General features: G+C 46.4%; 1 protein-coding gene across 1 annotated transcript; it reads left to right on the top strand.

Annotated features, from left to right (window-relative positions):
• Nucleotides 1-17,298: 17,298 nt before the first annotated feature.
• LOC126522896 (uncharacterized) lies at nt 17,299-55,343 on the top strand. The gene is made up of 2 exons (XM_050171741.3): nt 17,299-18,262; nt 52,621-55,343. Exon 2 carries the CDS (start codon nt 52,661-52,663, stop codon nt 53,945-53,947), a length of 1,287 nt encoding a protein of 428 aa, XP_050027698.2. The 5' UTR covers nt 17,299-18,262; nt 52,621-52,660; the 3' UTR covers nt 53,948-55,343.
• Nucleotides 55,344-72,089: the final 16,746 nt, after the last annotated feature.

Raw genomic sequence — 72,089 nt, 5'->3', positions numbered from 1 at the left:
TAGTTTAACAAAACGGTGATTCGAGAGCAGCCTTGAAGTGATGAGCGTCGGAGTGGTGCGTGACGTCGGCAGACAGACCGTTCCAGTCCCTTGCGGTTTTCACAAAAAATGATCGTAGATGGGAGGTATAGTCTGCGCCGGGGGAGGATACACGGCTTTTCTGTGGTTAATGCGGTTGCACTGACGATGAGCTGCTAATATAGCTGAAATCTGGAGTGGTGAATGATAGAATTTGTGAAAAAGACACAGTCTAGAAATAAGTCGTCGTGATTTTAGATTAGTAAGACCGGCACGGGTTTTTAGTTCAGACACGCTTGCATGATAAGAGTATTCAGAGTAGATAAACCGGGCTGCACGGTTTTGAACTGATTCCAGTGTATTAGGTTATGTTGATGAGGATCCCAGACAGAGCATGCATATTCTAACTTAGGACCGGACATATGTAACATAAGCTAGTAATTTTACTGATGGGGGAGCAAGTCTTGGGTTCCGGCGGAAGAAACCGAGGGTTGGATTCGCGGCATTGGCTCAGTTAATGACATGATGTGACCAAATTAGGGTAGTTGAAAAGGTTATGCCGAGGTATTTATATGAGTCAACGGATGAGATTTCGGAGCCGTATATAGTGTATTTCCCTGATTGGTGATGCTGTCTGCGATGGAAAGAAACTAGTGAGGTTTTTTTAGCATTTAAAGACATCAACCATTCGTTACACCATAATTCAATGCGTTTTAGGTCATTTTGAAGCAAATCCATGTCTTAAGTGTTAGTTATGGGTCGATAAACTACACAATCGTCTGCGAACAATAGAATATTAGAAGAGATCTCAGTAGGAAGGTCATTAATGTAAATTAGAAAGAATAGTGGTCCGAGAACTGTGCCTTGTGGTACGCCCGAAAGGACAGAAGATCGTTTAGATGACTGCGTGTTAGCAAATGCAAACTGCTGTCGGTTAGTGAGAAAGCTACGTATCCAGTCTAGTACAAATGGATTAATCTTGAGGCGGGAAAGTTTTAGGAGTAGCCGTTGGTGTGGAACTTCGCGAAATGCCTTTTCAAAGTCTAAGAAAATCGCATCTACAGGTACGTTCAAGTCGAGGTTAGGACTTAGATCATGAAGAAATAAAGCTAGCTGGGTGTCACATGAAATACCCTTACGGAAGCCATGTTGAGCAGGATGAAATAGGTTATTGGATACCAAAAAGTTTATGAGCTGAGAGTAAATAACATGCTCCATTAGTTTGCAACAAACACTGGTGAGTGAAATGGGACGATAACTATAGAGCACAACGATAGAGGATCTTTTTTTTTTTCTTTGGGGGGGGGGGGGGGGGGGGGACTGGAACAATCTTGCCTACTCTCCAGTCTTCCGGCAGCCCTCCGTGATTGTGATTCAGTGTTCGTATCACCTCTTGTTGAAATAACCTTTTTCTAAACAAAGTTTTGTTTTATCGAGGGCAGAGAGAACATCCTGCCGGAATGCGGCGTGGCAGTACTAAGGCTCGCGCAGCAGTTTCTGCGATGCCCTTGAGCGGAGGTTCACGCTCAATTACCACAGGCCATGGCCTGGGGCATTATGGCAACGCCCAGGGTGTTCCCGTTGAAAACGTGTAAATGCGACGCGTATAGCCGTCATTTAATTCATGATGTACATCATTCGCAAGGTATGCGTAGAAATGCAGATGTGCGGATGGCCCTGCGAGACGTCAACCCACAGATGTCAGGAGGATGTGGCGATGCTATAGAAGTCTGTTGTTGACGTAAGCATAGCGTTGTCAGGAGAGGTCGTATCTATGATGCGGGGTGTCCCAACTATAATGCACCAAGATTTAAGAATATGCAAATGCAACGTACTGCTGGGCAGAACCGGTTTTGACCAGCTATACGTGGCATTTGCATATTTTTTAAACCTTGGTGCATGATAGTTGGGACACGCTGTATATACAACCTCTCCTGACAATGCTATGCTCACGTCGTGAAAGAAGCTCGCGAATACGCTCAAAGTGCCTCAGGCGGCCATTCGCGCGGCAATTTTGCGCGTATTCGATGGCTTCTTTCGCGCTCGGAAAAGAACACTTTTATGTAGTGCGTAGTGAGCAAGAGAAAGCTTTATCGGGAGTTTTTCATGTTGCTCTACAATTTTCTGGTTTAAACTTTTCATTTAATTATAATATTTTAGAAGTTGATTAATTTATTAAGACAAATTATGTGATTAGGCGCACTGCGAGAATCTAATCTGAGAATCTCCTATAGGTGACGGCAAACAACATTGCCTTGGTTCTTTCTGTCTAGCTACGTGGCATTTGTGTATATTAAAATCTTGGTGCATGATAGCTGGGACGCCATGTATATATACTATATGAGAAGTGCGACAGGTGTAAATATATTTAAGCCTTCTACACGTCTTGTGTCACTGTGGCACATACCATTCCGGGCGAGTGGCCAAAACTGGGTCCAAGTGGTCCAATTATGGGGTATAGACAAAATCTAAGAAATAGGTAAAAACAATTAAAGGAACCATTTGAAAAATTAATCGCGCCCTATATATATATTCCGTGAAGTATATATATAGTCGGTGCGCTTTTAGACCTGAACTTATATACGATATAGGAGCCGACATTATACAATAGCTTTGCAGCAATGCAAGTGTACGTGAGTTCGCGGAGACATGAATGAAATTATGCAAAGGAAGGAGAAAGGCTGGCTCATAAAGTGAAGGTGTGAAGTTATAGAAAACAACGGATAGAGGTTTTCATTTATCTTTTTTCATAAGTTCTACGGAATTGGTGAGGGGTGCCATATACGCGAAAACCACATAAAATTACTTGAAAATTCACATTTGGAACGTTTCGGCAGCCTTGTCGAACACTTAACGACATGTAGACACGCGTTCATAACGTAATGGCAAACAGTGCAGCTGCACAAGGCGCCTATATATACATGCAGTTGCAATCAGTGACGGCTTCTACATACTCATAGGAGATTTAGGCAGCACTAAACCGGTGTTTCCCACAATATATTTAGTGTGAACTTCTTACGCAATCTCCTCATGTGTGTTAAATTAAAATTAAATTATGGGGTTTTACGTGCCAAAACCACTTTCTGATTATGAGGCACGCCGTAGTGGAGGACTCCGGAAATTTCGACCACCTGGGGTTCTTTAACGTGCACCTAAATCTAAGTGCACGGGTGTTTTCGCATTTCGCCCCCATCGAAATGCGGCCGCCGTGGCCGGGATTCGATCCCGCGACCTCGTGCTCAGCAGCCCAACAACATAGCCACTGAGCAACCACGGCGGGTATGTGTGTTGTATACTGTATATAGCAACCGATTTCTCGCGCGATCACGAACGGCTACTATTTCCGTATATTTCTGGACGTTATTAGGACGTGTTCTCGAACGGGAAGGGGGGGGGGGAGATAAGTAGAAGGCAGGGAGGTTAACCAGAATAACGTCCGGTTGGCTACCCTACACCCGGGAATGGGAAAGAGGGAAAACAAGGATAGCAGGGAGAGAGAGGAGGGAAGGAACGCACATTCGAGGTATATATTCTCAAGTGGCATATATATGTTTCCGACGCGTGCAGCTCAATGCTTCTTGCCGATGGTGATGCGTGAAATGACAAAATAGTGCCGGAGACGTACATGTCCAGGTTAGGTCACCGTCAACGTCGGAGAAGCTTGTTTACACTTTGGATTATGTATCATGCTAGTTCCACTCTAATGCAATACGCCAGGTCATGGTAAGAGGCCTGTCGCCACGTCTTGCGAGTCCTATATTTTCGTCCACATCTGGTTGCTGTCGTCGACTGCGCCAGATTCTACAAAATTTTACTCTCACTATGTTTATTATTCTTACTACTCTTACTACATTTAATAATACGAGTAGGAAGTCATTGTGGCTTTCCATATTCTCCTTCTTGTCTTCTTGTCATCCTCCGTCTTCTTCGCGTCAGGTGACCAACGAGGATCACTGTATATACGCGTTAGGTGTTTCCAGACCTATTTACGACCTGGGTCCTGAAAGTGTATCTTAAAGTGGTATATCTGACGTATTCCCAAGTCGTATTTCCGACGTGTGCCCAAGCGGTCATTCCGACGTATTGCCGAACAGTACTTCCGAGCATTTCTCGAACGCCATGGATGAGATATACGGGTCTATTTTACACCGCTCAGTGGCGGGGCTGTGGTCCCTGTCGCAATGCAATAGCGCATGCGCAAAGGTAAAGATTTCGGTAATTGTAATAGCGTCGCTATAGTACCGGACAGCGTGGGGAAATGAGGCGACATCTGGTGACGGCACGCCGAAAATACGTGAAAAATGCGTCGAAGAAAAAAAAAAAACGGTATTTCAGATTTTTTTCGTTCTGAGCATTTAACACTTATCTGCACTGTGCTAGGATTACTAATGGAATGCTGATATGTGTGGACTGTAATTACAGCAATGCATTTAACGGCGTATTTTGAAGACGTGTTTCTCGAAACTAGTTGGTAGTACGTCAGCCCAGAATTTCCTCTAAATGAATTTTTTTTTTTACTGCCTTGGTTGAATTACGCAATCAGAACATGTGGGCTAATGCAAGTGATTAGAAAATTAATTATGTGACCTTTTGTTATGATAGTTAACATCACTATGTATGCACTTTCGCGCTTTGTCTTGCAAGTATAGTCTCTGCCTCTCCATGTAACTCAGATGATGACAGAGAAATTCCATATCTATAAGACAGGAGATATTTACTATGCATGTTTCTATTAGACAATAATAAAAAGAAATTTGATAGCACTTAAGCTTCGCCTTTAAGAGTGGAACGCGATAGCATTCAATAACCCCTCACTGCTTCTGCCACTTCCCGGCAACTGCAGCTTATGTAACCGCGTAATGTTTACCGGGTAACACTGGTAGCGAACGCTATATATGCACGAAGGCGAGCTTAATTTGTGATACAAACGCGGCCTCTTGCTTGGGCCGATCCCGGACGTTGTGCAATACCGCGCCAGAAATATTACATATTTCCAGGCTTCTTTTATTGCCTCGCACTTTTAATATTTCAGTCTGAGAAGATTTAACATAAAAGGCATGCGCTGTCGATGTTTTGTTTCATGACATTTGTCTGTGGGCGGTCATTATCACAACTCCGAATATTAACTTTGTCAGGAATATAAGCCACGCGGTATAAGCAACTTGAGTTATACAATGGTGTGGCAATATGTAACCCGCATATACCGCATGTCATATGTCAAGGCGTGGCATATACATGTACCTAAGTATGTACGGTTATTTTTCGCTCACGGGGACGCTGGCGCCGAAGGCCGACACCGGATTTTCTGCGACACGGCCCTTAACGCTTTCGCGTTATAGTAACAGTGGTAAATACTTTTGTATTTCACTGCGAGTACGAACTATGAATTGTCGTTCAAAAGCTGCGTGCTTCTGTCGGTACATATGCTGCTGCGATCCCGTTCAGTTGTCCTTTCTGGCCCGCTAAACTTAGCGGCCTATTTTGCGGGCCGAACAGGCCGGAACCTTCAAGCATTCCTTTAGCTTCCTGCAAACATTACTCGAGGAATTTCTCACGCTCCTCCTCGTGCTGCAAGTATATACGCAGGAAGGTTCACACCGCATGATAATGTATTGGTCTGACTGAACTCCGTCCTCCTGGCTTGCAAGCATGCTTTGTAACTTTGCAGATCGATAATGTTCAACAAAATGATACCTCTTAAGCACAACAATTCACAATGATTATAAATGCGAGCAGGAACTCTTTGCCTTCGTGCGTGTACAGTGAACTCTGATTGCTTTGAAACTTACAAAGGGGATGACATAATAAAAGAATGCATGATTAAACCATCGAAGATGATTAATTTGTAAGTAAGCAAATAGCCGGTTTCACCACTTTCATTTGCTGTGTAGACGACGTCGCCTTTCTTCTGCTTTCTGTGCACAGCGCAGCGTTGACGCTCTTTCTCGAGTTGTCGTCGAAGTACTCATCAGCATTGTTCGGCCTGCCTGGTGGACCTGCCTTCGACGAGCGTTCAACGAACTAATTTGCTGGAGAAAATAACTGGCGAGGAGCAGTGGGAGGCTGCGCGCAGCTCCAGACCCGACCTTCAGGAGGCCAACCTGCATGCGGTGGGCAGAGAAAGTATATACATAGTATTCACGTGACGTCACATCCGTTGCTGTCGTCTGCTTCCGCTACCTTCCGCCACCTTGGGGAACCTTATCAACAGGCGTCGCATAGGCCTATTGGTTCCTCAAGATGGCGCCGCCGTAAACCAGAAGTCGCGAAGTATCCTTGAATGACGTACGTGCATACTATGTATAGCGGAGGCCTACCTCAAGTATAGTCTCTCCCCTCGTCTACCTTCTTCCCCTTAAAGAGGGATATATAATGTTTTTCATTCATTCATTCATTCATTCATTCATTCATTCATTCATTCATTCATTCATTCATTCTCTTCGTCACTTTCTGCGTTGCGCCGAACGCCAGAAGGCACACATCGTTGCACATCACTCGGCGCTAAAGCATGGGTCCATCGCGCGTCCAGTGGGCAGCATTTCGAGTGTTCTCGTCGTGTGAGAAATGCAAAAGACGGCCGTGTATACATGCATGGGGTGAATGTTAAACAACTCCTGCAGCGCGAAGAGCAATGTGGGAACTCTGTCATGATCAGCGGCATCGGAACCAGCTGTGAAAGAAGACGACGACGAACGCGCGAGCAGTGGCACGAGCGCATCTTTGGGACCACGTGGCGTGTGCAATCAGGCACGCACTAGGCACATGTCTTTATAGTAAGCCAGAACCGTGGAGCAGCCGTGGCTTCGGATCGGAACGTCATCAGCGCAACTTAACAGTTCGGTATTGCAACCGCGCTTCTCCGTTTCACGATGCTTTCAAGGTCGTTCTCGCAATTATACCAAACGCACCGGCGCACGCCCACTCAACACAACATCGTAACTATACGAAATGGTTACGCATCATTCAGATAACTCCCTGACGAGATTCTACGTAATTTTTTTCTTGATTAGGAATTTTATATACGGACGGTCGAGGCGCATTCACATCATCGACGCCGTCGTCAATTGTCGTGCGGTCCCGATGAGGCGATGAGGGTCTCCATGCAGAGACGCGGAGTGTGTTTGGCTGAACAAACAAAACAAAACAAAAATAAGTGGACACACACACACACACACACACACACACACACACACACACACACACACACACACACACACACACACACGCACGCGCACGCGCGCACGCGCACGCGCACACGCGCACGCACGCACGCACCAAGAATTTTTAAGAAAAAAATGTGGTTAGCCGCAGCTGAACGAAACCAACGGCATATGGTTTGCCGTCATGTGGCGCTCCTTGGCGTATTTTTCATATTCCACTTAATTAGGCGATTAACTAAGATGAATCATGCAAAATCTTAAGTATTCACTTTAGAGCCGAGTGCGTTTCGTGGCGTTGTAGAGGGCCGGGGTTCAGGAACTACCGATCCATTTTTTTTTTTTTTTTGTGGCAACGTACATGTGATTTTCTTTCGGCGTTCGAAGAAAGCGCGCGAAATATGAAGTAAAACCACGTGACTGCGCTCGCGCGCTATCGCATTGCAGCGCTCTCCATCAAGCTTCGAGCCTATTGCTTATCAGGGAAGACGGCGCATCATTTCCGTGTGCCACCATCTATCGTGCCACCGCCAAAGATGCTGACTCACTGTGAGGCCGATGCACAGCCGCGGCCGCTCCCTTCGCCGTGGTCCACGGGCACGGTTCCCTCGCGCAAACCGCTGTTTATAGGCGCAGTCACGTGGTTTTATTTGATATTTCGCAGGCTTTCTTTAAATGCCTAATAAAATGGGCACGCATCACGTACGTTGCCACAAAAAAATGAATCACCCGCCGTGGTTGCTCAGCAGTTGCTATGGTGTTGGGCTGCTGAGCACGAGGTCGCGGGATCGAAATCCCGGCCTCGGCGGCCGCGTTTCGATGGGGGCAATATGCGAAAACACCCGTGTGCTTAGATTTAGGTGCACGTTAAAGAACCCCAGGTGGTCGAAATTTCCGGAGTCCTCCATTACGGCGTGCCTCATAATCAGAAAGCGGTTTTGGCACGAAAAACCCCATAATTTAATTTTTTTTAAAATGAGTCAGCTGTTTCTGACTCCCCTGTATACAACGCAACGAAACTCACTGGCCGCTAAAGTGAATATTAAAAATGTTGGTAATTCATGTTGGTTAATTAACTAATTAAGCGGAATATAAGGAGACTCTAAACTGCGCCACATGACGGCAAACAATATGCCGTTGGTTTCATTCAGGTACGGCTAACCACTTTTTTTTTTTTTAAATCCTGGGTTCAAGTTACGTGAAACACCCTGTATATATACCAGGTGTTTTAATCAACACTCTGTCCGAAACTTTATTTTAATTGCCTCGTGCAGATAGCACAATTCTAGGTCCATGAGATGGTCTACTCGAAGAGGCGGGCATTGCTTGCGGGAAAAAAGAAATTGAAATGCATAATTGATCGACTATTTAACCGAAATTCACGATTAAGTTCGGAACTATAATTACCTTATGGCACGTATTGCAGTTTACAAATTCTAGCCGGGGAGTTCGCACGGCGAATCTACACTTGGACCGAGTTCTCGGGATGGTATACACCAGTTTGCAGTTCTGAGGGTGACGCGTCATGTTTGCCGCTCAGTGGACGCGATGCCTTACATCTTGCATGGTGTGAACCCGCACTATCTCAGCTATATTCGAACTTTACAACGAAGTTTTGATACAGGTGCGCGAGAGTTGGTTGACGTCTACTTCATGAAAAGGACAGGTGATTCATTTATAAGTGAACATTCTATTGTAATACACAGTAAAAAAAATATATGTATACAACTTCCTGCGATATCGCTTTGATTGTGCTTGTTGCGCATGCGCTGTACACATGCATATATGTAATGGGCGTTCTTCTGGAAGCAGATCAGTCGGAAGCGTGCGTGCGCTTGCCGATGTTGCTCCCTGTCCTGCGGCTCGTCTTTTGCTGCGCCCAAATTGTGGCAATTAATCGTACGCCAACTATACATAGCCCAGCAACGTGTTTCATTGAATTAGCTGGAGGTATACACGGCTTTCGTGATGCCAAGGAAAAACAACACGACGGAATCTTTGTTCTTCGTCATCTGTGCATACACATGCCACGCCTGAATTGGTCGACTAGATAGATGCTTTAAGATTCACAGGTGTTCCATGCGCGCGTTCTTCGGATATACAGTGCTGGCCACTCTTGGTCCGTTGCTTTTCTCTCATCTGTGCATCTGTTTGCGCTTCCTGCACTAACGCGCACTGAAGTTGCTGCGTCCTGTGAGTATACAGACCGGTTTCTTACTATTTTCTTTATATAGTGTTGTTCTTTCGGTTTTCATTTTATGTACAATCCAATTCGCTGTTAATTCCTCGTGGGCCTCGTCGCAGTTAGGGCACATTATACGGCGCTTTCGGCACAATTAGGTCCTTCTTGCATCACCGCCGCACCGAGGACATGCTGTCTATAAACAGCATTCAAGTGCCCCAATTTTTGACATTTGTGGCATTGTAACGGCCGAGGAATGTGTGAACGAACAGGATGCCATGTATCATATACTTTCACATGCATGATAATTTGTCCCCTTCGAAAAAGAGCTTCACGCGTTTCGATCGACCAAACCGGTGGATGTCTGTGATGCGGAGAGTTGATTACGATAGCGTTCGACGGTCATTGTTATTTATTGTTCGTGTTCACATCAGATATAATAACTCCATGGGGTTGTTCTGTTGCCGGAATTCGCGATAAACAATCGCACATGGTATATTTTCTATATAGTGTGGACACATTATTGAGAGTTTCTAGAATTGTTTGCGTGGAAACACCAACAGTTAGTATGTTCCTCCTTGGGTTGATCGGGGCCTCTCTGACTCTCCCAGAGGATATTCGTTGAAGACAGGCTGTTTGCCTATTGATATTGTTGAGAATGCCCATATAGCCTCAACTGGCACAACGTATACGTGGTGCGTACTTTTGCTGGGTGAGTTGCTCAGCTGCAGACTCACCCGTACACGAAGTTCCGAGGAACTTCCTCTTCAACCGTCGATTCTCTTACTGACTGGAACAGCTAGATCACCATAGAAGCCATCCGGATCGAACAAATTTGCGATCGGTAATGTCTGCGTAGAAGCCTTCTATATATCTGGATGTGGCTCGGCCGCGATCGAAATTGCTTGGGCAGCATAAATCGACACGGTCTATAGGATGATTTTTGTTCGTTCACGTAGTTCATTCTTCCCGCAGTTCACCCTAATCTAATACAATATGCGACGTAGAGCGCTGCTTACGTGTCTTGTGCTGTTTTTATCACGTAAACGCGAACTTGACCACATTTGTCCCGTCGCTTGTGGAGAAACAGTGCGGCAAGACGAAAACTGTCAGAAATAATACAACGCAAGCGCTGTCTTCTTTCGTACTGTAGAAGCGTAATGTACCAATAACTCTTACAACTTAAGTTTATTTTTAGGGGAAACATTTAAGGAGAGGTTAGCTCCTATATAGGTGACGTCGGCTACTGCAGCGCATGATTGTGTGCGAAACAATGGTCATAACAGAAACAGCGGTAAGAAAAAGAAATACAGGGGCGTCATTTGTAAAGTTTACGCATACAGAAAATATAAATGTTCGCAAAACAAATGTTCTTTGCCAAGCACAAATGAGGGGTCCTTCCGGAGTGCCCCACGCATGCACAAGACAACCCCTTGTGATTATTCATTTAGTGTCTCTTTAACCCTATAGTCTCGGCTCTGGGCCACGATTGCGTAACGCGATGCCTTTTCCGATGCTATTCCTTTTCGTGCTTCGTCAGTGGCCAGAGCGACGGTTCCACCCGCTCTATCGATGGCATCATCGAGACGGTCGTGAACGACATGGATGATAAGAGTGGCGGGGAATCGATCGGAAGGCATCGCTACAAAATCGCACACCCGATCTCTGATATTCGGGCACTCGGTTTCTATTAATCGTCGAAAAAAAAAAAAACGCGTGTATACGCTGCATGGTGCCTTGCGCACATCGTACATTATGCCGCGACTACACTCCCTCTTCGCGGAGATGAGATTCCCACCGCGGACTCCAGTCGAGGAGCGCGACCAATGGGGAGAGAAACCGAGAGAGAGAGAGAGGGTCCCGAGTAGCGAAGCCGGCTTCGTTTTCGAAGGGGGGCCGGCCCTCGACGGTCCGGCCCAGCACTCCCGCGTCATTGTGATGCCGACAGTGCGTGCATGTGGTTAGTCGAGTGCGGACGCTGCTGCATGCATATGCAGCAGCGGACCCTTGCCACAGATGGCGCGGCGGACGGAGTGGACGCACGATGTGGGCTGTCGCTCCCACGGCTTGTTGCAGCCTTCGCGTGGGTCTCCGTTGTGTATCCGCACACTGTACGTGTGCTGGCGGGGTCCTTACTCGTATACGAATACGGAGGATTAATCCCGAGTGTGACGGATACGCTGGAAAGCTGTACTTGCCTGTCAGCCGCGGTGGCTCGACCTCCTCGGCGTCTCGCCAATAGGGGATTAGCGCGTCTCCTTCTCACCACCGTGTGCGTAAATGTGCGCGTTCTTTTCTTGTGTTTGTTACACGTTCGGGGAAACCGGAAATCTGTTCGACGCGAAACAGCTATTCGGAGAATACCCGGCGACAGCATCTCGCTCCCTATTTGCGGTTTCACCGCTTTCTGGCCGAGAGTCTTGAATTTCTGGGTGGAACAAGCTGGTCGAACTGTATGTACTGTTGTTCCGCTCATACACTGTATGAACGCGTTAAAGCTAGGAGACATGAGATAGATAGATAGATAGATAGATAGATAGATAGATAGATAGATAGATAGATAGATAGATAGATAGATAGATAGATAGATAGATAGATAGATAGATAGATAGATAGATAGATAGATAGATAGATAGATAGATAGATAGATAGATAGATAGATAGATCATGCATCAGGTAGCAAAATTATAGATCGTTTGAACTCCCTCGATGCAATTCAAATGATCAGTTTGATCATTTCCTACATAGTAAAATTATAGTTCGTTTGAGCTCCCTTGATGCAGTTCAAATGATCAGTTTCATTATTTCCTGCATCAGGTAGTAAAATTATAGTTCGTTTGAACTCCCTTGATGCAGTTCAAATGATCAGTTTGATCATTTCCTGCATCAGGTAGCGGAATTATGGTTCGTTTGAACTCCCTAGAAACTCCCGCCAGAAGGCGAGTAACCTCTTTACTCCTACGTACGGGAGTGAATGAAACACCAATGCGGGAATGCGCTAGAGGCGAAGTGTAGTGTTCCAATTTAGGGTGTATTGTGCAAAAAAAAAGAGAGCTAAATATTGGGAACAAAAGGGGATACGTTTTAAACACATCACTACCTGCCGTTATAAAGATTCACGAATAGCCTCTCAATATCTTTAACGCCTCGTTGCAAACAAGCTTTCCAAGAATTTATGGCTTCTGTATAGAATGAAGCTTTCCAAAGACGTTAAATAAATGGTTGGAGAGAAAATGTAAGACGTTGTGGAAAACGAAAACAAAATAAAGCTGCTGGATGACTTGCGTTTATTAAAAAAAACGTATAAGGGCCCGTTGCAAGGGAAACATCATTGGTCGCAGCTTAAAGGACAGAAATGACATGAGTAGACTGCCAAAAACACTAAATGACAGAGTATATACCAGCAAAACTCAAAGGTGTAGTCACGCAGGCTTCTGCTGCGAAACCGAAAACAAAACTTGCACTTTCCATTTTGTTTATACATTGCTTCGAAAATGTTTGTCGTTGTCTCGCTTGTGATAACTTGCGATCTGCTTTTTTTTTTTTAGCGGACGGAGAACAGTAACAACGCATTAATGATAGGTTGTTGCCCAATATTTGGTTAGTTTCGATATTCGAAAATGTCTACCGAATAGTTTTTTTTCGAATATCAATACAAATCTATATATTGTGTAATATTTGCTTCGTATTCGAAACCTCGAATATTCGCCTAATCTATCGATTGTAAAACTAAGAAAGATGGTTACACGCGGTTAATTACATGTATCGATAGATTAGGCGAATATTCGAGGTTTCGCATACGAAGCGAATATTACACACCATAGATTTGTATTGATATTCGAAAAGGAACTATTCGGTAGACATTTTTGAATACACACACACGCGCACACATATATATATATATATATATATATATATATATATATATATATATATATATATATATATATATATATGCATGCCCTAACACTGTACGTTCCATCACTCCTTGCGCGGCCCTAAACTTGTACTCGAGCGTCTTAGTTAACCTCCAAGTTTCGGCCCCATATATGTTAGCACCGGTAAAATGCAATGATTGTACACTTTCCTTTTCAACGACAGTGGCAAGATCAAGATCCTACCTAATCAAGATTTGTTAGTGCCTACCGATCGCAATCCAATCCATTTTTATTCTTCGTAAATTTCTTTCTCATGACCAGGGTTCTCTGTGAGTAATTGACATAGATAAACGTACTCCTGCACAAAGTTTATAGAGGCTGACTGCGATCATGAATTCTTGTTCCCTTCCCAGGCTATTGAACATTTCATTGTCTTCGGCATATTAAGATTGAACTGGCAACTCTTTCACCTTCTCAGTTAAGGTCCTCGATCAATTTGTTGCAATCCACCACCAGTGTTGCTGAACAGCACACTATTGTCTGCAAAGCGAAGGTTGCTCGGATATTTGTTGTTGATCTTCACTCCTAAGTCTTCCCAGTCCAATATCTTCAAAACTTCTTCTAAGCATGCAGTGAATATCATTGGAGAGATTGTGTCTTTTTGCCTAAGATCTTTCTTGATGGGTGATTTTCTACTTTTCTTGTGGAGAAGAAAGGAAGCTGTAGAATCTTTGAAAGTATTTCTCAAGATATTCACGTATGCCTCCTGCACTATTTGATTACGCATTGCCTCCAAGGCTGCTAGTATGTCTACTGAATCAAATGCATTTTCCTAATCCGTGAAAGTCATATAGAGATGTTGATTAATCTATACGCCGCAGATTTCTCAAATACGTGATTGATGACATGATTGTGATCCATTGTACAATATTCCTTCCTGAAGCCAGCCTGCTGTCTTGGTTGATTGAAGTCAAGTGCTGCCCTAATTCTATTGGAAATTTTCTTGGCGGACATTTTATACAATACTGAATGCAAGGCAATGGGCCTATATAATTCTTGAATTTTCTGACGTCTCCCTTTTTATGGATTAGTATAATGCCGGCATTCTTCCAGCTCTCTGGCATACACTTGGATTTGTGAGGCATTGCGCATACAAATGGCCGCAAGCGCTTGAAGCATGATATATCCTCCACCTTCGAATTAATCGACTGTTATTCCATCTTATCCTGCCGCTTTTCCCCGGGACATGTCTTGCAGGGCCCTTCTAACTTCATCACTATAGTTATAGAAGGAGCCGCTCTATCGGGTTCATTACAATTTCCATGCAATGACGTTTGCGTGGCTGCTCTGAGTATTGTATAAGTCAATATAGAATTATTCTTTTACGTTTGCTATATCATCGAAATTGCCGGGGACATTACCCTGCTTATACTTTCACTGCATACATTTTTCACTGTCCTATGTCAGGTTTTAAGGTTTTATTCTGACTGATTTAACGCTGTGGTCATATTTTTTTACGGCTTCCTCAATGTTCCCGACGTTGTAATTTCGAATATCGTCAACGCTCTTCTCGTTTATCAGCTTCGACAGTTCAGCGAATTGTATCTGATCTCCTGACTTAGACACTTTCATGCACTGCGCAGTTACATGCGAAGTGCATAGAGAGAGAGAGTAAAAGAGAGAGAGAGAGTAAGAGAGAGAGAGATAAACAGGCCCGGGTGGGAAAGGCAAGGAGGTTAGTGCATGTAACTGCGGGTAAACTCCGAGACGAGATATATGCTCGTCTAATGGGTTCCTTCTGAAAGCTTACGTTCTTTCTGAAAAATAGGAAGAAGTATAAGCCGAGGTCCCACGAAGTGGTTGAACTCCGTCAGCCATTTCTCATTTTCGCCACGTCCGCGCGAGATGCGTATTTTCTATAAACGCGCACCGGGCGGGCACTCGAGTATATAAGAAAAGGGAAACGGCTTCCCGGCACGCAGACAGGACAGTAGTGAAAGGAACTCTCCAGGCATCAACGAATCCGCGCTGCGGAAACGACATCTGCCGCTCTCACACCGCGGGAGCTCCTGGCTCTTATAGAGCGAGATAGGTCGTACTCAGTGCCGCTCTGAGTTTGCCATTTTAACGAGTATACACATAAGCGTTTGAGCCGAAGTATACGCACCGCCCCGCTCTTACCTTCTTTGCACTCCTTACTTTTTTTTCTTCCCCTTTTTCTAACCGCAATGTTCTTTGAGTGCGGTTTCACAGCGCTGCAGCAGACGACACACAGAAGCGGACGAATCCGCAGCAGACGAACAGCAGAAGACAAACTGTGAGCCCTTTTGGCTGTTCGTTAGCGCCGCAGGACGCAAGCCCTATATGTATATGCATTCAAGAAGCATCGTGAGAGAGAGGTTTTAAAAAATCACAAATAAAAGAAAGAAGAGAAGGAAGAAGCCACGAACTTAAGAGCTACGTTGATGTACAGCACAGATAGAGAGCATCCAGGGGTGAAACGCGCACTCATCGCGTCGGCCAACGCCTATATATGGGCATCTATACTTTCGTTTTTCCCTTTCATGTGACACTGCAGCCACATCACCTTCTCTATCTTTGATTTTTCTTTTTCTCCTACACTATAGACGGGCGGAAACCGCACGAAAATTCATGGTGCTCAGCCCGCATCCGCATTGCATGCTTCAACGCTCGCGCGCGAGGTTTATTATTATGCGCGAGGGCGCGAACTCGCGGTGGATCTGCGGGCTCCCGCGCAGATCAGTGCGTTTCCTCGACGACCTCTCTGTACGGCGCATGTACGGATCACCGATCGCAGAGATCTGTTCCCGCTTTCTGGTTGGCTCCCTACTGTGAGTGCGTGCACTTTTCGCGCTTTCAACCTCCCTCCCCTTTCCTCTTTTTGCGGCCGCTTCACTGCAACGTCGTTCACATGCCTGCTGCAGAAGCGCGCTGCGGTCTCATTCACATCTCCACGCCTGGAGTTGTTCGCGCGTACATGCACGAGGCGTCTGTTCGTCGGCCGTACAGCTTTTCTCTCTCTCTCTCTCTCTCTAGGTATTATTCCAGTTTCGAATGCTTCTCTATTCTCAGTCTTGGTCCTTCTGTCTGTCTGTTTTCTCTCTCTCTCTTTTTTTTAGGTAATGCACTTCGCTTCGTGGTCTGCGAACACGCCTGCGTAAAGGCACAAGAGGAGGATCCTAGAAAGAGAGTATATATATATGTGCGTGGTCCCATCAAAAGCCGGGGATGCGGGCTCGCTGTGATGCATCGCAACCGTGCTGCGCCCATGAACTGTCGAAGTAAATAAACAGAAAAAGGTCATAGAAACTGCCTGCCCCGTCGGGCTGAAAATTACGGATTTGGCAGCAGCAGCTGTCGCTGCTCCTGCCGCTGGCGCTGCCATGCAGCTCTGGAGGAGTGAAGAACACAATGGCGGAAAACGTTTTTTCGGGCACCACTAGAAAGGGCGCTCGATTGGGGAAAGAAGGGATGAGGGCAGACAGAAAGGTGGGAGAAGAAGGGGGAGGGCTCTTGGTGTTCGGTCTCGTGGAGATGTACTATACACAGAGCTATATGTGCGACGTCACAAACGTCACCGCGAATAAAGCAGATAGAGAAATGGCGGGGCCCTATACGGCGAGAGAGAGAGAGAGAGGAGAGAGAGAGTGATTGTGAAGAGGAAGAGAAAGATAAGAGATGCAAAGAAAATAAAGGTGTCCCGTAGAGCGACGTCAGCGGCTGCGGCTGAGAGCGCGGCTGGAGACCCGGGAGGGGGCGGCATCGTGCTGTCGCTGAAACCAAAACTGGCGATGCGAGCGCCGAAAACGATAAGAAAAAAAAGGAAGTGGCCTGGGGTTGGTCGGGATGAGGGTAGGGAGAGAGAATAAACAGGGAGCAAACAAAGGTAAAAGAGAAAAAAGAACATCGTCATCATGCGGTACTTTTTATACGTCGCTTTCCACGCAAGCTTTCACTCCGGCCGCCGCCGACAGTGAGGACGGAAGAACGTTAAACCAAGAAGAAAGCGAACGTTGGAGGATGCGCGGGAGTGGTAGGGGAGATGGGGAGGGGGGTGCGCAGTACGAACAGAAAGGAGGCCGCTGGGAGAGCGGCCGACGGATCCCGAAAACGGGAACGCAGAGGGCGGAGCTTCTCCTCTCCCCCCGTTTTTTTTTTAAATCTAGAGGCTGAAACGGGTGCTGCTCCGCCATTGGCTGGCGGGCCGGGCCTTTGTCGTGCGCCGGCCGGGAAGTGGCTCGCGATTGGTTGCTCCTCTCGATGCGTGCCAATGGGGAGGCGAGCGGGCGCCGAAGCGAGCGGTGACGCGGGCGGCGGAAAGGCCGGCGCAACCGCTTTTGCGGCGGCGTGGGTTTTGCGCGGGGGTTTCGGCGGCGGCGCGAAATGGTCACCGCGTGTTGCGCGACCAAGTGGCGCGTCGGAGGCGTTGGCGGTGGCGGCGGCGCTTTTGCAGTTCACCTTTCAGACGCGTCACGAGGGCCAATTTTGGGTCCGGGCGCCGAGGAGGAAAGGAACGCCGCTGCTTCACAATAGGGATAGCCCGAAGACAGCCGAGCCAAGTACGCGATCAGACTATAGCTAGCGCCTGTGGTACACTCGACTACGTAACCGACGTGAAAAAAAAAGAAAGGGGAAGGCCTCTTCAAATTTCGCAGCGACGTTCTTAGAACTACGCGCGGAAGGCATTTTTTTAAAATATAGGGATTCCATAGGATCTCCGGCGTGTAACACCATCTACTGGTTCTTGTCTTCGTTGAGACCCATCGCGTTATCGTTTTACGCTGCCTGATTCGCGGATTTCGTAATCAACGGTTGGCATTATCGTCCCGAGGCAGGATCTTTAGAACGCACTCGAGTGTACGCGGTCTTTGCGCCCGCTTTCTTCGAGCTCAACGGTGTGTTGGCAAGGAAGCAGGGCTGTTGTCTGACGCTGTCATCCGCTGCGATGATTCGAGCTACAACTCTGCGCTGGGCCAGCTAGGACAAGTTCGCCAGTCGCTGCTAAGGTGAGTGGACGCTTCCTGCGACACCTTGGCCGCCGCCAATATGTTCGCATTGTGAGCCACTCGCACGTGAATGACCTTTGCCCTTATAGGCGCTTTGGGCGCGCAGAGTTCGGCATTTCATAGGGCGCAAGCATCTGCCCGCTGAACGTTGTTTCATTGATCGTATCTAAATTCATTATTGGATCTAAATTAATTCATGTTCTATATAAGGGCCACAGAACTTCGAGTATCTTGGGCAGGCTAATTTGCTTCCTCAGTGATGTATATATGTACCTTTATATGCGACCATATTGTTACGATAGTGACAGCGAACAACCACAACGGAGCAACGCAAGTCACGAAACTAACTGTTAATTGGGCCCGCACCTGTGTCCAGGGAAACAGGCAACCCTCAAGCATGCAACGATAGCGGTGAGTATTCAGGCGGTGATCGTCGAAAAACTGATTTGCGGGTCAAGCGCGTCAACTTTTTTTACTTGACTCGTCGAATGTTCCAGCGTAATCGCTGTGCGCCTGCGTCCCTTCCAGAAATATATGCACAATTACTGTCGTACGCACAATCTCACTATGTATACACAAGGTTCGGTGCCAGCATGCAGACAACGGATATAACCATGCAGCGATAACATTCGAGAAACTTCCGCTATATACAGAAAGGCGCGCGTCTATCGCTGAACCATAACTTGTAACTTTTGTTATAGCCGGTCGTGAAACGCGGCCACCGGTAAGTGATGAACAAGTAAGCATGTCAATATGTGAATGTATATATACAGGATCATCCACTGTTTAGGAAAAACTTCGTTAGTATAGTATATATAATACGGTGTCTATACATTGCTTCTGCTTTATTATGGAATATATATATATATATATATATATATATATATATATATATAGTATGCACACTTCTACTGACGTATACAATATGCGCACGCATGCCTTCATGAACCTGTTTTTCATCTTCACGAAGAAGCCCGCGGGTTTTCTGTTCGCTGCGAAAAAATGACGACATTTTCAACCATTAACAAACCCTCGCGATGCTTCAGTGTGAAGGTATAAAGTGTTCTCCCAACGGAAACAGGGAAATAAAGTGTCAAGCTTGCAGTCCTCATAAAACTATGGCTATAGTTGTGTACCATGTTTTCTTGAGCTCTGCACCGAAAATAGCTTACGCTATAGATATAGAGCTAATTTTATGAGTCAATCATGGAGTTCCCTCAATGACCAGCTATAAGCGCAGCACAAAACTGTTTTTTACATGCATGGTGAGATAGACCAGATGTAATATATCAAGGAAAGCGGCTGCCGGTGCGGCTGCCGGGCACGATAAATGAGCTCTTGGGTTCTAATGCCATATATATGCACTATATAAACGCGTATAGTTGTCCGTCTCACGAAAAATGTGGGCCGATCCCGAGATCCCGAAGGCAGTGCATATGCACTGCACGCATATTAAAGAACGACTTCGGCACGGCAGAAGCATATGCGCGTGATCGAAACCTATAATGGTTATAGAGCATAATTGCGCTGCTCTATATACTCTAAGGCAGCTAGACGTTCGATCGATCCGCCACCATGCTCCACGCATTTCTTTATAACTTTATATATGCGTGCTTCACCCAATATATGGTGGTATCTAACAGAAAATTCAAGGTGTGTTGAGCGTATGCGTCACAGTGTGCACGAAATCGCAAGTTGGTAGATACGAGGTATATATAGAAATGTCATTAATAAATGATAGGGGTCTAGGTCACCCACGAGGTACGCGCGCAACTGTCGTGACGTCACAGTCATATCATACTCCAAGTATGATATCGTATCACTAAGAGAGTCAGCGGTTACGTACTATAGTTATGACCTATCTGCAATCTGCTACAAGCCTGCAATAGTGTTTTCTCTTTCATCTGAAACGCCCTATTTAATCACCCGATTGTGCCAGGATTTCATGGAACCCTGAGCATCGTTCACCCGCATTAGTCGTAATCGTTCTTTGACGCATAGGGAAACGTGTCGAATTATGATACAGACTGCCCATAAAGGTATGTTTAAGAGACATAATTTTATTCCCAAGGTGCGGCCGTTTACATTGAAATGAAAGTCAACGCGGTATATACGACTGCCACTTTGAATAACCGCTTCGAGGTATGCAGGCACGAGTTAATTCTTTATAGCAGGCATCATGATGATGTAGACGGTGTTATCTCGCTCTTTGCTGGTAAGGGAACGCGACACGTCGAGCATCACCTCGAACATGGTATATAATAGTGCAGCGCGGATTCTGTAATGAATTCTTGTATACCGCAGTACTTTGCAGACTCCGTGAAAGGAAGCAACCCGCATTGAGTGAGTGAGCGAGCGATTTATTTCGATGGATTTGGAGATGTTGGCAACTACTGTGTCACCGCGACTTCTCCACAGACGATATAGAGTGAGAGAGACTGCGCGTTGAGGAGATGCAGTGAAGTCAACCAGACGAGCACCAACAATACATCGTTTAATGATCACGCATGAAGAAGCTTCCGGCAATAAAGCACATTTTCAAAACGTGCTTGGACATTCATGTGAGGAGAAGAAAAGAAACAGCAAGGATACGGCATGTCGTACAGTTTCTTCTGCGATTAGACACCATATATAGTCGATCAACGAAGACAATCAATGATATAAATTAAATAAAGAACACACACACAAGGGCACGATGTGTGTTAATACATGAATACAATATTACTTTCATTCAAGAAGTTTATAATAAGGCTTTTATAGAGCAGATTGCTGTAGTATATAGGCAAGGGGTTCAGTTTAACCGAAACTCGAGTTTCGTGGTTTCTTCCCTGACACCACTAGACCGAGGTTGCGTGCACCGTGACTAAAAGGGAAGTTGGAGAATTCAATTATGCAGACCTTTTGGTGAACGCAAAATTAACCGTCCGAACATGACGTGGGCATCACTGTCAAAAAAAGAAAAAAAAAAGGTGCGTTTCAATTCTGGCCAGTATTGGAGACAGTCTGCGTTGACAGCTAAGGAGGCAGCTGAATTCGAGCCTAGTTAACGGAATGGATCTGGAACACGTCTCTGATACTCGCGCCGGCAGCGCCGAAGGCTACCTCATACTGACCAAAAAAGAAAAAAAATTTGGAAAAGCACATATTATGACTAAATTCTTAAATTCGTTTTTCGTGCGTGGGCCTATAGGAAAAGCTCAACTTAGCTTACGTTATATAGGCGCACAAGAATGCGGGAGTATAGGCTTTATTGTGCGCGGACAGCTTCCCGTCGAGCTCCTAAGCATTCCGCTCAGTTTCGCCATCTTGTTTAGATAGCAGAGTATCGCATACACCACTTTCGACTTCGATGCTGTTTTCGCGAAGCTGTCTTTTTTTTTTTTGTGGCTTCGTCAGAACTGGAACAATACTCGTAAGCTGTCCGCTAGCCACCTATAGTTGTCTATATAGCCTGGTATATGGCGAGTATCGGAAGAAAACCGAAGTTGGTTGGTTGGTTACTTGATTGATCCTGTATAGGAGATATGGTTTATCCCATGGACTACGGAGATGGAGCATTACACGGGTGGTATCAGAAAAAAGACTGAAAAGTAATTAAGCAAACGATATTGAAGCTGTTAACAGAATATTTATTGCATATAATAATAATAATAATAATAATAATAATAATAATAATAATAATAATAATAATAATAATAATAAAAATAATAATAATAATAATAATAATAATAATAATAATAATAATAATAATAATCGTCAGTTTATTTTATGTCCACTGCAGGACGAATTGGCCTCTCCCTGCGATCTCCAATTACCCCTGTCCTGTGTCAACCGATTCCAACTATAGCACCCGTAAATTTCCTAATTTCGTCGCACCACCTATAGTCTTCTGCCGTCCTCTACTGCACTTCGCTTCTCTTGGCACCCATTCCGTCACCCTAGTGGTCCAACGGTTATCTAATCTGCGCATTACATGACCTGCCCAGCGCCATTTCTTTCACTTAATGTCAACTAGAATATCGTCTTCACCCGTTTGCTCTCTGGTCCAAACCGCTCTTTTTCTGTCTCTTAACGTTATTCCTAGCATTCTTCGTTCCATCGCTCTTTGCGTGGTCCTTAACTTGTTCTCAAGCTTCTTTGTCAGTCTCCAAGTCTGTGCCCCATATGTCAGCAACGGTAAGATGCACTGATTGTATACTTCCTTTTCAATGATAACGGTAAGCTTCCAGTTAGGAGCTATATTAAATGAGCTTATATATATGAACTATGCCATTATGAACTTAAGCCGAAAAAAACCAGCATACACTCTCCTTTTTCTATCCCTCCATGCATGCGCTTAACGGTGATTTGCAGCAGGGGATATGCTCTATAGCGTTCCATAATATCGCTCCCGATAAATGTATGCAGTAAAACTTCGTTTGAAGTTGAAGTGGAAGCGACAATTACTTCGTTGTATTCATTACTTCGTTATGTTCATTTTTCATGTGCTGAAGTGTGAATCTCCATGAGGATTTCATGGGGAATTTGACTTGCTTCATTATATTCGCATTTCGTTATACCCCGTTTCGTTATAACGAGGTTTGACTGCAATGAACGCACGATGTGACTAATACTAATACAAAAACGACAATGTATCGGAGGACATCCTTGACTTCAATTACAGTTCTTCTGAGGGCGCGAGAAAGAAAAGGTAATGTTCATAAGGTGCACAATTACACCCCTTTCAGAAAAAAGGGTTCTTTGTATACCGTATAAGAAGGTATTCTTCAGAATTTGACAGGAACTTGTATATGTGTACGTTATAAAAAAATATTCACATAACCTGACCACCAAAAATGAAATAATTCTCACGCTGATGACGAGAACTAAGAGAGAGAGAGAGAGAGAGAGAGAGAGAGAAATCTTCCGCGCTTTCGACGGGCCCCATATGCCTGCCTCTGTCTCTCTCGTATTGGTCCATTTACCGAATTGAAACTTTCCGTTTGGTTTGAGTAGATTTCATAGACGTTCCGGTTTTACGATGTATGCACGACAGGCATACATCAGGATCCGTCAGGCGGGAGCGTCAGACGAAGGGCCCCGGAAACTAGAAAAAAAAAAAAAACCCTTGTGACCGCGCTCTCGCGCGTGCAATATACTTTCAAGCCACTTTGTCGTTATACTTTCAGTCTTCCTCATGCAGTGCTCCTCAGCGTCCGTTTCTGTAGTCACCCATAATTTGGTTCACAAAATAAAGTTGTCCAACTTTTTTTTAGCAAAGGCCATACTTCACCCCCGCATTTATATATGCTATATTACAGACATTACATTATACTGTATACCGGATATGTAATAAACAATGTGGCGAATAGGGTGCGTTGTTGCATATCTGAAAACGCGGCATTGCAAGAAGACACGGGTGGAGACGAGACGATATACCAGCACTCGGCTATAGTCGTCGCGTCCTCGTCCGTGTCTTCTTGAGCTGCCGCGTTTTCAAATATGTGCTGAACAACTCCGGTTTTGCTAAAAAAAGTGTCTGCAAACATTGTATAAAACAAATGTCTACAATAGAATATCACATACTATGATATAACTTTTAATTCTTTGCGCTTCAGCGCATTTTGCTTCGATATTATCTTGAGATCAGAAATGTATCATTACTCATGTATACAGTATAGTAAAATATACCCCAGAAAGTGGACGGGAACACGGCACCATGCACGGTGGCTCATTTGGCGAGAGAATATCACGCGTAATGCGAAGACGTAGGTTCGTATCCCATCTGCGGCCAGTTTTTTTTTTTTTTTGATCCACTTTCATTTCCACTTATTTATCATTTCTTCAAGTAATTTTTCTTATGTTGCCCTTGGTGTCTTTGTTGGCTTCTTATGACACTACTCATGTATGTAATTTGGTTTTTTTTGTAACCGCGAATCGTGCGTTTTATGAACTTTTCGTTTGCTATATTGGCGCTGGTATACTGTATATGCTCTCTGTGAGTAAACAATCTGCTGAGTTGCACTCCGACTGTTCTGCCAAGTTTGCAAGAATTAAGGCGGGGTGGCGGCGGTGGCGCTCGAACGCAGCAACGAGTGCGCGATTTGGGGACTCGTCGAGCTGCGTATCAACGAAGCTTTTATCTCCCTCTTCTCTCTTCACATCATGCACATGGGCTCACTTGTCCGTGAGAAACAAAAAATCAAATCAACTCAAAACGTATATTTAACTTCACATGTGCATACATCATCCATAATATATTACCTTCATTTTCAAGAAATTTGATCTGAATGGCTGTTCTATATTAGACACTGCGTTCGTATGAAACACGCGCACGTAATGCTATGTGTGGCCGCATGCTTGAGTAATTTGCGGCAAAGGTCATAATTAACCTACACTGTAAAATAATTTACACCCTTAAAAGCAAAAAAAGGGTGTACATGTGTTTGTAACCGACACCCTTAGGGTGTTATTTATATAACGGACACCCCAAGGATGTGAGTTATATACACATTTACACCCTTTTTCACTTTCAAGGGTGTAAATTATTTTACAGTGTACACACACACCGTTAAACTTGTCACATCACCCAAATACGTGTGCGCCCCTCCTACTCCCCCCCCCCTTTTTTTTTTCTCACTAAATATGAGCAAAGTGCTTTGCTTATAGTTCACCGAGGATATCGCGGGAGCCTCGTAGAGTAACTCATGAAAAATAGGGACTGTAGACGAATGTTCAATAAATATTTACAAGTCACATAATCAAGCCGGAAGCGTCCAATTCTCGCCACACATTATATACAGATAACATGATTCCCATTTCAGCCGGATTTCAACTTTGCGTGACGCAGGTTTCTCTAGCAACATTGGGCAAAATAGTGTATGCAAGCGCTCACGAGCTTCCTCATAATGCTTTCGAGAACTTGCCTGTAATTTTTTTCTTCTTTGTTTTACATGGGTCCTGATTCAGCCATACACATTTAACTTCGGCATCCACAGCAGCCACGATGTTCTGCTCATTTCGCCTAAATTTGATCTCAGTGGCGGTTTTTCTTTTTCCCAGGACAGCGGACTAAATTCGGCGCAGCTGGTAACCCGCATCTATAACGCTCCGGCCGGAGCGCTCGCATTCCTAATTTACTGCAAAAACTTGGACGTAAATAACTTTAGGCTTTTCGTACAGAACACCCATAAGCTTCCCCATGTTTTCGTTGGATATGTAAACAAGGTGCCTTTGCTAAGTTCACTGAGAACTCCGGGCAAACCTATGACGCGTTTCGTATATTACGAATAAAGATAGGGGAAAAGCAAGTAGTTATAGTAATTATTAGCCATCCTAGCTCACGACTCAGCCAGAAAAAAACTTTTTTTTTCACATGTCAGACCTATATACGTGGCCCCAATTTCAACCGAATTTGAACTCGGTGGAACGCATAGTTCTTCTACAGGTTTATAGGAAACATTGCTGTTTTCAGCCGTGTAATGCTTCCAGCACTTTATTAAGGAGATCGATAGTCAAGGAAAACGTTCTGTCGAGCTAGATTGAAAGATGACGTTTCTGTAATAGTGGATTCGGCATTCGTATCGAGAAGAGGAAACGTATTCTTGGAAGGCCACTTTCGGAGGTATCGGTATAAATGCGCGCTGATTGGCTGGTTGAGCAAAACTGCTCGAATCATACAACTCACGCCGTGCACTACGTCACGCGATAGTGATTATATATATATATATATATATATGGCTCACGTGCCAGCACATACCTGTGGCCCAAGCTAGTACACAACTTTGGCCCCTGGTTGAAAGAGGTTCGATACATACCGTAGAGTTACCGAAGAGTGCTATAATCGCAGTCTAACTACAATTTTTGGTATGGAGAAGCACTTCCCGTTTTTTGTTCACCTACTGTTGTCAGTTTTGATGCACAATGATGTTGTCTTACTATTGTTGCAGCCGCCGTAGTTTTGCTGATGGTAATAATATTTGTATACAGTTAGCATTTCGTCGCTCTATGCGCGTACTTGTCTTACTATGTAGTATGCGCTGAGGTTGGTATATTACGTTTTTTCTGTAATTTTGTTTTGGGGGGGGGGGGGGGGGGGGCGTAAAGCTGCTGTCGTAGCTTTTAGCCCGAAATGATCGTCTAGTCTTCCTTTTTCACTGGAATAATAAGGTTAATTTAATTTTATTTGATTAATAATTATCCTTTATCCTCCGCTCACGTGCCACTGCTCCAGCGAAGAGCGCGTCGTTTTCGACAGAGGAACGCCGCGTATACATGCGGAACGCTGTTTCTGTGTTTTCATTGGTCGTCCGAATGGCGGGCTTCAGGTGATCAGGACAGCATGCATATATATGTACACATATGCACATCCGGGGCATGACGCCGCAGATGCAGCTGAAGTAGATCAGCATCACAACTGCTAATGCAATATAGACTGCAGGGATAAAATCCAAGCTCGGCCACTGAAGCTAACATTTATGCTTTTAAAAAAAGCCAATGCCTAAGAATTTAAATTCAACCAAGTAAAAGAGACAACGCGCCTGCATATGCTTGCTCATTCTCATTCTTGATTTACAATTTCCCCTTATCTTGAGTATGCAAAAAGTATATCCGCTAGCTTTCGGTTGTCTGTACGAACAAAAGTTCGTTAAAGAAGCACGTGTATGCGTCAACCTTATACTTTGTTACGCCTGCCACTTGCGAGAACTGCTCGCATTTCCTGAATAACTGTTTCGCTAAAAAATGCCGGGTAACTTGAATGATCGCCGGTGCTATATAATTAAAAATATATTGCGTGCGCCTATTGTATACGCTGTTGGGAGCCTCTGAGTGGAACAACTGATTTTTCATATCGAAGAGTTTTCAAAAAAAAAAAAAAAGGAGAAGGCGCATGTTCCATGTTGTTTGTAAGTTTGAAAGATTCTCATTCGTCACTTCTTGATAGTCACGCCACAGCGTGAGAAGCCAACTGCTGCGTTCTGATTTTATTTCGCTAACGATCATGACACTCAAGGCGCTTTCGCGCCGTCGTGCTGTCATGGTATCGACTCGCATGCAACCCTGCAGCGTTGAGGTGGCTATAAGTCTCCATATATACGCGAAGTATACGTTTGTCTGCAAAACCCAACCCACGAATCCAATTGGGGATGTACTTTGGGACGATCACTTTCGGCGAACGATATATCGCCTCGGTCGTCAGGGCCACGTTGATTGGCTGGTTGGGCAAAACCGGAAGCACTATATACGTCACGCGAAGGCGATCGACCTATAGAATCGCCGAAAGTGATCGTCGCAAGAATACGTTCCCCTGGACGGGCACCACCATGACGCTCCGCTCAGTCGGCGAGCGATGCAGGGAAGCTCTCTGGCTTCTGCTGCTGGAATGAGTGTTGTCCGCTCACGCATTAGACAAGTTCAGCAGCTATAGAAGGTTGCTTACGTACGATTCCGCCCCGTTCCCATTTAACGCGTGGCTTGCTTTTTGCTTAACATTGCATGGCTACAACGAAGGCGCCAAATAAAACGGACGAAGGAAGGAGACACGGGACAACCTTGTACTCTATCGTCCTCTGCTAATCAAGCGAAACCCGTGGATAACCGGTTTTCAACCGTTAAGTCCATATTTCCTATGGTTGTCCCGTGTCTCCTTCCTTCGTCTGTTTTATTTGGCGCCTTCGTTGTAATCATGTATAACCAACTCGCCCACCAGCACGTGCTCAGTGATTGCATGGCTGCATGAAATGCGTTGATTTTGCTTCTTTAACAAGCGCGTCTCTCAAAGACGCCTGCCACGCGCTGTCAGCTTGGTTGTAACACGACGAAGAAATCAAGTATAGACGCACCCTAACGCTCCTTCTCATTCTATTTCGTATAGCTGAAAGTGGAGAGCTTTCGGTATCATGAGCGGGTCGCGGGATCGAATTCCGGCCACGGTGGCCGCATTTCGATGAGGGCGAGATGCGAAAACACCCGTGCACTTAGATTCAGGTGCTCGTTAAAGAACCACAGGTAAATCCAAATTATTCCGGAGTCCCCCACTATGTACGTCGTGTCTCATAATCAGATCGTGGTTTCGGCACGTGAAACCTCATAATTTAATTTTTGTTGTGTGAGCGTTTGCGCACGCGCATTAGTGTTCAATTCTGCTGAGCGGGTGTGCGCGAATTGTCAGGATACACCCTGCATGCAGTCTGAGAGGAGCGGCGCCCTGCCAAATCTGTCTACACTGCAAACTATAATTAAAGGGAATAAAGGTGCAAATGATTTCGCAGTGTAATATATGTATATAGCGTTATCGCTGAGTACCACAGTGCGCATACCACACTGCGGTGCATGTATACGCACTATATATAGTCTGAGCGGAACAGACCGTACAAACGTCGATCCCGAATGTGGTCCTTTCATTGGGGTGTTGATGAATGCCGACGGTTCTGCGTAGGCCACATCTGGGGCACCCATCGAGCTGCGATTCCCGGGACGCCGGTGCCGCGGCGTTCCTCACCGGGCCAGCCTCTAATTAGTTGTGACGCGCGCGGTATAGCTGGCAGGAGGATGCTGCGTGAGGCAGTGGGCTGCAGGCGCTGCGCGAGGAGGCAGCGAGCGCAGCACCAAACCTTGCTAACGTTTTCCATGCTTTGGCCTGCGGCCGGCCGACACGGCTGCTAATTTTGAAAAGCGAACAGCTTTCTTAATTGCTTCTTTCACCCGTTTTTTTTCTAGTGGGCGGTGGTTGATGGACTTTCACCGCCGCCGGTAACCAAGGCGCCGCCGATACCAACCCTCGCATAATTCTCAAACGATCCTCCACTCGAAAACTATTTCTCCACTCATGATGATGATGATGATGATCTCTTGTGGCTGAGTTAAATGAGTTTAGCGCAACCTAGTTGAGCACAGCGCCGTCCCTTGATCGAAAAAAAGACGCTACGTACGCTTTTCAAGAGCTGCCGTCGGAGACGAGACGTTCATTTAAGGGATCGCCGGCCGTTTGTGCGCAGGCGCGAGTAAGAGCGAGCGCGAGAGAGAAAATCTGGGTGCTTTTGCTCCTTGAATATATGACTCTGTTTAGGCACTACGGGGGGAAGTTTCTTGGCGCGTGTTGTATGTGTTTCTCCCCTAGACATGCCGGCATTGCGGAGTGCGGTCGAGGACGCGTTTGTTTATGCTCCGTCGCTGGCTGCCCGCGCGGTGAGGCAGCGGGCACGGACGCCCATTTTAGTGATCGCTGTGTCTGAAGGGGCAATTAAGGTTCTGACTGGTGTTGTATGAGTCGCGGGTCACTTTTTTCGTCGTGACGATAGATTGGATTTTTTACAAGCACTGCTCCAGGAGAGCACATGTAACCAACAAACGGAGGCCTCAGGAGAGCACCTGAGGTTATAATAAAGCAGGCGGCACAGGATCTCCAGGCCCCCCAAGGGGTAGCGGGGGGATCAAAGCTGGAAGCAGGGCGGCCCGCGGGTTGGGGCCGCGGTGGCCGAAAAGTGCCAGGGTTGCCTTCATCGCCGAAGGTGAAAATATATAACAGACGCATGCAGGCGCTTTCGCGCGAAAGCTTTGGGGCGTCTGAAGGCTCATATAGTATGCTGTGGTGGGGTGTGCCATATATAAGCTACATACCACTATAGTAGCTCTGGTTAACGGCTCTGTTCCGCATACCAAATTACTCAATGAAACAACGAACTCTACCCATATATTCCGACTGCCGCAAACACGCACCTTCGAGCGCGTCATTTTTTTAAAACGAATCGCTATAGAAACGTCTCTTATTTCGCTTACATCGACAGTCATCGTCGATGGTTTCTACAAACTGAGTCGTCACTTGTACCATCACATTCTTTCTATCGACTAGACAGCCGAACCATTCTTATCGCAATGAAGAAATGCAATCACTCAATCTAGCTATTTTTGTAACTTTGTAAACACGCTATTGCATGTACCACTTGGGCGCTTGTATACCTATCGCTTGCTCAGTGTGCGTATAAAATATATCATACTGAAAAAGAAACGATGTTTGTTGTTTGAAATGCTAGTACGCTGCATTTGCGCTTACGGTTATTTCGCTGCTATATCAGCACAAAGCCACGACGAGCAGTGTGTCTTATCCTCAAATGCTATTTATACAATTCGCATCTGCAGTTTCGTGCAGGATCAATTTGGCTGTTGACGATCAGGAACATTTCTTACGTCACTGAGTTAACGAAAGTCTACACTACCGCTGAACGGAGAGGAGCGCTTAATACATCTTCCATATATTTTGAAAGAAAGGTTGATAAGTTATTTCTCGAATAATTACCGTGCGCATTTAATTCATTCATGGGTGTCGAGATGTGTGATATTTTTTTTTCATGTGTTCTTTCATACCATTGCGCTTTAGCGCAGTGTCTTCGTTTGTGACAATGTCAGTTTCTTGTTCTTTTTGTTTTAGTAGATTAATTTATCCCACATATATGTATATATATACACGTTCGGCCGTTGCGTTTATTTTAAATGTGAAACACCCTCTATCTGCTTCGCCAGGTTCTTTTTTTTTTTTTTCGTCGTAGGTCGTCGGTGTATATATAGCCTCTTCGCCGCAGCCCATTGTGTACAGCGAGCACAGTGTTTCTTCCTGATGTCATAGCTAGGTTTGATCCGATCGTGTACACCATGCAGATGGCGCTTCAGTAGCCTATCTTATTGCGGTTTGCTTGATATGGCGTTCTAAAGGGAAGCGTCCTTTGCCTGTGTGGCTGGGTCGGTTTTACGCCTCGATGTCTCAGCAGCAGCTGTCACTCAATGAATGAATGAATGAATGAATGAATGAATGAATGAATGAATCAATGAATGAATGAATGAATGACATCTTTGTTAAAAGGCTGGCACTTCGGTTTATTTTTGGGGCTATATAAGGGAATTCAGACATGGGGATTAAAGAAGTTGTGTATATTGAATGGGGGGTATTGAAACAGGTTTTCAAGAAGAAAAATCCAATGATCTGCCTGTTAGTGCGTCACCTCGTATGGCAACAAGTTGCGTGTAAAACCGAGAGCGCGTCAGTTTGCCCCATCTTTTCCTCTAAGATGCTAGTGCTTAGTGCGTTATTATGTGACACTTTACCACCTTCAGGGTCGCGTTCCGGTTCATGACGGGACAGGTTGGAGCGTTTCTTCGCCGGACACATTACCGTCGCCGTCATACCACCGTGGACAATCGCCGTCGTCGTTGCCTTGCTGCTGACGTCACGCAGATGCTCTTGTCATACGCACAATTGGTCGCCCTATACACGTTTATGTCGGGTCATCATGCTAACGCTTTTCAGAGCCCCAACCAATGCTGGACAATTAAGTTTCGCGCCAAATGCTTCACATAACATCGATTTCGACAATGTTTGCAATCTACATCATTTTCATACTTCTGACTCGCGATTTTGTCTTTAATGTGCTATAGTCCAACGTATATGTTGGAATAAATTATCTTAACAATGGTATAAGCACACTTATCCCCAATTTTGTTTTTTTTTGTGGACTTGCAGATGCTTACGGTCGCTATAGTATATATCGCGTTGTTCCAGCTGGTGTGTTGTTTCTTCCTCACATCAAGCGAAATTAAAAATTAGGTTATGGGTACGAAAACCACGATCTGGTTGTGAGGCACGCCGTAGTGGGGGCTCCAGAACAGTTCGGACCACATTGGGTTCTTTAACATGCACCTAATTCTAAGTATACACGGGTGTTTTCGCACTTCGCCCCCATCGGAATCCAGCCACCGTGGCTGGGATTTGATCCCACGACCTCGTGCTTAGCAGCCCAACGCCATAGTCACTATAAGCAACCACGATGGGTCTCTAGCAAAATTATAATCGTTATTTCAAATAATAATTCCTAACTTATCTCTTAGCATATCCGGTGTTTGACGCTTATACTGTGCGTATGTGTGTGCGTGTGCGTGTGTGCGTGTTTATGTCACTGTATCTGCAGCAGTGAAGCTTGTGGACTGCTGTCTTATCATTGGTTGGTAACAACTTTATTTCGAGTCCTGCAAAGCTTTCGCCGACGGGGCCTTAGGTCTCCCACGTGAGGACGTCGAGGGGTCGCACCGCCGCCGCCTCGCGGGCCTGCTGGACGGCCCAGAGTTGGTCACCGAGGCTGGGGCTGCGCAAGGCAGCGGCCCACTGCGGCGGAAGGGTTCCGGAGTTAGCACCGAGCGGGTTTTTGTTACAGTCCCAGAGCATGTGAGTTAGAGTGGCTATATCGGTGTGGCAGACCTTGCATATATTTGTCGGGTATGTGTCAGACGCCTATGGGTACGTGAGCGTCTGCAGTTGTCTAAAGGCCACCCCCTGCGCCCTGTCCAGCTTGTCGCTGGGTGGAGGGAAGGTGCGGCGGGCCAGGCAGAGGGCCTTGGTAATTTCATTGTAGCTGGTCAAGCAGTCTTTGGTGCTGTCCCATGGACGACGGTCGCCGGCGCGGTTCGCGAGCTCGCGCGCCTTGGTGTGTGCCATCTCGTTTCGGCTGCGATGTGTATCCGATACTTCTCCCGTGTGCGCCGGGAACCATTAGATTCTGGTTTGAAAATCTACCTCCCGCTGGACTTGCCGATTGCTCAGGACTCGGGCCGCGATCCGTGAGGTCCATCCTTTGGCGAAGTTTCTGACCGCTTGTCGCGAGTCTCAGAGAACCGTGGTGCACGTCGGATCCGTAAGGGCGAGTGCCACCGCCGCTTCCTCCGCTTCCTCCGCTTCTTCCGCGCTCGCACGCTACACTTGCCGTTATGCCCGTTTTCTCACTCGAATCGACGACCGCAACCGCGAATCGCGAGCGTTCTGCGTATTCCGCGGCGTCAACGAACCGTGTCCCCGTTTCGTCTCCGTGGGTGTGTAGGAGAGCTGTGCGCCTGGCCACTCTTCTTCCCCGGTTGTGTTCCGGGTGGACGTTCCGTCTTAACATTCCTGTGAAATTTTAGTGCACCGATGCTCATGTTCCTTGTCGAGTATTGAGTGTACATTGAGTGTGCATTGAGTGAGTATTGAGTGTACATTGAACTATTATGAGCTGTTGGCATTGGAGTTAACGGTGCTGGAGCACCCTTCGCTTTTTGCTTTCTTCCGGTGATCTGACCTCAGAAGGCTGCGCTAGGCAAGTATGTAAAGTGTGAGTTGACTCCACCAAAACCATCACCGTTAATCTGTAATCGTCACTTCTTCGTCGTAATTGAGTCGCATTGTCATGCCGTTGTCGTCACAGTCGTCACAGTTGTCACGGCGTTGTCCTTCTGAATTCTGACTATCCATGCATATATTATAAATTCATTTCCAAGAGGGATCTAAATTACAAGTCTATATGGTTACAGACAATACGTGGACCGCCTAAATTTATTTTTACAAGTCATCTACAGGAAGTCTGTATTTAGACAATCCGCGGATTGTCTAAATTCACTCTATATGGGGTCACCGTTAAGTATAAATTTATAGGCAATCCATGGGCAGTCAAACTTCGTTTGTGTAAGTGAAGTCATTCACTTCGCTCGCACGCGGCTAAGAAGCACGCAGATACACACGCACGATACAGAAAAAGGCAAGCTGCCTGCAAGCGCTTTCCGATGTACCGCGGCCGGCCCCACACAAGGCCACACGTATACCCAGCTTGCACGTATGTACCACCCACCAGCACGATCGCAATCTTAACTGCCGCAAAACTGCTCCCCCATTGTGCCATATGGCACTGGCACGCTCGCCGCTCCCGCTGTCATCACAGTCGCTCCTGTCGTTGAGGCTTTTGAAGTAACAAATCAATTCACCCAGCGCGCGAGTCGTGCGGGCAGGAAGAGTTTCAGTTTTTTTTGCCGACACCGACGGTATATCGGAGAACGGGATCTTCGTCTCGTCGCTGCCTCGTCACAACGCCACCATGCAGCTTCCGCCAAAGAGCGCTCTACAAGCGGCCTTTCGATACACCACCACCACCACCACCGCAAACAGCCGCACCTTCGCCTTTCCCTCTTCACCGACCCACCCAACCACCCTTCTCGAGCTTGAAGAGCGGGCTTTGAGCGAAATACAAGCGACAGCGCGGGGAAGTCGGCGAAGGAACGGAGGTCGCGGTCAAAGGCGGCTCAAAGGAAGCCGCCCCGCGCGCATGCCGACCGTTAATTCTCCTCTCCAATTCGAGCAAGATAAAAGGAGAAAAAAAGAAAGAGAAGCGTCGTTTAGACCCACGGCACGGTAACGTAAACCAAACGGACGCGGTTTGTCTGTATATGTTTACTGTAGGCATAGCGTGTATACCTCTTTCCTTTCTGTGTGCCTGCTTTCAACTCGCAGCCTCAGTACGCGGACGTCTTCGTCGGCTGCTGTGTGTGTTTGTTAAAGGACGCACGCAGTGTAAACACAAGTATAGATGTTCAACTGTGCGCGACATCAGAGACAATTTCGACCACGTCCTTCAAACGTTAGGGAAGGCAGGGAAGTTGAAAAGGGCAGAGCTTCCCTGTCTTTTTCTTTCTTTCTCTCTCTCTCTCTCGTTGCTGGTTCATGGCAGGGCCGGTGTCCAGTTTCCGCGACGCAACTGACTCGGATAGCTTTGCTCGAATTACGGTTCTCGATGTTTCGATTTTACGTTTGTCGAGCGAAACTTCCGCCTTGTAGCTAGCTATATCCGAGCCACAGCGGCCTTGGTTGAGTCTAGATGTGGTTCTAGGTCGAAGTGACCCCGATTTCTGACTCGTATGTCGTCTCCTCCTCCTTTCGTGTTTGTGTCTGAAACACCTGTGGCACGGGTCGCGAACTGGGGTCGGGAGTCCCGACTACCTTGCGGTGCTTGGCCGCCGGAAACAGAATTACTTTGTTCTTCACTCACTCGTTCGCGTTATTTCTTTCTTCACGATTTCAAGAGTTAGGGAACGGGAGAAGTGGAATTGAAAACAGAAAAAAAAAAACGAGGTCAATGTTGCGACCCGTGATGCAGCGAAAGAAGGGCGCGTTATGTTCCGCACGTGCGTGTAACGAAGCCTCGTCGTTTTGATGTGCACGTGTAAGCATATGTGTATGTATATGTATATGTATATGTATATGTATATGTATATAAGCGACAGCGAAGACATGTGCGCTTCGGGTGTCGTCTTTCTGTCTTTAGAACGGGATTGAGACGTGACCTCCAAACTTGCGAATATTCTCTTCATCCCTTCTTGGTTGAATTTCGCTTTTGCCTCAAGCTTTTTTTTTTCTTCTTCCTCTCTGTTCTTCCATTCTTCAGGGGAATGAGGTCGGTGGTTACACACACGCAGGTCCTCGGAGAAGAGTCGAGTATCCGTCGTCCGTCGTTTTGTTTGCTACGGCGCAAATGTCATATGCTCAAGCGAAGCAGGACTCTCTTGAAACGTGAACTTTGGCCTTGACGCGTTTTGACTGCATGCTGTTCTGTCTTGTGATATCTGGCGAACGCGGCAGGTGCCGCCTTTTGAGTTTGTTTGTTTGTTTGCTTGTTCATTTGTTCGTTTTCTTTCGTTCATTCTTGTTTGTTCGTTCGTTCGTACCATCTTGGCCCGTCGTTGTCTGAATGTGTACCACGTGATTTCATGCAGCGGCGTATTTTAAACGTTGCTAACACGTACACTTGTGATTTCCTCGTGCCGAAAGACGCGAATGTGTGTACCAGCCTGTGCACAGCTGAGCCAGCAGTTGTGTACCCAGGTGTAATATTACACTCCGTGTGCCAAAGAGCAAGAGCTTCTTTCCAATTGCTCCATGTTTATCAAAAACAGAAGAAGAAGACGTAGAAAAAAGAAGAGCTCTGTTTGCGATTGCACTATGGGACTAATGCTTTTTGTACAGCACTGTTTCGAGAAAGGACCGCCTAAGGATCACTCACTGTGAACCGTGAAATCCGCGAACTGCGATGTGTGTCTCGATATCAGCTGATTCGTGACTGACTATATATCAGCTAACCCGTCTGAAACCTCATTTCCGGCTATATCCCTGGTTTGGTAGCCACTGGAAACAAACCTCGTGACCAACGAGAGAAGTCCGGGAGAATAATAGCAATAGCGTGGAGACTTCAGTGGTAACTGCAAAGTCAGGGAAGACATCCCTGAAGAAGTGATTCAAAGGTTATTGGTTAATGTTGAGAAACTTCGGGTAAATAACGCTGCCCTTTTGCCGACAAAACCTTTGACGCCGCCGTGAAGGTGAGTTAAAATTTGGCCCTTGAAATGGTCGTCGACGTCGTCAGCGTTGTCATGTCATTATGTTAGCCGCTGCCATCACCGTCGGGTAGTCTCTATAGGCCATCGTCATCAGCGTCATCATCGCTCAGTGATCATCAATATCATGGTAATACCACTGTCGTCGCGTCGCGGTCATTGTGCCGCTGTTGACGGACCGTCGTATTGATGTCGTCACACACACTCTGGTAGCACTTTGTAGCCCTTTTGGCAAAACATTGTGAAACTCCAATCGAATATTCATAGCCAGCTACCTCCAATATGCTTCGGACGACGTTGATTACATAGAGCGTGGGATCTCCATGTCTTTCTCGAGCTACATACAACTGCTTTTGCTTAGGCCCGTCTGAATATTAACACTGTAATTTACTGCTAGTCGCTAAATGAGCCATATCTTTTGAAAACTCAAACTGTAACTATGGCCATACTTTGAAGCAGCTTTTGGCACTTCGCCTGTCGTTTCCTGAAGAGAAGAGCTGAAGTAATGCGGCGAACAGCGTAAGCTGTCACTGAGTATCAGTGTCGACCTGAATGCGTCGGCGAAGATAGAACCGTGACGTAACACGTTCACTAAATGCGTTGCCGGCCGGGCGCCATTGACCGTATTTTGCTGTGATATTTTACAATGTGCTCGTCAGAGCATGTAGCCTCGTGTGAAGAAATCCGATCACAATGGGGTTATAATTTTACGTTCCTCGGTTTGTTTGTGTGTTTGTATGTTTTGCTGTAGTTAGAGCTTTACTATATTTTTTTTTGTTATGTGGGAATTGAGGATTTCTGGGACTTCTCAAGACTTAGTCATTCACTCCAACATTAAAAAAAATCGCGCTTTCATTAACCAGCCAACAAGTATCGATGTGGTCGCCGAGCAGCGGGTACGAATTCCGGCCGCAAATTAGCATCGAACGCTTTTCAGTTTTCCATTGCGTAAGAACACACGCACCGCGCAGAAAGCCTGCCTTACAGCTCGCGTTTGTAAGCTTCCCTCGTCACCCGCTAACCTCCGCCCACACTCTTCGAACAGCTGGTCAGCTCGGAGAAGCTCCTGCTGAGAAAAAGAAAAAAAAAACGCGGACAAGGCGTACACATTCCTCTTCGACAAGCTTTCAATATTGCAGCTATACTCGCACTCAAGCGCAGGAGGAGACGCGTCCACTTCGTCGACCGCATCCACTAGACAAGGAAGGGATGCGGTTAAGAGCTCGCAGGTGACATTTCCGAGCGTATACCGCGGACGCTTCCGTTCCCTCCGCGCGTCGTGTATAGGACACACCGCAGATGACACTTCTCCGATCAACGGCCCCCTTTCGCGCTGCCCGAAGCCGTCTATAGCGTCCGCATGTATATATAATATCTAGACCACTTCCACATACCTACTTCAAAGCACACACGCACACGTGTTTCTTCGCATCCCTACTAGAGAGAGAGAGAGAGAGAGAGAGAGAGAGAGAGAGAGAGAGAGAGGAAGTAGACCGGGATAAACCAGCCTTTCTCTCTCCTTGTCCTTTTTTTTTCTTCGAGCTCGTCTTTGCTTTCAGTGACACGCCGAGACGCGGCGACGAGGGCACTCGAAGATGCATGAAAAGGAAGACCGTGATAGAGAAAAAGAGGGAGAAGGACGGGATCGGGTCGTGTGGATCGCGAAGCCAAAGGCGAAGCCACGGGCGAGTCGTACCACGCCAAGTTTGATTCACCGGGCCGGAGCTGCAGGCGCTGGCGCAAGGCAGCTACACCGAGGCCGTTATGCCGCCGACACATGTATACCGTGTTTACTCGTGTATAGCACGCGCGCGCTTTGTATGTTTTCGGATTCTCGGCCAGTGGGCGGCTCTCACACGAGTCGGGCATATATGCGATCACCCGCTAAAAAGTATCAAAGACGTCGCGAATGATGAATCATGTTGGCACTGCAGGCTACACGCTGTACACACGCTCGTTTATTTCGAGCGCACCATCCGACATCATTTTCTTTTTTTAATTTCGTAAACTCTTTTTCCTCCACCTTGCGGAATTCCGCCGAACTATAATTTGCCAAATTTATTTCAAGACTCAGCACTACTGGTCAAGTTCCGTATCAATCTTGATCGCTTCCGCTCTCAACACCGCTGCCATCATTGCCGGAGCTTACTACCTTCTCGAAGGATGAGGTAATACACTCTAGTATTTGGTCTACACCCTATATTACACTGCCAAAGATGATATCGTGCTGGATGCCGTCCCTGATGCTCCAACATACCACCAACTTCTAGCGGTGGTATAAATTGAAATCTAACCTCAAGCATTCGAAATTCAATTTTTTTTTTTTTTTTGGTGAAACTACCTTTCTTCAATATTTCGAACTCGAACTTGGCGAGTGCGCGGTCTTTACACGAATAAATACGGCATGCTATACTTGCACTCGGCGCACGGGACCCCCGACTTTTTGAAAGACATCGCGAAAATCGCGTTTTATACAGCCGCCGCCACCGCCCTCTCGTAGGCGGCTTCGGACACACAACGCTGCAGGCCGCGCGACCGTCCACCCCACCCGTCGTGCATTGAGGCTGGCCGCGCGGCGGCATGAAGGGGGAGGGTGCTCCTAAATAGGGGGGTGCACCTCGGCATCCGTGGCCGTGCCGTAGAAAAAGGTGCGTGTGTACACGGTAACAATGGACGGCTTGCAGACTTTGGGAGTCCATCGTGAGCGACTCGAATACTGCATGGGGCGGCGTGTACCCTATATAACGTGACGATGGTTGGGAGAAGAGGCGGACGGCAGGAGGCTTTTCCCGCATTGCCTTCGGCAATGCGGGTGAAGTGTCCCGTGTGTGCGCGCGCGCGCACGCCTCCAGGTCGCGCAGGGTCGTGCCAGCTCCTCGGGGGCGCTTCTTCAAGCTTCCTTCCTTCCTTCCTTTTTTTTTTTTTTTTTGTTCCTGAGCGGAGTGCGCACCTGCGTTGGGGGCACAAAGCTCGCGCCAAGATGCGGTCGCGTCAATAAGCGGAGCGAAGAAAGGAGTCGCAGAAAGGGAAGAGTGGGGGAGGAGAGAGAGAGAGCGAAGAGGGGACCGCGGGTCGAAGTCGCGAAGGCGGACCTGGGAGTCACGCCCATCGCTTCGCGATTCGCAAGAACGTGGGCGCTCTGTTGTACAGACAATGAGGGAATGGCTGTTTAAGGACCGTAAACGTCTTCACACAGGGAGAAAGATAAGAGAGCCATGTGCGGCTTCTGTGGGCGCGCGTACGCAGGCTTTTGTGCCTCACGAATGTGTGTGTGTGTGTGTGCTCGAGCTGAAGACAGAATTTCGGCTTTGTCGTAAACTGTTTGTCACGGGAAGAGTCTATAGGCTAACCAGGTGCGAGTTGGGTGCCTGCCGTTGGGCTGAATTTACCGGCGAATGAGAACATACACATATATATCTCTCAAGAAAGAAATCTGTAACCAGCCAACGTCAAAGGAAAGTATAACCCAATACAGCGATGGATTCTCGACGACAGTACCTGCGAAATCGACGATAGAGTCTATATCTACGCCGACGGCAATGTCGCCGATGGTGCGGCAACAGCAACGGCGGTGGCACGGCGGCTGCAACGACACGACGGCGATGACGATATGTGACGACGACGGAGGTGAAAATTGTCACGTCGCACAAGAGAGATAGAATGGCGGACGTGAACAAGTTCCTTTCTTTTCTGTTGCGACTTCAAACTAGAAAAAGAAACATGATGACGACGCCATGATGATGTGTACTGGAATGCATCATGTAACCGCGCAAACAACAAAGGACAAAAAAGGCCTGTCCTGTGTGTTTCCTTCTTTGTCCTTTGTTGTTTGCGCGGTTACATGATGCACTCCAATATCGACCACCAACTAGCCCGCCTATCCCTGTTAAATGGTGTGTACTTGCGGCTACAGAAGTTACGAAATTTGCATTGTGGAAGTAACCTTCTAAACAAAGTAACTATAATGTTCTGTGTAAGGTAACAGGAAGTCTATGTCAACGTCTACATGTTATGGGTGAACATGCAATGGGATGGAATTTATTGCATATTTGTTTCAATTTTATGGGGGTTCCATTTCGCAGTTGTCGTTCTGAAGTATTCGAAAGCATTTGAAAAAGAAATTGTATTTATGAATCGCGTTCATTCGATTAAATGAACGATATCGAATGGTACACGCTTCTATTCGTTATTGTAAAGTTTAAAACATTCGCACGCTGCAGAACGTACACGTCGACAACGCAACATTCAGCGGAGACCGCGACAGCCCTAGCTAATCGCCCGGAGGCGTCGGCTTGAACGAAGACATACTGTAAGTCCGTGGACTTAATGTACTCGACAAGACGGGAGGCTCGGAGGCTACATTTATTTGGTTAACACACTCGTACACGGCGCTTCTCGTGATGGCGCTATAGAATAAACAGTGCGAATTTTTTTATCACATAACTGAACTTTTCGGATTTACTTGAAACCACGAAACAAGAAACGTCATATTTTTCATGGTGGAACCTGCCGGCTCTGGAGTAGCGGTAGAGAGCCAGTAGAGACGTTTAGCTTGTACGCTATTCCGGTAAACGGGAGCGGTTTGGGCGGATTACCGGATGGTCGGGGCGTAAACGTGAGCGGTGAAGCCGCCTGGTGTTGTAGAGCTCAACCAGACAAACGCATAGCTAAAACTGCAGTAACTCACCATATCCTGCTTCGCCACCCGTGCAAATTTTTGGCAGCGACGTATTTGTGAACACGGCTACGCCACTGTCGAAAATTTACGCCAGCAGCTAAGCAGAATATAGTAATTAGCTCTGTGTTTGTGTGGTTGAGCTTTGCGCCACCAGCTGGCGCCACCAATCTGGCCGCTCACGTGGACGCCCCCGCTAAACCGGAAAACCGCCCGCGCTTGCCCGAATACCGGACACGCTAAACGTCTCTAGTGTCACCGCCGGCGGGGTTGCCGGTTCGAACCTTACGAATGACGAGAATTTAATTAAAGCTTTCGAGACGTTCGAGCATGATGTTGAAGAGATGGTCAGATATTTTAAATAGCTCATACTTGTTAGCGCAGTAAACAAAAAGAGCGATTTCTAGTGGTTGTTGTGATCAGGTTCTTCATATATATAGCCCACAAGGCTTTGAGGAAAATTGTCGACTACGAGAGGGCGCTACTAGATATTGAGCGTTATTATCGAGCCCTCGTTTAAGAAAACAAAAACAAAGTTAGCTGCGAAGGTGTAACTGCCCCTATGTTCTACATTCTCTCACAGGAAGTCAATGCACTTGCAGTATCTCTCTCCTACAGCTTATTAAGTTCTTGCAAACAAAATGCTTCCGTTTGTTTATGTAACCACCCATTCGCAGCATAGGTAGCCACCAGAACGCTCCGAAATCTTTGTCCCTGTGGGTGTTTCTTTAGATTAAGGAAAATGTGATGCTCATGAGGGGACAGTTCATGTGTATAGGGCGCATGGTGCATGACTTGAAAGCCCAAGTAGATTAGTTTTGCCATTGTTTCACCATACAGTGTGTGACGGTCGCATCGTGATGCAACCGGACGACACCTTTGGAAAAGTTTCCTCGATGTTTTCCTTTAGAGCGGCGAGCATCGGCGTAACCGAGGGAATGAACATAGCGAAGGATGAAAAAACGAACGCGGAGCGCAGCGAGGGATGAAAGACGCGAAGAGGAAAGCGGAGGAGGAGGGTATGGCGAAAGCGTGAGAAGAAAAGCGTAGTGCGGCGACGATGGCTACGAGATGGCGCCAAAGTAGCGCGCATCGTCTGCATGGGAGGTCAGTTTGCGGCTGATGCTGCGAATCGCGCCCACGCGTCACCCACGCGCTGCCTCTCGCGATCTCTCATTGCCACGCTCTGTTCGCAACGTGCCGACAGATTCACGTTTCGAGCTGCGCCGGTTAATTTTTTTTTCTTGATGTATCGACTCAACTTGTCAATAAATCATAGTAATATTTTGCGTCGAATATTGCATCCTGTTGGAGGTTGTCCACCAGCAATACTCCCTTCTCATTCCATCAAAATTGGGTAGGTTGCCTCGGGGACGCATCCACATCGAGTCACGTCAAACGACTTGCACGTGCTGCTGGTGGTGTACGAACGCTAGGGTACAGAAAAAAAAACGCAAGTAGCATTTATTCGAGCATTACAAAGCTTACAAGCATAACGTGTGATACAGCTATATTGGGGGTCATATGGTCTAACCTTGCAATCCTGCTTGCTCGCTATTCGCACTCGGCTGGCCGAGGTCGAAGAGGGCCCCGGACGCGGAATGGCGATCCCTCTATCTTGCTATCCAAGTCTTTCCACGCCATTTCTGAACCTAACGTGTCGAACGCAGAGGGTCCTTAGCCGAGCAACCGCCAATTCCTTTTTGCAACAAATTACACACTTGTAATCCTTATAACTCCCGATGATCGAGCAGAGGTTTGAGTTTGATGACTTATACCTACTGTGACAGAGTGAGCTCTCTAAAACGTGTCCCCTCCCGCTTGGATCGACCAACGCATAACGGCAGCGCAATAGCGGCTCTCTGAACGCAGAGCGAGCGGCTAAATTTAGCTCCGATTGCGTCGTGCGCGGGGAGACAAAGGCGCTGTAATTGCACGCGACACATGCATGATCGTGTAGTGGATTCTTTCCTGTACGCATCGATACCAAAGCAAGACGAGTGAGTAGTACGGTTGCAAAGATGTAAGCTATATTAGTGTTACATGTTTCGTTATATTTCGTTACAATATACATGTAGCCTCACATGGGGTTTCAGCAGGCGACCTGCCATGCTGACCGAAATGAAAAGACGTTTCACATTAAAGCTGTTGCCACTTATTTCTGCACCGACCTTTTCCACGCGGAATTTCTCTGCCCTGGGAGAAGCGATGGGCACCGATGTTTCCACACGTTGCCTTTTTTTGCTCAGTTGTAAAAGAAGCTTTAGGAGCTATCCTCGGCCCATGGCCTGACAGTACAACTTCAGTGCGTGAAGTAAAATGTTGTTGACGTTTATGCAGGACACCAAGCTCGACGAGCGGCTCTAGCAAGGCAACTGTATCATGTAGATAAGCACTCACCACTTCTCTTATCATCATCATCCATCCCAGTACTTTCACCCCCCTTTCCTGTTCCCTTGTTCAGAGTAGCAGTCTGGAGCGCACTAGCTTAGGTCGACCTCTCTGTCTTTCCTATCAATAAATTCTATTCTGTATTCTAGTGTCGCTCGCAAAAAGAACAATGATTCACAGAACGTGGTACTCTGAACAATGGCACGTAGAAAATACCCGCGAACAAACTGCCGCAAGCAAAGCTTATCCTGCATTCTTCCAACGCTACTCAACAAAACGGCAAACCGTCAACGCACGACCAGAGGATGCCACAGTTTCCACCTTCATTGAAGCTTGCGCGGTCACATGAAGGAAATATATATGTTCTCATTTACTGATTTGTTACTTAATTAGGCAACCACTACTTTCGATAATATACCACTAACCGATCATATATCGAGTGCATTTCCTACGTTCACCTTAAGCAACGCTCTCGCGTATCACTGTCATCTGCTTTGAAATGTGGTGAGTCGCAGGCCAGTGAAACTGACATGACCAGCTCTTTCCTTTGCCTCGTTCGCTTCCTGTACTCATGTACATTTGATTTCGGATCAACCTTGGTTTGATTTGATTTGACTTGACCTGATGGCTTTGACATTTGCAGGTACAGAAACCGAAACAGGCCTTATACTGGGTTTCTCACTTTCAACACCTGAATGGCCAGCTTTAAAATTGGCAACCCAAGTTGAACTGTGCCATATTCAGCGCCACTGTCGCTTAAAGTTTGTGACATTTCATCATGGATTGGCTTCGCGCTTTTACCTTGGAGAAACAGCAACTTGGTTATGGTCATCTGCTCTTCCACATTGAACTTTTCTTGAGGTTCTTTCATGGTCAATTTGGACCTTAAAAAGGAAGTCAATCTCGAAACATAAGTGGCTAAGATTTGCACCGTTGAATGTAGACAAATCGACAATATACCCGGCAATTCACAGTTACACTGCTCCACTTTTCTTTGTAAGGCTCAATACCTACCAACAGTACAATACCAAGTTTACAACTACGTGACACTAAAAAAAAAAAAAAAAAACGTGTTGCAGTTTTACTGCGTGTATTAGAGAGTCTAAAAATCGACAAAGCTAATCATTATCCTTGGATATTGCATGATTCACTTGCTTCTTTTATGTACGTATTATGAAAAGCAGGTTCACAACCCGCTGTTGTGAGAGCAACCTGCCAAGAGCAACGTTGTATATATCCATTTTAGTAACACTGCGTTCTTTTGTAGGTAAATAGTTTATGACCTGCTGTTGCATTTATGTGTGTGGGGGGCATATGTGTGTGTGGTATTGTGGAAACAGGTTAAAGTGTCAACTTCTTAGAAGTGTCATCGGCTAGACGGCTGTAACGCCACCTATACTTTCTCGTTTGTGTATATACAAATAATAAACAAAACAACACTGTGCAGTAGTGCAAGTTGTCCACATCATCGAGTGATCCACACGAAGAGGCGAAATTGTTGTATCAACCTCTAACTGTGTCCCTAAACCATTTATAACCTCCGAAATAAATAAAAACAAAAAGCAGCCCGATATATATACACTCTTTTTTTTACGCCGGACATCTTTTGCCTAATAGCGTGTTGTACAGTTCTGTAGCGAGGCTACGCTTGTGACATCCCTTCGGGGGCTCACGGGATTCGCGGCACACTCTCTGTGCCGATAATCCGCTTCCCGCGGTCACGCTTACACAGGACGCGACGAAAATACCCCTTAATCCCGCTTCATCGGCATTCAAAACTCGAGGTCCCGTCACAAAAGACGACGTCCCGCCTCCCCTATAGCCGCGCGCACAAGACTCTCGCGTACACACGTGCGATTCGAAATCCACCGGATCATCAGCGAGAAGGAAATCCCGGATCAAGACCCGCGCCTGTGCACAATAGGCGTTTAAAAGAAGACCGCGCGTGCCTATGCCCACACAACCGCATTCCTCTAGACAGAAAAGAAAGCACGACAAACGTTGGGTTCCTAACGCTCCAAGAAGACCCGATCCGTTTCGCGCATGCGCGTTCTTCGCTGTCCCGAGCATCCACTCGAAGCGCGAGGTGTGCGTTTATACGCCCGACAATGGGCACGCCGCGGTTAATACGGTATTAGAATGCCCCCTCCCCGCTCTTCGAACCTATATATGCAAAAGTGTTAAGAGACAAGACGTGCGCTCAGCCGAGTCGGGTATTTGCGGCCCCGGAATCCGATCACGGCGAGTTCCGTGAGTCTACTGTATAAAACGAGTTAAAAGAGGAAGCTCAAAAGAATACGAATACTTTCGAACGAGGAGGGAGCAAAAGCAATGTGTATAGAGCAATATTTGATAATAGAGAGCCCGACACAACGACGAAGTAGAGTTGCTCTATAACCCTGCGTGGAATGGGTGAAAGAAGCGGGGGGGGGGGGGGGGGGGGGGCTCCGACAGATCCTCTTCAAATCCTGCGGCATGCAGAAGAGGCTGCGTCGTAGAGGCCAGCAGGAGAAGCCTGTCCCGAAGGCAAAGACGTTATACCGCGCGGGTTGAACCGTGCTGGGGCGGCTTCTCAGACAGAGCTATACGTATGGGCCCCGCGCAGTGGACCTATACATTTTCTCTTTTACTTCTTTTTTTGTCTTCTTATATTTAGTTCCCTAGCGGCGAGGCAGTGATGTCCACCACAATGAAAAGGAGGGAGGTGTTGTCATGTGTTCGTAGATTATCGAACGTCACTGAAGGATTAACGCCAATAGAGGGGAAAACGCCGCTCAAAGCAAGCAAGTCGCCGCCGCCGTCCAAGTAGAATGCGCTTCACATCACAGGGGTCTTTTGCCGGACCCCAGCCCATGTACGTTGTATGGTGGTTATAGTATATACAAGACGCTGCTGTATACACGTGGCTGGTCAATACCCGCCTTTCAACGCGGTTAGATTCTGCGGCAGCCTATGTAGGTAGCGCCGCAGTGTATAGTATACTAATACGGGCGCTTATGTGCAGGTTCGGCACACACGCACACATGCACACACATAGGGATCGGTACTCTTGCAAAGCGGGCCGGGTCGGTGGCTTTCGTCAACTGGGCGCAAAGGGATATCGGCCAGCGTAGAGAGAGAGAGAGAGAGAGAGAGTATGTGTGTATGTGTGTGTGTGTGCGTGTGTGCGGTAGAGGAGGCGAGTCCATGGTAGCATAGCGAGTGTAATGAAACGGGACAGGCTCCCGGAGAAAGAGAAGAAAAAGAAAGGAGCAAAGGAGAGAGAGCAAGAGAGGGATGCGTTCAGAACTCAACGTTGGGAAAAGAAAGTGAGAAAGAGAAATGAAAAAAAAAGGAGGATGAAGGGAGTAGTTAAATAAGGAAGGGATGCAAAGGGCATTTACGAGCAGGAGCAGACAAATCGGCGAGGAACACTGTATGCAGAGGGCGCGCACCTCGCGTACCCAGGAGCAGCGAAGCAGCGGGAGCCACGCCGGACCCGCTATGTACACAAGCACAAAAGCCGATAATCCGGCGGGGATCGGCCGCCCCGGTCACACAATCGGATCAGGAACCAATTGTCGGTAAAAATGGGAACCGAGGGTTGTTGGAAGGGAAGCAAGGCGGGGGGGGAGGGGGAATAGAGGGGAGGGTGTTCCCTAGAGGAGCTAGGGGCGAGGGAGGCAGCGGCTTTATTATTTGCGGTCGCCGCGCCGCGGCGCTCCGCGCGTTGTCAGTGTACGCGGGTTCGGACGGCCGCGGTCCCGGCCAAAGAACCGGCGTACACCGCCCGCGCTTTCTCTTTATTAGCCGTACGCATGCGGCTAATACTGCTACTGCGCTAGTGTCAGCACACCGTGCGTGCGTGCGCGTGTGCGTGCGTCAGGGATACACGAAGTTGGCGTGCTCCCCCGACATGGCTCGCTCGCGTCGCAGTGGTCGCGTAGGTGCGTATACCGCACGGGCCGCCGCACCGTTTTGTCGTCGTCGGGGACCGGCGAGCGTATTTGCCTTGCAAATGAGCCTTCCTTTGCATCGCTTGGCTGTATCTGCCGGTGTTTTTCCTTTTTTTTTTCTTTTTAACGAACTACAACTGTCGGCCGTCTCTTCCCGTGGGCGGATCTCTTTTTTTATCTATCTATCTATCTCTCTCTTTCTCTCTCCTTATTATAGTCTGTGACTTTGTAAACCTGGCCGTTTTTTTCGTTTCTTTCGAGGCGTGTCGTTAATGCGAGAGTCTAGTTTAACGGTACATTGTAGGAGAAAGCAAGTTTGTACAGTACACAAGAGCAAACGAGCAACAGTGACGAGCACTGACAAGGGTCTTTGTCTGACCATGTTCGCTGCATCGTCAATATTTAATAATGACTCGCCCAAACCACCACCTTGTCGAACAATTTTGCTTATATTTATTATTAATTTTTCTCTGCTCGACGGCATTTGTGTATTGCGGACCAACTGACTGACCGCAGGATGGTATTACGTGAATACCCGTTTGTGATCTCAGTGCTCTCAATAAAGTTTTTCCATCCATCAATCCACCGGCGTAAAAAAGACCTACGTCAGCTGTGACTGTGGTATTCATACAGCTAGCCTTTTTACGTGCGACAGCGGCCTTCAAGAGCTGCCCCGGCACTCTTACGTATCTCAGTAAATCTTATCGTAAAGCAAGCTTCCACGTAAGTGAGATACTTATGGGGAGAAACAAGCTTTACCGATGCTTCACTGCATTTTAATTTTATTTTCTGGCGAGTGCTTCCTTATTGGAAGTGTTTACGAGCACGCAAAAAGTTCATGCATGGAGAAAGTTTCTACGAAATGTATTATTGCGCAAGAAAAGTACGAAAGCTAATGAAATGAACGTTACGTTTCCTTATCGCGAAGGGAATCGGTATAGGCGCAGCTCCTGCAGCCCATCGTCTTTGGGCGTGGCGCCCGGTCACTGCGGTGAAGCCACAAAGACGAAAACCAGCGAAATGGACGCGTGCGTCCACCTCCTCGTCCACAATACACCGGTGTGCACAGTCGTTGAAATAAACACAAAAGCTCTCACCAAGCGCATGCGCCAGCACAAAGCAACAATACAAGTACCATCAGGACTAGGGTGGCCAACCGCCCCAAATTTAGCGGGACAGTCCCGACGTCTGAGTAAATGTCCCGTGTCCCGACTTGACCCAGTCGAGACGGCCAAATGACCTTACTTTTTTCTTCTTTTTTAAAATCTACTGGATAACAATAAATAGACCGGATTTCCTTTTTATAATGCCTGGCAGCTTGGTTGCGCATTCTTATCGTCGATCTTCTGTCACAGTGTCATAAACATAAGGGCGGCTTAGTGTTTGTAGTAGTTCAGTTGCAGGCCCTAGCCATTCACAGCATCTGTGTTCGTATTGGTGGACGCGTTGTTCAGGCAACTGTGCTGCACCTTTCTCGCTGTAAATCGCCACACGGTAGGACTAAACTAAAATGCTTAAACTTCGTTGCACATGCGTACTGGCGGCTCCTACATTGGCAGGGCCGGTCGTCTCCATCCACACTGACACTTCAGGCTCAATTCAATGCAGGCTCAATAAACGTTTCCCCAATCCAGCCCAATTTCAATTGCGAGCGTCCATAATTCATTGTCAGCACAGTTTACGTGAGTAAACCGCAGACCTCTCGATAAATTAACCGAGAGCCGCTGTCCGGCTCTAAACATACACATATCTTAGACTATGAAGAAAGTGTCATATTTCTCTCTCTCTCTCTCTCTCTCTCTCTCTCTCTTGTTCCGTTCCTTTATCGCAGACGACTGCCCGCGTACAGTAGAACACTGCCTAACGGATGGAACAATTCATTTCACGTTTCGTTGTCCCCAGACCTATGGCTGCGTATATACCACCTTGATTATTACGCAGTGAACCATGTTGTATTGTTTGTGGCACGAAGCCGCATTTAGCAACTCCCACGCCGTCCTCATTGAAATTACCGACTGCCTCACTTGCGACGCATGCAGCTGTGGCAAGGCACTCACACACCTTTTCTATGTCTACCCGCACTGTATAGTACCGAGGCAAGCGAGGTTCACAGTACTGAATGGACTGAACATTCACATTTTATTAGAAGAAAATTTTCTAGGTCAGTGCCTTCCAAACAAACTCCGTGCAAAAGGTTGCATTTGTGTTACTCAAGTTCTTGAGGCATAATGGGCCTTCATTCATGCAGCCTGCTGTTGCTGTATAATGTACGTGGGTAACTTCGGGGGTAGTCCTCTCTCATTCTTTTAGTGCGATAACAATTATAGGGACACTCCAGGCAAGTTCCCGCCGTCGTTGTCAGCGTGAGTCTCCGTACAAATTTCAAGGGCGGTAAGACCACGGTCGTGTGCCGTGTGATTTAGGTGCGAGGGAAATCACGCGAGGATGAGCCGAGAGGGATGGTGGCTTAGTGCGGCGCAGTCTTCTCACGCGAGCTAAGGACGAAGGCGGGTGCTCGCGCGCCGGCTTTCCACGCGCGCGAGGGGGAAAGCGGGAGGCGTGCGCACGATAAGGGAAGGGGGGGTGCAAGGGTAGCGCGCGTCTTTGTTTCTGCAGCGGCTCCACAAGGCACGGCCGCGCTTGTCCTATCTTGGAGGTAACCTGCGATGAGTTCGAAGGCTAGCCTACCCATTATAGCTGATGACTTTGTGTGCAATGTGTTCTCGCGCGCGCCTATAGTTCGCGTTGAAGCGAAAGGCAACACAAAGGGGAATTCGCTCGCCACTGCTGCCGCGATTCATCACGCCAGCGTTCGGACAGCGAATGTCCACGGTCGTCGAGTGAGATGTGTTCATGGTTGCCAGTTGCGCGCGTGGCACCGTGATCGTTACTTTAGTTAGTGAGTGAAAGTTCACAGCAGTTTATATAGCTGAGAAAACCACTAGCCTTACTGCGTATGGATGTCTAAAGATTCGCTATCGCTATGAGTGCTTCGCCTTTCGGGCGAAACTGCGACTTTTTTCTCTCCCCTTACGCTAGCTTACTCTTTTTATCCTCGCACGTCTTTGCCAGTTTCAAGGTAGCCAACGAGAACTACGTTTGGTTATAACCTTCCAGCCTTTGCATGCATGATTTTTTTTTTTTCACACATACCCCATCATTTCATTCAAACAGCTTAACGTTACGTTATATTGGTTGCCAATAATCCTATCGTACTGTGAAAATGCATCATTTGATCAGTAATCACACTCTCCTGATGCCCATGAGATGCCTAACGTGGGATACCTAAACTGAAATTCTACCTGTCCGATCCGGGCGACTGTGTCATGTGCCGGGATCGACGTCCGTTCTGCCCGTACAGGTACCACATTTTACCTAGTCTTATTTAGCAGGGCAGCGACATCCCAATACCCTACATGTTTCAGTCTAGATCGGCCGGACGAAAGCGCATTGCTTTAACGAATGTATATTTACTCGCAAAAGTCCCCAGACTTCCTCCTCCGCCCTCCCATCTACCCCGCCCCCTCCTTTTCAGCTGCCTCTCCAGGGATCCCCCGTCCATCGAAAGGCGACAGGGCGCGCGTCAGAGAGCGTAGTAATACGCATAAGCCTCCACTTGCACAGCAGCCTAGTGTTACGTCGGCTTCGAATGTTTGCTCGCGGGCCGGGCCCGGAAGATACCCACTCGGGGTTTCGCCGCTGTCGGCCAGACTGTGCACACACAAGAGGAGCGTAGCAAATAGAGTGATTTGAGAGCGGAACAGAGCAACAGGAAAGGGAGGTATAAAGGCAGAGGGCCGCAACAGATGGATACCGAAAACCGGGGGAGTCGGGGGAAAGCCCCGGGCTCATCTCCATTGCAAATGGAGTGGACTTCGTGAATGCCTCTCTACACCCCCCCTCCCACCCCCACCCCTGCTACTTCCACTCCCCCTCTCCTCCGCGGCAATACGCCTGCTCTCTGGCATAGACAAGTTTGTATTATAACCCGCATGTACATACGTTGTTTGAGCTCTCACTTAGTGGGTGTAGTTAGGTCGAACCAGGACGCTCAATCTGTAGTACGCCATTCTGGAAATCTCGTTTGACTTTCTCTTTTGTATACCCATACCTCGTCTTCCTTTTTTTCTTTTTGCCTTTCACTGAGCTTTACTTTTACTTGTCAAGCTTTCCTTTTCTCTAAGTACACCTGACTGCGTAGTCGTATACGTCGCGCCTATATCAACTAGTATCATAGTGACGCCTACAAATGAATGCCCACGTTTGAAAGTTATTGTGCAGTATTTGCTACAAGTAAATGTTGCTGCGCAATTTGACTCCTTTTGATTATCTTATGCTGAGTCTTAATGGAGTCTATGATAAATAGCTGTCGTGTGACTTTCTTATTTTCTTGCTAGATCATAAAAAAATCTTCCATTTTCATAACACTTAAAGTGAGAAGAATGCTTACATATGGTAGTGGTACTGCAGCTTCATGATCCTATACCCATGGGGTTAGACTTCTGCTGCAAGTGTAGTTCAGGTGAAGGTGACGTACCTTACGGGGGAGCTTCGTTCGCCTACGCGGTGGGGCTCACGTGGCACTTCACGAATGCGAATCCATAGGCGTGAGCACAAGAGGGCCAGGGATGCCGTGCGACCCCCCCCCCCCCCCCCCTACAAGCCTGCTGCTGTGGGAATATCGAGTGCACAGCCGTTACTTCCGTGTCCTATTAGCGACTTCGATGACTGCAAAATATTCTGGTGCCTTCTAATAGAAAGCCCTGTTCGCGCCAATGCGCGAAGCTATAACAAATGAGGGCAAAACTTCTGATCAATCTGCAAAGTTTAAGCGGTACTCAATTGACATAGAATCAAGAGCTATGTCTTTTTTTTTCGCGGATATTGTAGATGAGACGAAGACTCTTGTCGAAAACGTTGGTTTCAGGCAGAGGCCTCCCTTGTTGGGCCACCGTTTACCACTTCAAATCTCTATGTCCCATTGACCAACTTATATTGCTTAGATATCGTATGGTCCGCATTTTTCTTTTTCGGCAGAGCCTGCAACTCGACTGTTTTACAAAAGCATAACACACGTCGTCAATGACGATGGCGTTCGAAAGCTCATGCCCATAGCTTCGTGCGTACGTGCAGTTTAAGGCGTAAAAGCGTGCGCTATTAAATAACTTATTCTGCGTTTCTTCTTTTTTTCGTTGATGCAGATGTCCAGATGCGAGGCGTAAGAACCGGCACCAAACGGCCATGGGGGAACCACTGCCGACGAGCCAGGTGGGCTCCGACTCGGAGCTGGACGTCGAAGACGACGACGAGGAAGACTCCGGCAGCACCAGAGACGAGCCGTCCTCATCCGCCAAGAAGGCGGCCGGCGCCCTGGGCTTCTCCATCGCGCGCATCATGGCCCCGGACAAGGCGCACAGGAACAGCGCGTCTTCCGCCGCCTGCTCGCTCTCGGCGATGCTCCACGACTGGCACCGAAAGCTGCAGGCCTCCGGGGCGTCCTGGATCAGGCCCTCACTGCCGTACGGCGGCCCTCACCACAACCCTGGAGTCGAGCGCCAGGATTCGACCCTAGCTCTGGGCATCGCCACGACCGCGCTGAGTCAGCTGGCCAGGCTACACCAGGGAGGAGGCGGTGGTCTCGTCTACCCCTGGCTGCAGCAGGCTTCCGACGGCCTCGCCTCCTCGACGCCGGCGTCTGGGTTGCCAGACGTCGCGACCCACGCAGAGCAGACGACGGCGAGGCTGGTGCGACCTCAGCCGCGCCTAGCAACCATGGCGTGCGAGGTCCTGAAGCACTCCAGGCTGCAGGACACGGAAAAGGCCGCCACAGGAGCAGGCGGAGGCGGTGGAGCCGGCGGAGCCGGCAACAAGCAGAAGACATTCACGTGCACCGAGTGCGGGAAGGTGTTCAACGCGCACTACAACCTGACGCGACACATGCCCGTGCACACGGGTGCCCGACCGTTCGTGTGCAAGGTGTGCGGCAAGGGCTTCCGGCAGGCCAGCACGCTGTGCCGCCACAAGATCATCCACACCCAGGAGAAGCCCCACAAGTGCGCCACGTGCGGCAAGGCGTTCAACCGCAGCTCGACGCTGAACACTCACGTGCGCATCCACGCGGGCTTCAAGCCCTGGGTGTGCGAGTACTGCGGCAAAGGGTTCCACCAGAAGGGCAACTACAAGAACCACCGGCTCACGCACACGGGCGAGAAGGCGTACAAGTGCAGCGTGTGCAACAAGGCCTTCCACCAGGTGTACAACCTCACCTTCCACATGCACACGCACAACGACAAGAAGCCCTACACGTGCAAGGTGTGCGGCAAGGGGTTCTGCAGGAACTTTGACCTCAAGAAGCACTCGCGAAAGCTTCACGAGAGCGTCGTCGCGTCCAGCACAACTCCGTCGCGCCGACCGTCGCCCACCGAGACCGCGGTGGTGGCGAGGTTCCAGCAGCTGCACGCTGCCCCATTCGTGGCCGCGTCTGGGATTCTCGTCGACCGAGCCATGATGCCCGCCGCGCTCCTCTGACCTGCGGCGAGGAGGCGCGGCGTACGGAACCGTTCTCAAGCAGCAGACCACCGCCGGTGTACGATTCCGCGGGCGATTTGACGCACGACCTGCGCCTTCAACTGGAGTGCGCGGCGTCCGAGACCTCCAGTGCGCTCCTCTTCTCAAGAATTAATGGTCTCGGAGGCCACGACAGCTCGCCAACAGGCTCCGACAGCCTATGTAGTGGGCGTACACATCGTTACCAGAATTCACGTCGCAACATGTGTAGCAAGAGGTGCACGTTAAGGGCCGATGCGGCGTGCAGCACGTCCTCAAGATGACCGCTCTGACCGGAGGAACGTGTTGGAAACGTGGTGGACCATGCTGTTGTTGTCACGACTCTACGAAGTCGAATAGCTCGCGGAATCGCACCCCGTGTCACCTGCTTTATGTGCCGACATTCCCGGACCAGACTTACACAAGAGGAATGTAGTGTTGCTGAACCACGCATGGTCTACAACACGACGGTTCAGTTTAAGCGAAGGACTGCGCTTCGCTGAGCGCAGTTGTTGGGTGTGTGTGGTGTACCAGGACAGATCAAGTATGTGCGGGACACTTGCTGCGCGTACCCTCTGCACATATGGGCCCCTGATCGTGGAACTTGTTGAATTGAGTCATACATGCAGTATAAAGCTGTTTAGTTTGTAATAATTAAGGCGGAGATGCAAATGCGTGTGAAATGTTTGCGGAATGTGTGTTACGGAATCTCTGAGACGCGTCCAGCCTCGCGGGAACATTTGTCACAACATTCTCTGGTGCTGTTATGGCAGACCGCGCCAATTACGACAATTTTCGGCGTACTGAAAAAAAGAAATAACGTGGTGGCGGCGGGCTTTACGAAGCGATAGGGGCATATGTATAGTACGGTGTGCTCGTAGGTATTCGAAACTGATCACGTCTCAACGAGAACAAACAAGTAAGCTTCTTCTGCTTTAGAACTGAAAAGCTTGGGCTAATATTCCGCACGAAGTCTACATCATGACCATTTATTTTCCCTAGAGGAATAATGCTTACGATAGCGCTTGTAGGGACTAACGAACGGCCAAAATAACGCTGCAATGTCTGTGTGCACATCACCAGACAGGTCACATCGTTTCTTTTTTTTTTCTGTTTTTGTTTCCAGCTGCCATTCAACCAGTATCATAGTATCAAGACAAGCTCACACTCGCCTTCAACTACCCTTCCAAGGGGAAACGTTTCAGTATAGATGGTGGCTTCTGGTTATATTATTTTTTATTTTTTATTTGTCGCATGGTTCAGACGTGATGAAACGAACAATGTTGTGTTACTCTGCAAATAGAACCAACTGAAGTGGGGTTCCCGCATTTGTGGTCTCTGTTCCCCCATGTGCACAAAAAAAAAAAAAAGAAGAAAAGGAGAAAGAAGGGTTGAGTACCGTGACAGCGGTATACAGTGGTATAGAGCAATAGATGTACCCTAAACACTCTAATACAAGAACGCGAATCTAGTTATTTTCGAAATAAGACGATTACAGCTAAGTGACTAGCACAAAGGCTCGATTTAAGCAGGAGAAACATGTAATGCCAAAAAAAAAATATGACGGTGCAGGAAACTCCTAATATGCAGTTTTCATCACTGAGCAAGCTCCCCTTCGTCGCACGATATTACAGGGGCTGAATTCACAGAGCTTTTCGTTCGTCCGAGCTGTTTGGGATTGGCTGGACGCTTTCGCTAATACGATGTCCTACATTACGTTCGTCTGGCACTTACACTAACCAATAGTTCTAGCGTGAGAACGCTTTTGCGAATACAGACCGAGATTTGTGTCATGTAGAGTTCTAATGCAATAGCTCGACTGCAATAAGGACAGTCTGACGATATATCATGTACATAGTGCTGTATAGAATGAGTAAATTGTGAGAGCAGTGTAGAATAGGCATGTTATTTATTAAAATAATAATAAAAAAGCTACTGACGACGAACACGGTTTGTTTGTGTTTCATTATACACACTATCCCATGAATTGGTGATTTAGTTGCTTGCACGTTGGGAACGAAGTGGCTCACTAACCGTAGTCGAAACAAAATGACGCTTCAGTATCCGTACATGTCCCTCCGCAAACTGTCTATAATCACGTACTCAGCAAGCGACCCGCACGAATCTCGGAACGTCATTTTGTTTTGACTACGGCCACGGATCTGTTTCGCTCCTAAACATAACTTTTCCAGACGAGACTGTATCTCTTCGACCTTTCGACTAACTACTTGTACGTCATCTGCACGCCTGCTTTGCGTGTCATCCATCTAAACAGTGTTTCAACGCTACGGCATCGAAGTGCAAGCTTCCTAAGGTAAGCTTTAAAGGGCTCACATTTGACTTTTGGAGGGTATCTTCTCCACGTGTTCGCACGTTCTCTGCGACGGCTTTGTATACAAACCGCGTTTTCAGAAACCCTACTAGATGTTAACGCTTGGGCGTTCGCTTAATGTCAGCACCGAGCATTCTGTAAGCCCGTCCCGACCGATCATCGGCTCAGAAGGCAGTGAAAGCACTTTTATGCTTTCTCAGAACTTCTGGTTTCCGCGAGCGTCTTTAGCTCAAGTGCTGTCCGTACACGTATCTCCACCTTCTCTCTCCCTTCTCTCGCTTCCCCTTCTGCCTTCCCCCAGCGTAGGGTAGCCAACCAGACTATTGACTGGTTAACATCCCTGCCTTCCTATATTATTCTCTCTCTCTCTCTGGAGCGAAAGTGCGATTACTAGGCGTGCATGGTAGCACTGCTGACGGTATTTTTAGTTTAGTTTATTTTTATAGTTTAACACGTGTATAAGCATACGCAGTGACGTATGTTTCAAATCCAACGCGTTCCATAGAAAAGAGCGCACCAGCCTGCGCAGAAATTCTACTGGGCTATAGCCTTACCTTTTCTTCTGCAAAAGCCGATTTCGTTACAGTCATTTATTCATCTCGTAAATCGAGTAGAGCACGTGTACGAGCATGCGCAGTGACGTATGTTTCAAATCCAGCGCGTTCCATAGAAATGAGCGCACCAGCCTCTGCGAGAATTATACTGGGCTTTAGCCTCACCTTTTTTTCTGAAAAAGCCAGCGATTCTACCGGGCCACCGATTTAGAGCGTACTTTTCGAACCTCGCTGAAACGATATTTCCCTGGGCTATAGGCTTGGTGTTTTTCCAATTTTTCCGATATAATTATTCTTCGCCTATTCCTTTATTTATCGCGTAATTCGGCCTCTAGGCATGCGTGGGGAGTGGTGTAGACAGCGAACGAGCGATATAGAGCGAACTTTTCGAACCTGGCTGAAACGATATTTCCCTGGGCTATAGGCTTGGTGTTTTTTCAATTTTTCCGATATAATTATTCTTCGCCTATTCCTTTATTTATCGCGTAATTCGGCCTCTAGGCATGCGTGGGGAGTGGTGTAGACAGCGAACGAGCGATATAGAGCGAACTTTTCGAACCTGGCTGAAACGATATTTCCCTGGGCTATAGGCTTGGTGTTTTTTCAATTTTTCCGATATAATCATTCTTCGCCTATTCCTTTATTTATCGCGTAATTCGGCCTCTAGGCATGCGTGGGGAGTGGTGTAGACAGCGAACGAGCGATATAGAGCGAACTTTTCGAACCTGGCTGAAACGATATTTCCCTGGGCTATAGGCTTGGTGTTTTTTCAATTTTTCCGATATAATTATTCTTCGCCTATTCCTTTATTTATCGCGTAATTCGGCCTCTAGGCATGCGTGGGGAGTGGTGTAGACGGCGAACGAGCGATATAGAGCGAACTTTTCGAACCTGGCTGAAACGATATTTCCCTGGGCTATAGGCTTGGTGTTTTTTCAATTTTTCCGATATAATTATTCTTCGCCTATTCCTTTATTTATCGCGTAATTCGGCCTCTAGGCATGCGTGGGGAGTGGTGTAGACAGCGAACGAGCGATTTAGAGCGAACTTTTTGAACCTGGCTGAAACGATATTTTCCTGGGCTATGGGCTTGGTGTTTTTTCAATTTTTCCGATATAATTATTCTTCGCCTATTCCTTTATTTATCGCGTAATTCGGCCTCTAGGCATGCGTGGGGAGTGGTGTAGACAGCGAACGAGCGATTTAGAGCGAACTTTTTGAACCTGGCTGAAACGATATTTCCCTGGGCTGGCTTGGTGTTTTTTCAATTTTTCCGATATAATTATTCTTCGCCTATTCCTTTATTTATCGCGTAATTCGGCCTCTAGGCATGCGTGGGGAGTGGTGTAGACAGCGAACGAGCGATTTAGAGCGAACTTTTTGAACCTGGCTGAAACGATATTTTCCTGGGCTATGGGCTTGGTGTTTTTTTCAATTTTTCCGATATAATTATTCTTCGCCTATTCCTTTATTTATCGCGTAATTCGGCCTCTAGGCATGCATGGGGAGTGGTGTAGACAGCGAACGAGCGATTTAGAGCGAACTTTTCGAACCTGGCTGAAACGATATTTCCCTGGGCTATAGGCTTGGTGTTTTTTCAATTTTTCCGATATAATTATTCTTCGCCTATTCCTTTATTTATCGCGTAATTCGGCCTCTAGGCATGCGTGGGGAGTGGTGTAGACAGCGAACGAGCGATTTAGAGCGAACTTTTCGAACCTGGCTGAAACGATATTTTCCTGGGCTATGGGCTTGGTGTTTTTTTCAATTTTTCCGATATAATTATTCTTCGCCTATTCCTTTATTTATCGCGTAATTCGGCCTCTAGGCATGCATGGGGAGTGGTGTAGACAGCGAACGAGCGATTTAGAGCGAACTTTTCGAACCTGGCTGAAACGATATTTCCCTGGGCTATAGGCTTGGTGTTTTTTCAATTTTTCCGATATAATTATTCTTCGCCTATTCCTTTATTTATCGCGTAATTCGGCCTCTAGGCATGCGTGGGGAGTGGTGTAGACAGCGAACGAGCGATTTAGAGCGAACTTTTTGAACCTGGCTGAAACGATATTTTCCTGGGCTATGGGCTTGGTGTTTTTTCAATTTTTCCGATATAATTATTCTTCGCCTATTCCTTTATTTATCGCGTAATTCGGCCTCTAGGCATGCGTGGGGAGTGGTGTAGACAGCGAACGAGCGATTTAGAGCGAACTTTTTGAACCTGGCTGAAACGATATTTTCCTGGGCTATGGGCTTGGTGTTTTTTCAATTTTTCCGATATAATTATTCTTCGCCTATTCCTTTATTTATCGCGTAATTCGGCCTCTAGGCATGCGTGGGGAGTGGTGTAGACAGCGAACGAGCGATTTAGAGCGAACTTTTCGAACCTGGCTGAAACGATATTTCCCTGGGCTATAGGCTTGGTGTTTTTTCAATTTTTCCGATATAATTATTCTTCGCCTATTCCTTTATTTATCGCGTAATTCGGCCTCTAGACATGCGTGGGGAGTGGTGTAGACAGCGAACGAGCGATTTAGAGCGAACTTTTTGAACCTGGCTGAAACGATATTTTCCTGGGCTTGGTGTTTTTTCAATTTTTCCTATATAATTATTCTTCGCCTATTCCTTTATTTATCGCGTAATTCGGCCTCTAGGCATGCGTGGGGAGTGGTGTAGACAGCGAACGAGCGATTTAGAGCGAACTTTTTGAACCTGGCTGAAACGATATTTTCCTGGGCTATGGGCTTGGTGTTTTTTCAATTTTTCCGATATAATTATTCTTCGCCTATTCCTTTATTTATCGCGTAATTCGGCCTCTAGGCATGCGTGGGGAGTGGTGTAGACAGCGAACGAGCGATTTAGAGCGAACTTTTCGAACCTGGCTGAAACGATATTTTCCTGGGCTATGGGCTTGGTGTTTTTTCAATTTTTCCGATATAATTATTCTTCGCCTATTCCTTTATTTATCGCGTAATTCGGCCTCTAGGCATGCGTGGGGAGTGGTGTAGACAGCGAACGAGCGATTTAGAGCGAACTTTTTGAACCTGGCTGAAACGATATTTTCCTGGGCTATGGGCTTGGTGTTTTTTCAATTTTTCCGATATAATTATTCTTCGCCTATTCCTTTATTTATCGCGTAATTCGGCCTCTAGGCATGCGTGGGGAGTGGTGTAGACAGCGAACGAGCGATTTAGAGCGAACTTTTTGAACCTGGCTGAAACGATATTTTCCTGGGCTATGGGCTTGGTGTTTTTTCAATTTTTCCGATATAATTATTCTTCGCCTATTCCTTTATTTATCGCGTAATTCGGCCTCTAGGCATGCGTGGGGAGTGGTGTAGACAGCGAACGAGCGATTTAGAGCGAACTTTTTGAACCTGGCTGAAACGATATTTTCCTGGGCTATGGGCTTGGTGTTTTTTCAATTTTTCCTATATAATTATTCTTCGCCTATTCCTTTATTTATCGCGTAATTCGGCCTCTAGGCATGCGTGGGGAGTGGTGTAGACAGCGAACGAGCGATTTAGAGCGAACTTTTTGAACCTGGCTGAAACGATATTTTCCTGGGCTTGGTGTTTTTTCAATTTTTCCGATATAATTATTCTTCGCCTATTCCTTTATTTATCGCGTAATTCGGCCTCTAGGCATGCGTGGGGAGTGGTGTAGACAGCGAACGAGCGATTTAGAGCGAACTTTTTGAACCTGGCTGAAACGATATTTTCCTGGGCTATGGGCTTGGTGTTTTTTCAATTTTTCCGATATAATTATTCTTCGCCTATTCCTTTATTTATCGCGTAATTCGGCCTCTAGGCATGCGTGGGGAGTGGTGTAGACAGCGAACGAGCGATTTAGAGCGAACTTTTTGAACCTGGCTGAAACGATATTTTCCTGGGCTATGGGCTTGGTGTTTTTTCAATTTTTCCGATATAATTATTCTTCGCCTATTCCTTTATTTATCGCGTAATTCGGCCTCTAGGCATGCGTGGGGAGTGGTGTAGACAGCGAACGAGCGATTTAGAGCGAACTTTTTGAACCTGGCTGAAACGATATTTTCCTGGGCTTGGTGTTTTTTCAATTTTTCCGATATAATTATTCTTCGCCTATTCCTTTATTTATCGCGTAATTCGGCCTCTAGGCATGCGTGGGGAGTGGTGTAGACAGCGAACGAGCGATTTAGAGCGAACTTTTTGAACCTGGCTGAAACGATATTTTCCTGGGCTATGGGCTTGGTGTTTTTTCAATTTTTCCGATATAATTATTCTTCGCCTATTCCTTTATTTATCGCGTAATTCGGCCTCTAGGCATGCGTGGGGAGTGGTGTAGACAGCGAACGAGCGATTTAGAGCGAACTTTTTGAACCTGGCTGAAACGATATTTTCCTGGGCTATGGGCTTGGTGTTTTTTTCAATTTTTCCGATATAATTATTCTTCGCCTATTCCTTTATTTATCGCGTAATTCGGCCTCTAGGCATGCATGGGGAGTGGTGTAGACAGCGAACGAGCGATTTAGAGCGAACTTTTCGAACCTGGCTGAAACGATATTTCCCTGGGCTATAGGCTTGGTGTTTTTTCAATTTTTCCGATATAATTATTCTTCGCCTATTCCTTTATTTATCGCGTAATTCGGCCTCTAGGCATGCGTGGGGAGTGGTGTAGACAGCGAACGAGCGATTTAGAGCGAACTTTTCGAACCTGGCTGAAACGATATTTTCCTGGGCTATGGGCTTGGTGTTTTTTTCAATTTTTCCGATATAATTATTCTTCGCCTATTCCTTTATTTATCGCGTAATTCGGCCTCTAGGCATGCATGGGGAGTGGTGTAGACAGCGAACGAGCGATTTAGAGCGAACTTTTCGAACCTGGCTGAAACGATATTTCCCTGGGCTATAGGCTTGGTGTTTTTTCAATTTTTCCGATATAATTATTCTTCGCCTATTCCTTTATTTATCGCGTAATTCGGCCTCTAGGCATGCGTGGGGAGTGGTGTAGACAGCGAACGAGCGATTTAGAGCGAACTTTTTGAACCTGGCTGAAACGATATTTTCCTGGGCTATGGGCTTGGTGTTTTTTCAATTTTTCCGATATAATTATTCTTCGCCTATTCCTTTATTTATCGCGTAATTCGGCCTCTAGGCATGCGTGGGGAGTGGTGTAGACAGCGAACGAGCGATTTAGAGCGAACTTTTTGAACCTGGCTGAAACGATATTTTCCTGGGCTATGGGCTTGGTGTTTTTTCAATTTTTCCGATATAATTATTCTTCGCCTATTCCTTTATTTATCGCGTAATTCGGCCTCTAGGCATGCGTGGGGAGTGGTGTAGACAGCGAACGAGCGATTTAGAGCGAACTTTTCGAACCTGGCTGAAACGATATTTCCCTGGGCTATAGGCTTGGTGTTTTTTCAATTTTTCCGATATAATTATTCTTCGCCTATTCCTTTATTTATCGCGTAATTCGGCCTCTAGACATGCGTGGGGAGTGGTGTAGACAGCGAACGAGCGATTTAGAGCGAACTTTTTGAACCTGGCTGAAACGATATTTTCCTGGGCTTGGTGTTTTTTCAATTTTTCCTATATAATTATTCTTCGCCTATTCCTTTATTTATCGCGTAATTCGGCCTCTAGGCATGCGTGGGGAGTGGTGTAGACAGCGAACGAGCGATTTAGAGCGAACTTTTTGAACCTGGCTGAAACGATATTTTCCTGGGCTATGGGCTTGGTGTTTTTTCAATTTTTCCGATATAATTATTCTTCGCCTATTCCTTTATTTATCGCGTAATTCGGCCTCTAGGCATGCGTGGGGAGTGGTGTAGACAGCGAACGAGCGATTTAGAGCGAACTTTTCGAACCTGGCTGAAACGATATTTTCCTGGGCTATGGGCTTGGTGTTTTTTCAATTTTTCCGATATAATTATTCTTCGCCTATTCCTTTATTTATCGCGTAATTCGGCCTCTAGGCATGCGTGGGGAGTGGTGTAGACAGCGAACGAGCGATTTAGAGCGAACTTTTTGAACCTGGCTGAAACGATATTTTCCTGGGCTATGGGCTTGGTGTTTTTTCAATTTTTCCGATATAATTATTCTTCGCCTATTCCTTTATTTATCGCGTAATTCGGCCTCTAGGCATGCGTGGGGAGTGGTGTAGACAGCGAACGAGCGATTTAGAGCGAACTTTTTGAACCTGGCTGAAACGATATTTTCCTGGGCTATGGGCTTGGTGTTTTTTCAATTTTTCCGATATAATTATTCTTCGCCTATTCCTTTATTTATCGCGTAATTCGGCCTCTAGGCATGCGTGGGGAGTGGTGTAGACAGCGAACGAGCGATTTAGAGCGAACTTTTTGAACCTGGCTGAAACGATATTTTCCTGGGCTATGGGCTTGGTGTTTTTTCAATTTTTCCTATATAATTATTCTTCGCCTATTCCTTTATTTATCGCGTAATTCGGCCTCTAGGCATGCGTGGGGAGTGGTGTAGACAGCGAACGAGCGATTTAGAGCGAACTTTTTGAACCTGGCTGAAACGATATTTTCCTGGGCTTGGTGTTTTTTCAATTTTTCCGATATAATTATTCTTCGCCTATTCCTTTATTTATCGCGTAATTCGGCCTCTAGGCATGCGTGGGGAGTGGTGTAGACAGCGAACGAGCGATTTAGAGCGAACTTTTTGAACCTGGCTGAAACGATATTTTCCTGGGCTATGGGCTTGGTGTTTTTTCAATTTTTCCGATATAATTATTCTTCGCCTATTCCTTTATTTATCGTGTAATTCGGCCTCTAGGCATGCGTGGGGAGTGGTGTAGACAGCGAACGAGCGATTTAGAGCGAACTTTTTGAACCTGGCTGAAACGATATTTTCCTGGGCTATGGGCTTGGTGTTTTTTCAATTTTTCCGATATAATTATTCTTCGCCTATTCCTTTATTTATCGCGTAATTCGGCCTCTAGGCATGCGTGGGGAGTGGTGTAGACAGCGAACGAGCGATTTAGAGCGAACTTTTTGAACCTGGCTGAAACGATATTTTCCTGGGCTTGGTGTTTTTTCAATTTTTCCGATATAATTATTCTTCGCCTATTCCTTTATTTATCGCGTAATTCGGCCTCTAGGCATGCGTGGGGAGTGGTGTAGACAGCGAACGAGCGATTTAGAGCGAACTTTTTGAACCTGGCTGAAACGATATTTTCCTGGGCTATGGGCTTGGTGTTTTTTCAATTTTTCCGATATAATTATTCTTCGCCTATTCCTTTATTTATCGCGTAATTCGGCCTCTAGGCATGCGTGGGGAGTGGTGTAGACAGCGAACGAGCGATTTAGAGCGAACTTTTTGAACCTGGCTGAAACGATATTTTCCTGGGCTTGGTGTTTTTTCAATTTTTCCGATATAATTATTCTTCGCCTATTCCTTTATTTATCGCGTAATTCGGCCTCTAGGCATGCGTGGGGAGTGGTGTAGACAGCGAACGAGCGATTTAGAGCGAACTTTTTGAACCTGGCTGAAACGATATTTTCCTGGGCTTGGTGTTTTTTCAATTTTTCCGATATAATTATTCTTCGCCTATTCCTTTATTTATCGCGTAATTCGGCCTCTAGGCATGCGTGGGGAGTGGTGTAGACAGCGAACGAGCGATTTAGAGCGAACTTTTTGAACCTGGCTGAAACGATATTTTCCTGGGCTATAGGCTTGGTGTTTTTTCAATTTTTCCGATATAATTATTCTTCGCCTATTCCTTTATTTATCGCGTAATTCGGCCTCTAGACATGCGTGGGGAGTGGTGTAGACAGCGAACGAGCGATATAGAGCGAACTTTTTGAACCTGGCTGAAACGATATTTCCCTGGGCTATAGGCTTAGTGTTTTTCCAATGTTTCCGATATAATTATTCTTCGCCTATTCCTTTATTTATCGCGTAATTCGGCCTCTAGACATGCGTGGGGAGGGGTGTAGACAGCGAACGAGCGATATAGAGCGAACTTTTTGAACCTGGCTGAAACGATATTTCCCTGGGCTATAGGCTTGGTGTTTTTTCAATTTTTCCGATATAATTATTCTTCGCCTATTCCTTTATTTATCGCGTAATTCGGCCTCTAGACATGCGTGGGGAGTGGTGTAGAAAGCGAACGAGCGATATAGGGCGAACTTTTTGAACCTGGCTGAAACGATATTTTCCTGGGCTATATATAGGCTTGGTGTTTTTTCAATTTTTCCGATATAATTATTCTTCGCCTATTCCTTTATTTATGGCGTAATTCGGCCTCTAGACATGCGTGGGGAGTGGTGTAGACAGCGAACGAGCGATATAGAGCGAACTTTTTGAACCTGGCTGAAACGATATTTTCCTGGGCTATATATAGGCTTGGTGTTTTTCCAATTTTTCCGATATAATTATTCTTCGCCTATTCCTTTATTTATCGCGTAATTCGGCCTCTAGACATGCGTGGGGAGTGGTGTAGACAGCGAACGAGCGATTTAGAGCGAACTTTTTGAACCTGGCTGAAACGATATTTTCCTGGGCTATATATAGGCTTGGTGTTTTTTCAATTTTTCCGATATAATTATTCTTCGCCTATTCCTTTATTTATCGCGTAATTCGGCCTCTAGACATGCGTGGGGAGTGGTGTAGACAGCGAACGAGCGATATAGAGCGAACTTTTTGAACCTGGCTGAAACGATATTTTCCTGGGCTATATATAGGCTTGGTGCTTTTTCAATTTTTCCGATATAATTATTCTTCGCCTATTCCTTTATTTATCGCGTAATTCGGCCTCTAGACATGCGTGGGGAGTGGTGTAGACAGCGAACGAGCGATTTAGAGCGAACTTTTTGAACCTGGCTGAAACGATATTTCCCTGGGCTATATAGGCTTAGTGTTTTTCCAATTTTTCCGATATAATTATTCTTCGCCTATTCCTTTATTTATCGCGTAATTCGGCCTCTAGACATGCGTGGGGAGTGGTGTAGACAGCGAACGAGCGATTTAGAGCGAACTTTTTGAACCTGGCTGAAACGATATTTTCCTGGGCTATATTTAGGCTTGGTGTTTTTTCAATTTTTCCGATATAATTATTCTTCGCCTATTCCTTTATTTATCGCGTAATTCGGCCTCTAGACATGCGTGGGGAGTGGTGTAGACAGCGAACGAGCGATTTAGAGCGAACTTTTCGAACCTGGCTGAAACGATATTTCCCTGGGCTATGGGCTTGGTGTTTTTTCAATTTTTCCGATATAATTATTCTTCGCCTATTCCTTTATTTATCGCGTAATTCGGCCTCTAGACATGCGTGGGGAGTGGTGTAGACAGCGAACGAGCGATTTAGAGCGAACTTTTTGAACCTGGCTGAAACGATATTTTCCTGGGCTTGGTGTTTTTTCAATTTTTCCGATATAATTATTCTTCGCCTATTCCTTTATTTATCGCGTAATTCGGCCTCTAGGCATGCGTGGGGAGTGGTGTAGACAGCGAACGAGCGATTTAGAGCGAACTTTTTGAACCTGGCTGAAACGATATTTTCCTGGGCTATAGGCTTGGTGTTTTTTCAATTTTTCCGATATAATTATTCTTCGCCTATTCCTTTATTTATCGCGTAATTCGGCCTCTAGACATGCGTGGGGAGTGGTGTAGACAGCGAACGAGCGATATAGAGCGAACTTTTTTAACCTGGCTGAAACGATATTTCCCTGGGCTATATATAGGCTTGGTGTTTTTTCAATTTTTCCGATATAATTATTCTTCGCCTATTCCTTTATTTATGGCGTAATTCGGCCTCTAGACATGCGTGGGGAGTGGTGTAGACAGCGAACGAGCGATATAGAGCGAACTTTTTGAACCTGGCTGAAACGATATTTTCCTGGGCTATATATAGGCTTGGTGTTTTTCCAATTTTTCCGATATAATTATTCTTCGCCTATTCCTTTATTTATCGCGTAATTCGGCCTCTAGACATGCGTGGGGAGTGGTGTAGACAGCGAACGAGCGATTTAGAGCGAACTTTTTGAACCTGGCTGAAACGATATTTTCCTGGGCTATATATAGGCTTGGTGTTTTTTCAATTTTTCCGATATAATTATTCTTCGCCTATTCCTTTATTTATCGCGTAATTCGGCCTCTAGACATGCGTGAGGAGTGGTGTAGACAGCGAACGAGCGATATAGAGCGAACTTTTTTAACCTGGCTGAAACGATATTTTCCTGGGCTATATATAGGCTTGGTGCTTTTTCAATTTTTCCGATATAATTATTCTTCGCCTATTCCTTTATTTATCGCGTAATTCGGCCTCTAGACATGCGTGGGGAGTGGTGTAGACAGCGAACGAGCGATTTAGAGCGAACTTTTTGAACCTGGCTGAAACGATATTTTCCTGGGCTATAGGCTTGGTGTTTTTTCAATTTTTCCGATATAATTATTCTTCGCCTATTCCTTTATTTATCGCCTAATTCGGCCTCTAGGCATGCGTGGGGAGTGGTGTAGACAGCGAACGAGCGATTTAGAGCGAACTTTTTGAACCTGGCTGAAACGATATTTTCCTGGGCTATAGGCTTGGTGTTTTTTCAATTTTTCCGATATAATTATTCTTCGCCTATTCCTTTATTTATCGCCTAATTCGGCCTCTAGGCATGCGTGGGGAGTGGTGTAGACAGCGAACGAGCGATTTAGAGCGAACTTTTTGAACCTGGCTGAAACGATATTTTCCTGGGCTATATAGGCTTGGTGCTTTTTCAATTTTCCCGATATAATTATTCTTCGCCTATTCCTTTATTTATCGCGTAATTCGGCCTCTAGACATGCGTAGGGAGTGGTGTAGACAGCGAACGAGCGATTTAGAGCGAACTTTTTGAACCTGGCTGAAACGATATTTTCCTGGGCTATAGGCTTGGTGTTTTTTCAATTTTTCCGATATAATTATTCTTCGCCTATTCCTTTATTTATCGCCTAATTCGGCCTCTAGGCATGCGTGGGGAGTGGTGTAGACAGCGAACGAGCGATTTAGAGCGAACTTTTTGAACCTGGCTGAAACGATATTTCCCTGGGCTATATAGGCTTAGTGTTTTTCCAATTTTTCCGATATAATTATTCTTCGCCTATTCCTTTATTTATCGCGTAATTCGGCCTCTAGACATGCGTGGGGAGTGGTGTAGACAGCGAACGAGCGATTTAGAGCGAACTTTTTGAACCTGGCTGAAACGATATTTTCCTGGGCTATAGGCTTGGTGTTTTTTCAATTTTTCCGATATAATTATTCTTCGCCTATTCCTTTATTTATCGCCTAATTCGGCCTCTAGGCATGCGTGGGGAGTGGTGTAGACAGCGAACGAGCGATTTAGAGCGAAGTTTTTGAACCTGGCTGAAACGATATTTTCCTGGGCTATAGGCTTGGTGCTTTTTCAATTTTTCCGATATAATTATTCTTCGCCTATTCCTTTATTTATCGCCTAATTCGGCCTCTAGGCATGCGTGGGGAGTGGTGTAGACAGCGAACGAGCGATTTAGAGCGAACTTTTTGAACCTGGCTGAAACGATATTTTCCTGGGCTATAGGCTTGGTGTTTTTTCAATTTTTCCGATATAATTATTCTTCGCCTATTCCTTTATTTATCGCGTAATTCGGCCTCTAGGCATGCGTGGGGAGTGGTGTAGACAGCGAACGAGCGATTTAGAGCGAACTTTTCGAACGTCGCTGAAACGATATTTCCCTGGGCTATAGGCTTGGTGTTTTTCCAATTTTTCCGATATAATTATTCTTCGCCTATTCCTTTATTTATCACGTAATTCGGCCTCTAGGCATGCGTGGGGAGTGGTGTAGACAGCGAACGAGCGATTTAGAGCGAACTTTTTGAACCTCGCTGAAACGATATTTCCCTGGCTTGGTGTTTTTTCAATTTTTCCGATATAATTATTCTTCGCCTATTCCTTTATTTATCGCGTAATTCGGCCTCTAGGCATGCGTGGGGAGTGGTGTAGACAGCGAACGAGCAATTTAGAGCGAACTTTTCGAACCTGGCTGAAACGATATTTTCCTGGGCTATAGGCTTGGTGTTTTTTTCAATTTTTCCGATATAATTATTCTTCGCCTATTCCTTTATTTATCGCGTAATTCGGCCTCTAGGCATGCGTGGGGAGTGGTGTAGACAGCGAACGAGCAATTTAGAGCGAACTTTTCGAACCTGGCTGAAACGATATTTTCTTGGGCTATAGGCTTGGTGTTTTTTTCAATTTTTCCGATATAATTATTCTTCGCCTATTCCTTTATTTATCGCCTAATTCGGCCTCTAGGCATGCGTGGGGAGTGGTGTAGACAGCGAACGAGCGATTTAGAGCGAACTTTTCGAACCTGGCTGAAACGATATTTTCCTGGGCTATAGGCTTGGTGTTTTTTTCAATTTTTCCGATATAATTATTCTTCGCCTATTCCTTTATTTATCGCCTAATTCGGCCTCTAGGCATGCGTGGGGAGTGGTGTAGACAGCGAACGAGCGATTTAGAGCGAACTTTTTGAACCTGGCTGAAACGATATTTTCCTGGGCTATAGGCTTGGTGTTTTTTCAATTTTTCCGATATAATTATTCTTCGCCTATTCCTTTATTTATCGCCTAATTCGGCCTCTAGGCATGCGTGGGGAGTGGTGTAGACAGCGAACGAGCGATTTAGAGCGAACTTTTTGAACCTGGCTGAAACGATATTTTCCTGGGCTATATAGGCTTGGTGCTTTTTCAATTTTCCCGATATAATTATTCTTCGCCTATTCCTTTATTTATCGCGTAATTCGGCCTCTAGACATGCGTAGGGAGTGGTGTAGACAGCGAACGAGCGATTTAGAGCGAACTTTTTGAACCTGGCTGAAACGATATTTTCCTGGGCTATAGGCTTGGTGTTTTTTCAATTTTTCCGATATAATTATTCTTCGCCTATTCCTTTATTTATCGCCTAATTCGGCCTCTAGGCATGCGTGGGGAGTGGTGTAGACAGCGAACGAGCGATTTAGAGCGAACTTTTTGAACCTGGCTGAAACGATATTTCCCTGGGCTATATAGGCTTAGTGTTTTTCCAATTTTTCCGATATAATTATTCTTCGCCTATTCCTTTATTTATCGCGTAATTCGGCCTCTAGACATGCGTGGGGAGTGGTGTAGACAGCGAACGAGCGATTTAGAGCGAACTTTTTGAACCTGGCTGAAACGATATTTTCCTGGGCTATAGGCTTGGTGTTTTTTCAATTTTTCCGATATAATTATTCTTCGCCTATTCCTTTATTTATCGCCTAATTCGGCCTCTAGGCATGCGTGGGGAGTGGTGTAGACAGCGAACGAGCGATTTAGAGCGAAGTTTTTGAACCTGGCTGAAACGATATTTTCCTGGGCTATAGGCTTGGTGCTTTTTCAATTTTTCCGATATAATTATTCTTCGCCTATTCCTTTATTTATCGCCTAATTCGGCCTCTAGGCATGCGTGGGGAGTGGTGTAGACAGCGAACGAGCGATTTAGAGCGAACTTTTTGAACCTGGCTGAAACGATATTTTCCTGGGCTATAGGCTTGGTGTTTTTTCAATTTTTCCGATATAATTATTCTTCGCCTATTCCTTTATTTATCGCCTAATTCGGCCTCTAGGCATGCGTGGGGAGTGGTGTAGACAGCGAACGAGCGATTTAGAGCGAAGTTTTTGAACCTGGGTGAAACGATATTTTCCTGGGCTATAGGCTTGGTGCTTTTTCAATTTTCCCGATATAATTATTCTTCGCCTATTCCTTTATTTATCGCGTAATTCGGCCTCTAGACATGCGTAGGGAGTGGTGTAGACAGCGAACGAGCGATTTAGAGCGAACTTTTTGAACCTGGCTGAAACGATATTTTCCTGGGCTATATGGCTTGGTGTTTTTTCAATTTTTCCGATATAATTATTCTTCGCCTATTCCTTTATTTATCGCCTAATTCGGCCTCTAGGCATGCGTGGGGAGTGGTGTAGACAGCGAACGAGCGATTTAGAGCGAACTTTTTGAACCTGGCTGAAACGATATTTTCCTGGGCTATAGGCTTAGTGTTTTTCCAATTTTTCCGATATAATTATTCTTCGCCTATTCCTTTATTTATCGCGTAATTCGGCCTCTAGACATGCGTGGGGAGTGGTGTAGACAGCGAACGAGCAATTTAGAGCGAACGTTTTGAACCTGGCTGAAACGATATTTTCCTGGGCTATATATAGGCTTGGTGCTTTTTCAATTTTTCCGATATAATTATTCTTCGCCTATTCCTTTATTTATCGCGTAATTCGGCCTCTAGGCATGCGTGGGGAGTGGTGTAGACAGCGAACGAGCGATTTAGAGCGAACTTTTCGAACGTCGCTGAAACGATATTTCCCTGGGCTATAGGCTTGGTGTTTTTCCAATTTTTCCGATATAATTATTCTTCGCCTATTCCTTTATTTATCACGTAATTCGGCCTCTAGGCATGCGTGGGGAGTGGTGTAGACAGCGAACGAGCGATTTAGAGCGAACTTTTTGAACCTCGCTGAAACGATATTTCCCTGGCTTGGTGTTTTTTCAATTTTTCCGATATAATTATTCTTCGCCTATTCCTTTATTTATCGCGTAATTCGGCCTCTAGGCATGCGTGGGGAGTGGTGTAGACAGCGAACGAGCAATTTAGAGCGAACTTTTCGAACCTGGCTGAAACGATATTTTCCTGGGCTATAGGCTTGGTGTTTTTTTCAATTTTTCCGATATAATTATTCTTCGCCTATTCCTTTATTTATCGCGTAATTCGGCCTCTAGGCATGCGTGGGGAGTGGTGTAGACAGCGAACGAGCAATTTAGAGCGAACTTTTCGAACCTGGCTGAAACGATATTTTCTTGGGCTATAGGCTTGGTGTTTTTTTCAATTTTTCCGATATAATTATTCTTCGCCTATTCCTTTATTTATCGCCTAATTCGGCCTCTAGGCATGCGTGGGGAGTGGTGTAGACAGCGAACGAGCGATTTAGAGCGAACTTTTCGAACCTGGCTGAAACGATATTTTCCTGGGCTATAGGCTTGGTGTTTTTTTCAATTTTTCCGATATAATTATTCTTCGCCTATTCCTTTATTTATCGCCTAATTCGGCCTCTAGGCATGCGTGGGGAGTGGTGTAGACAGCGAACGAGCGATTTAGAGCGAACTTTTTGAACCTGGCTGAAACGATATTTTCCTGGGTATAGGCTTGGTGTTTTTCCAATTTTTCCGATATAATTATTCTTCGCCTATTCCTTCATTTATCGCG

The sequence above is a fragment of the Dermacentor andersoni genome, chromosome 6 (assembly GCF_023375885.2).
Source record: "Dermacentor andersoni chromosome 6, qqDerAnde1_hic_scaffold, whole genome shotgun sequence".
Classification (NCBI taxonomy): Eukaryota; Metazoa; Arthropoda; class Arachnida; order Ixodida; family Ixodidae; genus Dermacentor; species Dermacentor andersoni.
The sequence above is the reverse complement of the archived record's forward strand: the minus strand, read 5'-3'. Positions and strand labels throughout refer to the sequence as shown.

Bases quoted from the DNA above. Each gene is read 5' to 3' on its own strand.
- LOC126522896 (XM_050171741.3), top strand. From the start codon at position 52,661: ATGGGGGAACCACTGCCGACGAGCCAGGTGGGCTCCGACTCGGAGCTG.